This window comes from Pelobates fuscus, chromosome 2 (assembly GCF_036172605.1).
Source record: "Pelobates fuscus isolate aPelFus1 chromosome 2, aPelFus1.pri, whole genome shotgun sequence".
In the NCBI taxonomy this organism is placed as follows: Eukaryota; Metazoa; Chordata; class Amphibia; order Anura; family Pelobatidae; genus Pelobates; species Pelobates fuscus.
Window position 1 is genome coordinate 117,731,265 of NC_086318.1, and position 72,089 is coordinate 117,803,353.

The window sequence follows — 72,089 nt, forward strand, 5'->3', positions numbered from 1 at the left end:
AGGAAGAAGGGGGGGTGTAAGAAGAAGAAGAAGAGGGGGTAAGAAGAAGAAGGGGGAGTAAGAAGAAGTAGGAGGGTTAAGAAGCTCTAAGGGACAGAAGGGACAGCTCTATAGGACAGGGGGCAAGACAGGGAGCTCTTTCACACTATGCGTACACACACACACACAATGCATCCCTATACATACACAGAAACACACAATGCATCCCTATACATACACAGAAACACAACATGCTTCCCTTATACACAGAGAAACACACAATGCATCCATTACACACACACACAATGCAACCCCACACAAAGACAATGCATCCTTTGCACACATACACAGAAACAGACAATGCAAACACACACACACTGCTTTTCTTACATACACACAGAAACACAATGCATCTCTTACACTCAATGCACACACATACAGACACACACCTTGCATCCCTTATGCATACAAACACAGATTCACACAATGCATCCCTTACACACAACCAGAAACACATAATACATCCCTTATACACAAATACACACTGCTTCCACTACACACAAACACACTGCATCACCTGCACAAACTGGTATCCCTATAAACTACATACCATAAGCACACATATTAGATCCTCTACAATAACTCATAACACATCCCCTACACACTCCACCCCCTGTGAGCGAACTCATGGGTGGGTGGAACATATAAGTGGACTTATGAGTGGGCCTTATGGGCATACTCACCATCAGGCCCTGGGGCCCAGATCTTGAGCTGTGTAAGAGGCCCCCAAACAATGGAGCTGCTTCTAATTCTCCCAGAACATTGAATTTTGTGACCACAGTTGCAAACAGCCTCCAGAGATCCTGTTCTACACCAGACCAGTGGAGCCAAACTGCAGCTCATCATCATCCTCATCTAATTGTAAGTAGGCAATCTAGTATACTATTAGTGACACTAATCTATAATCTACCTCACATTAAAGGGACACTATAGCTTAATGAAGTGGTTGTGGTGTCTATAGCTGGTCCCTGCAGGCTTTTTAATGTAAACACACACTGTGTGCAGCACTGGCGTTAGTTCATATGGCAGATCATATGGGTGGGGCATTGTGATGTCACATGGGGGGGCGGCAAATTTATATTTTGTCTAGGGCGGCAAAAATCCTTGCACCGGCTCTGATCCTGGGCAGGTGCACCAGTCTACTGGTGACCCACAGGAGGGGAGTTCACTGATTGCACTGCACTCTCCTCCTGCCCAGACCCGTCTTGACCACAGTGCAAGTGCCCTCTGCCCCTAATTTACAGTGGCTCACACTCACAACAAGCAGTGCCTGGAGCCCTTTGCAGAGACGGAAACAAAGAGGTTCTGCGGCAGCTGGCCGTCCTGCAAGCATTACATTAAACAGCTGTTCCCCATGCAGCCACAGGTGGCGTTGTGCTGGGAGACTGTGATTACTCTTCACTTCCTTCCAGCCTACAGAGCAGCGCATGGGGGAGAGAGAGGAGGAGGCATGATTTAATCTTACAATAAATCCTCTAAGCAAACCTTTATAAATTTGGGGGGGATCAGCTCTGTTTCCACAGTTTATTGGTGTTTACTCTGATGTCTGTATTAATATTGAGGGATGTCTAGGTAGTAACGTCAGTGTGTGTCAGCAGGGCCAGCCGTTGGGGTGGGCAAGCTGTGCGGTCACGCAGGGTGCCATGACAACAGAGGCACCCGGCGGCCAACACAGCTCACAAGTTGGGTACACCAGCATATTTAATTTAAACGATTCGCTGGTGGTCCACTGGTGCGCACCAGCAGTAGGTGCAGTCAGATCATATCCTCTCCCTCGTGGTTCCAGCGCTCAGTTAGTGAGTCAGAGCACAGGCTCAGAGATTCTCAGCCTGTGCTCTGACAACATTGAAAGTCAGAGCCGTGAAGGAGTGGGTATGGCAAAGAGCTACTGATTAGCATAACATCAATATCCGTTATAAAACTAGGAAAAGGTGGGCATGGATGGTGAACTGATTTGGTGGCGCAATGGGCCACTTGACTGGTTTTGCCCCCCTGGCCTAAGGCTGCCAGCCCTCCCCTGGTATTCGGGCAGAGACAGTCTTCGGGCAGAGACAGGCTGAAGTCTTGATGCGAGTGTTCTCCCGGATGGGTTTTCCCCGGCAGATTCTCTCAGACCAGGGCACCCAGTTTACTGCCAAAATGACCCACCAACTGTGGAGATTGTGCACATTAGAACAATCCTGAGCTCCCCTTTCCACCCCCAGACCAATTTCCTGTGTGAGAGCTTCAACGGTATCATCTTCCAAATACAAAAAGGTGTAGCGCTACATACAAATTATTTCCTAAAAAGCGGAAGGAGTGTTTTTCCAAAATGGACACAGTAGCAATAGTATATTCTTGATGGGAAATACCTAAAAAATTAAATTAAACTCCCATAAAATACTTAATAAGAGCATAAAGGTGATGTATAGAGTCCCCTGGACGCGTTTCGGCGAGTTCCTTTCGGCTTCCTCAGCTGGGTAAATGTTCCAATACAATCCTCCATTTTCTGGAGTCCTGCTTATATATCCTGTCCATTCATCGGAGAATGCTGTGCAACTGTGTGCTCTCGCACCAATTCTTCTCAGTCTTTGTGGTCAGTGTGTGTGTTCCAAGCCTCCCTCTCGGTATTGCTTACTTTCGCATATGATGTCATCTTTATCAGCTGCATAATTACGCTTTTACTACGGACCTTGATCTCTCATAGCGAGAGATCGTATGGGTAAAAAATACCGTCAGAGAGACGGAAAAGAAATAAGAGAGATCTTTAAACAACTTTTTAATATTACTAATACCTAAAATGTCTAACATATATAATAATATGGATAAACTTATAAAAGCATATTCGCGTGAATGTGTCTTAAAGATATATATATCCGAGAATCAGAAAGAATATGAAAAGCATAAATAGATCTATTAAAAACCCAGGTCTTGATCGAAAATGGTATACCAAAGGGTAAATTAACACTTGATATCAATTATCTTAAAACATTATCTCCTATATTTATATTCGAAAGCTCATTTGTGAAAATGTCATACTTAATACAAAAGGCTTCACAATTCCACATAATGTCACATAATATCCTTCTTGATACATAGATTCTCACATAAAGATACATTTTATATATTTTTAAATATACATTGGGCTATTGGTTCCTGCTAATAGGTGTGTAGTCCTGAACTACACAACGTGCTGAAAACGAGCCTATTTATGGCTCCATCCTTTTGAGTACAACATACTATTATTATATATAAGACTGTTGGCTTCAGGCAATATTGCACCATCTATATGCTTTGTTTAAGTCCTAGCTGACATCGTGCAAAACCATCTAATTTGAAGAAGGGGAAGGTCGCCTTTACGGACCTGTGAGCATTTTATCCCTGAGCTTGGTGGATAGCTCAGGAGAATGTGAGTGGTTTCTTTATATACAGGGAGTGCAGAATTATTAGGCAAATGAGTATTTTGACCACACCATCCTCTTTATGCATGTTGTCTTACTCCAAGCTGTATAGGCTCGAAAGCCTACTACCAATTAAGCATATTAGGTGATGTGCATCTCTGTAATGAGAAGGGGTGTGGTCTAATGACATCAACACCCTATATCAGGTGTGCATAATTATTAGGCAACTTCCTTTCCTTTGGCAAAATGGGTCAAAAGAAGGACTTGACAGGCTCAGAAAAGTCAAAAATAGTGAGATATCTTGCAGAGGGATGCAGCACTCTTAAAATTGCAAAGCTTCTGAAGCGTGATCATCGAACAATCAAGCGTTTCATTCAAAATAGTCAACAGGGTCGCAAGAAGCGTGTGGAGAAACCAAGGCGCAAAATAACTGCCCATGAACTGAGAAAAGTCAAGCGTGCAGCTGTCAAGATGCCACTTGCCACCAGTTTGGCCATATTTCAGAGCTGCAACATCACTGGAGTGCCCCAAAGCACAAGGTGTGCAATACTCAGAGACATGGCCAAGGTAAGAAGGGCTGAAAGATGACCACCACTGAACAAGACACACAAGCTGAAACGTCAAGACTGGGCCAAGAAATATCTCAAGACTGATTTTTCTAAGGTTTTATGGACTGATGAAATGAGAGTGAGTCTTGATGGGCCAGATGGATGGGCCCGTGGCTGGATTGGTAAAGGGCAGAGAGCTCCAGTCTGACTCAGACACCAGCAAGGTGGAGGTGGAGTACTGGTTTGGGCTGGTATCATCAAAGATGAGCTTGTGGGGCCTTTTCGGGTTGAGGATGGAGTCAAGCTCAACTCCCAGTCCTACTGCCAGTTTCTGGAAGACACCTTCTTCAAGCAGTGGTACAGGAAGAAGTCTGCATCCTTCAAGAAAAACATGATTTTCATGCAGGACAATGCTCCATCACACGCGTCCAATCTAATGACATGGCCTCCTTGTTCACCTGATCTGAACCCCATTGAAAACCTGTGGTCCATCATCAAATGTGAGATTTACAAGGAGGGAAAACAGTACACCTCTCTGAACAGTGTCAGTGGGAGGCTGTGGTTGCTGCTGCACGCAATGTTGATGGTGAACAGATCAAAACACTGACAGAATCCATGGATGGCAGGCTTTTGAGTGTCCTTGCAAAGAAAGGTGGCTATATTGGTCACTGATTTGTTTTTGAATGTCAGAAATGTATATTTGTGAATGTTGAGATGTTATATTGGTTTCACTGGTAAAAATAAATAATTGAAATGGGTATGTATTTGTTTTTTGTTAAGTTGCCTAATAATTATGCACAGTAATAGTCACATGCACACACAGATATCCCCCTAAAATAGCTATAACTAAAAACAAACTAAAAACTACTTCCAAAAATATTCAGCTTTGATATTAATGAGTTTTTTGGGTTCATTGAGAACATGGTTGTTGTTCAATAATAAAATTAATCCTCAAAAATACAACTTGCCTAATAATTCTGCACTCTATGTATGTTGTAGACTATGGTGCGGTATAAGGGACAAAGACCTACACCTATAAGTGGAGCACTCAAACACATATACAGCTTACCAAACGTTATTTTGTTCAATAGTGCAGTATGAAGTACATGCCAAAAAAATAAAAAAAGCAGGAATAATAATATCGTAGTGAACTGTACACTCACATTTCAAGGAGCCTGTATATAGAAACACTGGTTTCTTTATATATACCTATAAAAGTTGGAACATATAACAGTGTCACACTATGGGAGTTTAATTTTATTTTTTAGGTATTTCCCATCAAGAATATACTATTGCTACTGTGTCCATTTTGAAAGAACACTCCTTCCGCTTTTGAGGAAATAATTTGTATGTAGCACTACACCTTTTTGTATTTGGTTTATGTAGTTGGTGTATGTGGAAAGATTACACTTGGTGTCATAGCAGCTATTTGTGTGAATATTGGTGGTTAACACTGCTAATTCTACTTGAATTTAAGCGCCAGTATATACCCTTTTTTTCTGTATCATCTTCCACCCACTTCTCAACCCTGCCCTCCTTGCCGGTCTGCACACTGCAAAAAGCCACAGCAGTTGGCACCTGTGTTTTTCCAGCATGTAAAGTCTGCAAAGGACATATGGAAATTGTTTTAGAATTGTATCCAGGCAACAGTTTTCCATATAAACTGACCTCTCAGTTTGACTTGTGCGGGTATTGCCCCAGAATTACAATATTGTTTAAGGACCTCTTAGCTATTGATAACTGGTTTAAATATAGCAGCTTGTTATCTGGTAGTTTCTAGTGTAGAAAATATAAATCTGTTTCCTATCACTTAAATCTGTTCAACAAGTGTTGTAGGTGTGAAACAATATTACAAGTGACCCATATAGTAAATTCGAATCAAAGTTCCATTTGCAAAAAAAAAATTCTTGCCCATCATCTGTGGGTTATTGCATTTTTAAGATGTAAATTTATTGTATCACACTAGCCATGCACAGGTAGATTGTCTGGCACGTTGTTTTGGTGTTTGGTTTTTAACTTTGTAGTTGTGTCTTTACACAATATAGGAATGTATATTAATGCTTCTGTATATGAAGCGATCACAATAACACTTATTTTTCACTTTTTTAAAAAAGTCTTTAGACTTTCTTGAGAAGCAGTAACTAGCCAGTGTTGCACACATACACCAGATATGACGTGCACAACCCAAATGTACTTTTTAGCACCCAAAAAATGTGAATTTGTCAAATTGCAATGTCACAGCAGTATTTGACGGTTCTATCTGACTCTCAGATATGAAGTGCACGCCCAAAATGTACTAGTTAGCACCTAAAGAATTTAAATGTTTAAAAATGTGCTGTAACCACAGTATTTGACGGTTCTATTTGACTCCCAGATATGAAGTGCAGGCCACAAATGTACTATTTAGCACCTAAAGAATTTAAATGTTTAAAAATGCGCTGTAACCACAGTATTTGACGGTTATATTTGACTCTCAGATATGAAGATATGAAGTGCACGCCCCAAATTTACTTTTTAGGACCTAAAGAATTTGAATTTTTAAAACTGCACTGTAAGCACAGTATTTGACGGTTCTATTTGACTCTCAGATATGAAGTGCAGGCCACAAATTTAGCACCTAAAGAATTTGAATTTTTTTAAACAGCAATGTAAGCACAGTATTTGACGGTTCTATTTGACTCTCAGATATGAAGTGCAGTCCCCAAATTAACTTTTTAGCACCTAAAGAATTATAATTTTTCAAAATGCGCTGTAACCACAGTATTTGACGGTTCTATTTGACTCTCAGATATGAAGTGCACGCCCCAAATTTACTTTTTAGCACCTAAAGAATTTGAATTTTTAAAACTGCGCTGTAAGCACAGTATTTGAAATGCAGTACGCAAATGTAATATTTAGCACCAAAAAAATTGCAGTATTTAAAAATGCCTAGATGTTGCCCACTGAGCTACCAGAACAGGATTAAAGTAATGTGCCTGGCACACATGCAGCTGCAAGTGCACTGCACTCTCTGTGGCACTGGGCTCAGGGCAGGGTACAAAAATTTCCTAATCTGTCCCTCACAGCTGCAGCGTCCTCTCCCTACACTAATAAGAGCTCATGTGCATGCGGCGCTACGTGACTCCAGCTTATATATAGAGGCTGGGTCACATGCTGCACTGGCCAATCACAGCCATGCCATTAGTAGGCATGGCTGTGATGGCTTTTAAGGGCACACGAGTCAAACGCTTGTTGATTGGCTGCCCTGCAGCCTTTCAAAATGCGCCATTAAATTGCTGAACACTGAACTCCAACCCGAACATACACTGATATGTCCGTGTTCAGGTCCGGGGTCCAAAAAACGTAATGTTCGCTCAACTCTAAACATGTCCATGTTGACAAAGGGGAGCTTCAGGTAAAAGTAATGTTAGGATTCATTATCAAGGGAGCAGCTTCTATTGATGCAAAATTACATAATTATATTTACATAATTATAGAAATATTGAAATGTTGGGGTTCAAGAGACAGTAATAGGATAAGGGGGAAAGGGTTAAAGGCATAATCTAAGAACCAAAACAACTTTAGCTTAACTAAGCAGTCTCACTGCAGTCTCACTGCTCAATGCTCGCCCATTTGGAAGTTATATCACTTTTGTTTTTGTTTCTGCAGCCCTATCTTTTCTGCAGCCCTAGCCACACCTCCCCTGCCTATGACTCATACAGTTAACATGAACTAAATGTGTTTATTTTACACCTTACAGCACACATTGTTTACTTTAGAAGTTATTATCTTCTGCTTTGTCAATTCAACTTTAATCTCACACAAAAAGGCTCCCCCTGCAGGCCCTGGCAGACATTAACAGAGCAGGGGATAATACATTCTAAATTACACACATGGTGCAATAAAGGAAGTTTAAAAATAATCTCTCTTTACAGGAAGTGTGTATATATATTCCTCTTGTCAAGCCGCTCCTGAACAACAAACAACGTCAGAAGCGTCTTACCTAGGCTACAGAAAAACAGACCTGGTCTATATATACACACAAAATACAAAATGTATAAAGAAAATTATATATGTAGGAAGTAGATAGAGCACTCCAGAGGTCTTATACAAAATTATTTATTCGGTGAAGAAAATCAACGTTTCGACCCTAAGGTCTTTATCAAGATATTAAAACAAGTGCAACAGTGACCTTATATAACCTAACCAATAAGAAAGTAATCACTAACCTGAGAAAGCTGTGTATCCCCAAGCCATGTGTGAACGCTAATGTGTAATAGCAGACGGTGCCGTGGTGATCCTGTCGAGGAATGGTGACGTCACAGAAGTGCGACCGGAAGAGGTCGTGAAAGTGCGTCTGAGTAACCTAGGAAATGGTCCGTGAACACCCATACGTGCTGATAGTGAAGAGACAGTATTAAGAGGAATATAGACAGAAAACTAAACTGCTAATAAAAATGGATGTTACTGTAAAAATGTATAGTATATAAGCACTGACTAGCCATATAATTATTGATAGTTGCAGGAGGCAAAATGATGTATATCTAAAGGGAAAGAATGAAAAAAGTCCGAGATGTGTGAAGCATGAGAATGAGAGGTGTATAGACCATCATAGGAAGAGTGATAGAAAAGATAAAATAAATAAGAAGTGAAGTATATAATGTGTATATGAAGACAAAGCGTGATGAAAGCAAAAAATAAAATCTAAATGAGTGAACAAGCCCGTGAAGAGTGATTCTGAGGGATCCTATATGCATATATAGATATCAATGAGAGTGTGACTAAATGGTGAAACTAATGAAGACCAGAAAAGTGGGTGAGAGAATGTGTGAAAGAGAAGACACTAAGCTAAGACTACTGTTAAGAGTGTGGAGCATGTGAGTGTGTGGAAGAACATAGAAAAGTGGTGAGGAAAAAAGAATCTAATGAGTGAAATACATAATAACCACAATATCTGCAAGTGGCTATATCTAGCTATGCAGTGTAACATCCAGTAGTATATGCATGGTATGTACCCATGCCATCAGAACAAATAATAATATAAAGCCTTAAGCAACTGACAGGATGGAGAGATCAAAGAACATCAAAGAAGATGGACAGTGCCCGATTTTCGTGCTGAACCGATAATAGACGTCTGGCATAATAAATATGTCCAGGTATGGATAGATGTAGATTCAGACCAGTGAATATATTCAAAAGGGACAGAAAAGTATTCGAATAGTACATAGCAAATAGAGAAGACATAATTACAAATCACTTGGAAAAATGTTCCAAATCTATATGAAGAATAAAAAATTCGAAAAAAATATATATTCAAGACGTATTCAACGAGTGTCCAAAAAAGCGTTGAAAGAGACATATTCATTAAGGCCCCTGGGATGTACAGTGTCCAGTGTCTTAATCCAGTATGTCTCCCGTTGGAGCAGGATCCTAGAACGATCACCCCCCCTAGAAAGGGGGGGGATGTGATCGATGGCCATAAATTTGAGAGTGGGTAGCCGGTGGTTCATCTCCAAGAAGTGCTTGGCCACCGGTTTGTCTGTCTTGCTGTCCCTGAAGGCAGTCATGATGCCTGAGCGATGTCCTCGCATTCTGTCCCGTACTGTAAGATCAGTTTTCCCCACGTAGTATAGTCCGCAGGGACAAGATATTAAATAAACTACATGGGTGGTGAGGCAAGTGATGTAGTGTTTGATGGGATAACGCTTCCCTGAGTGTGGGTGGGCGACACGTTCCTTCATGCCACTAGTTTCCATCCTGGAGCACTTAAAAGATCATTGCCGATCTCACAGTTCCTCAGAGTCTTAAGGAACAATTCAGACCCAAATAATACCAGAACACAGATCTCTTCGATGCAACAAGCATTTTTGAAAAGGGGATATTCATATCCAACACTGAAACGCTCCCTGGACAGAGCGTTGGCAATCCACAATAAGTCAGATGTACGACCTATGACACTTTCCAATAAACCCAGGATTGTCACACTACCTCTGTTATACCACACGGCCAGTGACCAAATGGCTAGGTCCATCCGCAGGAGATGGGACTTGCTGTCTTCCGACCCCACACTACAATCTGCCTTTTCTCACCCTCCCCGTATCGCTTTCAAACGGAATCGGAACCTTAGAGATATTTTGGTTAAAAGTGATCGCCCTGAACAGTATGAGACGCCGAAAATTCACAACAAAACAGGTTGCTTTAAATGCACCAACTGTGTTACTTGTGGCCACATGCTCACAGGCTCCTCATTCGCCCACCCACACTCAGGGAAGCGTTATCCCATCAAACACTACATCACTTGCCTCACCACCCACGTAGTTTATTTAATATCTTGTCCCTGCGGACTATACTACGTGGGGAAAACTGATCTTACAGTACGGGACAGAATGCGAGGACATCGCTCAGGCATCATGACTGCGTTCAGGGACAGCAAGACAGACAAACCGGTGGCCAAGCACTTCTTGGAGATGAACCACCGGCTACCCACTCTCAAATTTATGGCCATCGATCACATCCCCCCCCTTTCTAGGGGGGGTGATCGTTCTAGGATCCTGCTCCAACGGGAGACATACTGGATTAAGACACTGGACACTGTACATCCCAGGGGCCTTAATGAATATGTCTCTTTCAACGCTTTTTTGGACACTCGTTGAATACGTCTTGAATATATATTTTTTCGAATTTTTTATTCTTCATATAGATTTGGAACATTTTTCCAAGTGATTTGTAATTATGTCTTCTCTATTTGCTATGTACTATTTGAATACTTTTCTGTCCCTTTTGAATATATTCACTGGTCTGAATCTACATCTATCCATACCTGGACATATTTATTATGCCAGACGTCTATTATCGGTTCAGCACGAAAATCGGGCACTGTCCATCTTCTTTGATGTTCTTTGATCTCTCCATCCTGTCAGTTGCTTAAGGCTTTATATTATTATTTGTTCTGATGGCATGGGTACATACCATGCATATACTACTGGATGTTACACTGCATAGCTAGATATAGCCACTTGCAGATATTGTGGTTATTATGTATTTCACTCATTAGATTCTTTTTTCCTCACCACTTTTCTATGTTCTTCCACACACTCACATGCTCCACACTCTTAACAGTAGTCTTAGCTTAGTGTCTTCTCTTTCACACTTTCTCTCACCCACTTTTCTGGTCTTCATTAGTTTCACCATTTAGTCACACTCTCACTGATATCTATATATGCATATAGGATCCCTCAGAATCAATCTTCACGGGCTTGTTCACTCATTTAGATTTTATTTTTTGCTTTCATCACGCTTTGTCTTCATATACACATTATATACTTCACTTCTTATTTATTTTATCTTTTCTATCACTCTTCCTATGATGGTCTATACACCTCTCATTCTCATGCTTCACACATCTCGGACTTTTTTCATTCTTTCCCTTTAGATATACATCATTTTGCCTCCTGCAACTATCAATAATTATATGGCTAGTCAGTGCTTATATACGATACATTTTTACAGTAACATCCATTTTTTATTAGCAGTTTAGTTTTCTGTCTATATTCCTCTTAATACTGTCTCTTCACTATCAGCACGTATGGGTGTTCACGGACCGTTTCCTAGGTTACTCAGACGCACTTTCACGACCTCTTCCGGTCGCACTTCTGTGACGTCACCATTCCTCGACAGGATCACCACGGCACCGTCTGCTATTACACATTAGCGTTCACACATGGCTTGGGGATACACAGCTTTCTCAGGTTAGTGATTACTTTCTTATTGGTTAGGTTATATAAGGTCACTGTTGCACTTGTTTTAATATCTTGATAAAGACCTTAGGGTCGAAACGTTGATTTTCTTCACCGAATAAATAATTTTGTATAAGACCTCTGGAGTGCTCTATCTACTTCCTACATATATATCCACGCTCTGCAGCACCGAGGCTTTTTTGCATTGGAATCTATTTTAAGGTAGAGTGCCAGACTTTGAATATTGTAAGAAAATTATATATATATATAGACCAAGTCTGTTTTTCTTTAGCCCAGGTAAGACGCTTCTGACGTTGTTTGTTGTTCAGGAGCGGCTTGACAAGAGGAATACAACATCTGTAGCCCATGTCCAGGATCCGTCTATGTGTGCTCTTGATGAACTGACTCTAGCCTCAGTCCACTCCTTGTGAAAGTCCCCAACACTTTTGAATGGCCTTTACCTGACAATCCTCTCCAGGCTGCAGTAATCCCTGCTGCTTGTGCACCTTTTTCTTCCACACTTTTCTATTCCACATAACTTTCTATTAATGTGCTTTGATTCAGCACTTTGAGAACATCCAACTTCCTTCGCAATTACCTTTTGAGGCTTTCCCTCCTTATGGAGGGTGTCAATTATGGTTTTCTGCACAACTGTCAGGTCAGCAGTCTTCAGCATGATTGTTATTCCTCTTGAACCAGACTGAGAGACCAGTTAAAGGCTCAGAAACCCTTTGCAAGTGTTATGGCTTACTTAGCTGATTAGAGTGAGACACTGTGAGCCTAGAATATTGCACCTTTTCACAATATTCTAATTTACTATCTTGCTTTGCACGTAATGCGTCTATCTCATATATTAGTTTCCCCTTTTATGTTGCATTACTGAAATAAATGAAACTTTTGCACGATATTCTAATTTTTCGACTCAACAACTCAAGCAACTCAAGCAATTGAGGACACTACACCCAAAAACCAGTACTCCATAAATACATTTATCTCTGTGTGAGACTTTGTTTTGGGCTTTTATTTATGTTTTGGTTATCTCATCTTTTTGGTGATTTTATTAGAACTTTAGTCCCACTGAGTTAGTGAGACCATACTAATTATATTGTCTTAGGACTATTGTATATACTATTATTACTACTTAAATTATTATCTACCTCTTGGCGCTGCCCTTTTTCTGTTTTTTGTGTCACATGTTTTATCTTCAGAGGGTTTGAGGGTTACCCTTTGTTGGACCGCTGCCTACATTCTATTTATATTGACACTGACCCTTCTCCCACTCTTTTTATTAGGTGGTATAGCTGCTCATTCATCTTGTCAAAAAGCCTATAGGTCATGCAACGTCTTTGGTCATCTTGCATGAACTGCACGTTTAAGATCTCCCCAGAGTGCCTCAATGATATTAAGGTCAGGGGACTGTGATGGCCACTCCAGAACCTTCACCTTTTTCTGCTGTAACCACTGGTGGGTCAACTTGGCCTTGTTCCTAGGGTCATTGTCGTGCTGGAAAGTCTAAGAGCATTCCATGTGCAGCCTTTGTGCAGAAGAATGCAAATTGTCTGATAATATGCTGCATTCATCTTGCCATCAATTTTCACAAGATCTCCCATACCTTTAGAGCTCAGAAACCTCCAAAACATCAGTGAGCCACCACCATGCTTCACAGTGGGGATGGTATTCATTTCACTATAGGTCTTGTTGACCCCTCTCTAAACATGGGCCATATAGCTCTATTTTGGTCTTGTCACTCCAAACTGCAGTGTGCCAGAAGCTGTGATGCATGTCAATGAGTTGTTGGGCATACTGTAACTAGTTTTTTTTTGTGACAGTAAAGGCTTCTTTCTGGCAACTTATAGCAAAATTGGTCACAGGAACCACACTCCCAGCGGCCACAGGTGCTCCAGAACAGGACCAGCAATCCCAACACATCAAGGCAGCAAGAAAGATTCCCAGGCACTCAAAATGTGAAATCTGCAGGCAGATTTATTGCAACAAAATAGACAGCAACGTTTTGACCTAACAAGAGGTATTTTTCAATCTTGAAAAAGACTTCTTGTCAGGTCGAAACGTTGCTGTCTATTTTGTTGAGCTTGAAAGACCTCTTGTTAGGTCTTTCAAGCTCAACAAAATAGACAGCAACGTTTCGACCTGACAAGAAGTCTTTTTCAAGATTGAAAAATACCTCTTGTTAGGTTGAAACATTGGTGTCTATTTTGTTGCAATAAATCTGCCAGTGGCTTTCACATTTTGAGTGCCTGGGAATCTTTCTTGCTGTCTTTCTGGCAACTTGACCATTCAGCAAATTTTTGTTCAAATATCGTTGTATTGTGCTCTTTGAAATAACCACACCATCTTTTTCCAGAGCAGCCTGTATTTCTCCTGAGGTTACCTGTGAGTTCTTCTTTGTATTCTGAACAATTCTTCTGGCAGTTGTGGCTGAAATCTTTGTCTACCTGACCTTGGCTTGGTATCAAGATATCCCCGAATTTTCCACTTAAGGGATTGAACAGTACTGACTGGCATTTTCAAGGCTGTGGATACATTTTTTTTATCTCCTTTTCTATCTTTATAAAGTTCTATTACATTGTTAAGCAGGTCTTTTGATAGTTCTTTTCTGCTCCCCATGGGTCAGTAGCTAGCCTGCTCAGTGCATCCAAGTGAGAGCCAACAAACTCATTGACTATTTATAGAAAGACACTAATTGCAATTTAAAAAGCCACAGGTGTGGGAAATTAACCTGTAATTGCCATTTTAACCTGTGTGTGTGTCACCTTGTGTACCTGTAATAAAGCCAAACTGGAACGAATCACCTGGCACCCCGACTGCGCACCTCTGTTGGCGGACGATTCAGAGCTTACGCCGTGGACCATAAGGACCGTATCGGACACCACAACCACCGCAGACTCCACAACTGCCATAGCTTAACTGGAGCCTCACCATCTTCCTTCCACCCTGGATCAACTTCTGTCTTCCAGGACCTTGTGGGAAAGACATCTCTTCCAGGAGAGCATATCAGGAACTGCTCTTAAAAGAGCCAAGTAATTAGAGCTCACAGGAGTATACAAAGTACAGCAATCCCCAGTGTGAATATAGCAATAACGAGACAAGGCTATGTATTGAGGGTTAAGCAGATCTCTTTTATACAAGTTTTCCCACAAGGTTACCACCCATGTGGACCTTGTGGAGCACAGGACACAAAGTTACAAAGCCAATCAAAACACTCTTGTACAGTTAGGCACTCCCAGATAATGTACACAAACCCTGTGATACAATTACCAAACACAATGGACTAACTCAATTACTCACAGGCAGAAAACACACATTTTTCACAAAACCAGAAAACACCCCAACACACTACATATCCCCACACATCCCCTGATAGCCCGATCTGGGTGAACAACATATCCAAAAATCACCCAGATCGTTTCAGGGGTTCAGGAATTTCCTGGAAGCCTTATTTTTGCCCCACCGTGCACATGGTCCCATGCCCAAAACAGTTCCATACACTCGACAACAAAACACTGCTGGACAATTTAAGATGGCCGTCGCCATATGTTTGAATCTGTTCCAGTTAAAAGTTCAATGGGCCGAAACAGTACTTTTGAACATGGGTTATCACAGGGCCCATAGTCCCAGGGTAGAAGGCTGGCAAACAGGCCCCTCCAAAAACCAGTGGCGATGTTGCTTTCGTCACTATAGAATGCAACAGAATAAGGTTGAGCCTGACTATCAATAACAAATACTACTAATTTTTGTTTTCTCAGCTGGATCCTTAGAAGCAGCATCAACTATTTGAAATTCCACATAAGTGTGTAGTACTCAACTGATTTGCATCGCTTAAAATTTATATTAAAATAAATCCATTTTATAATTTTTGATATTTCCTGTACAAAAGCAGTAAAAAAAAAATCAAGATATCAAGGTTCTTGTTCTGCCCTTTGGAAAAAAGTCTACAACTTTTAAAAACCATGCCTTTTTGTGTTTGTGTCATATTTTTCATCCTGGAGTTTTGCTATATTGTCCTGTTCATTGCTGACACATCTCTTTTATTAGGCAATTGTAAAAGCATTTGACCTATTTACACTCAAACTATGATTTCCCTAAATCCCACTGCTACTCTTTGGAGACAATTTTTTGAAAGGTCAGTTGTACATTTTGTAGTTGAAAAATAAGCACTTGGCTCTATTGTTTAAAGGGCTACTGTTTGAAATCATAATCCTTTCAAGCTTTCATCTTTAACTTTATAACAGAAATAAAGTTTGCTATAAAAATGGTATAAAAAAAGTATTTCAATTAGTTGAGTTTTTTATGTTGAATAGCTACAGGCTAAATCAGTCTAGTTTGAAAACTAGTTATCTGATTTTCAAGATGGTTTGATACAAGTTTCAAAATAACCTGTTCATCACCTAAAGGCATATTCTCTATACTGTCAGTTGTATTGAAACCCAGCCCATGAACTTTAGCCTGAAATAGTTAATGTGTTTGCTGTTATAAAACTTCTCAACCCAATTCAGGATACAGAAGATCATTATTTCCTAGTGGCAAGTTTAGTCTTTATTTTGCAAAGTAGCGATTAATATACTGTTTAACCCCTTAATGTTGGTACGGCGTACTATGGCATAGTTCACTAACTGGGCTTAAAAGCCGCTACAGCAGCATAGTAGCACTAACAGTTTGCAGCTTTCAACGACCGATATACCTACCTACCACAGTGATACCAATCGGGGGTCTGCCTTAAAACCCAGGGAGTCCCCCTGCAGCAAATCCAGTAATTCTGGACCATGTGATCACAATGACATTGTGATTACATAGCCTCATTGGCAGTCCAAACTACTGCCTGCAGGCAGACTACTTGGGTTGTCAGGCAGCCCCCCAAGCTAAAATAAAGAATAAAGGGGAACAAAATCCTTAAATATGTCTACATAGATCTAGATATAGATAGATATAGATATATAGAGATATAGCAAAAATGACCGCACTCCAAGGACTTTGTAGAGATTATAAAACAACATTTTACTTTTATTTAATCCATTTAAAAAGTCGCTATGCATGGAACAAGCATTGGAATACTATGCAATGAATGCAGGGGAACATAAATCAAATTATAGCAACAAAACACTATATACACTTTGCTGTACAGCCAAATATGCTTAGGGTTATTGGGTTAAATTAAACAGTATTTTAAGTCATATATGGAAACAAAGAAATGTACTAAAGAAATATAGATAATGTGTACTTCTCATTCAGGCCTTTGGGATATACTGTGTCTAACGTTTTTATCCAGAACATTTCACGTTAGAAGAGCAGTTTACTTCGATCACTGCCACGTCGGAGGGGGCTATGTGGTCTATAGCCATAAACTTCAGAGTTGGTAACGTGTGACCATGGGCTAAAAAGTGTTTTGCTACAGGGAGTTCGGCCTTATTATCCCTATAGGCAATGCAAATATTGGATCTGTGATTGCGGATCCGTTCCCTCAGTGGGAAGTCAGTTTTGCCCACGTAGGAGAGGCCACATGGGCACTGGAGTTTATAGATGGCAAAATCCAAAGTGCAGGTCAACCAATGCCTAATTTGGTACTTCTGCCCAGTGTGTGGATGCTGGAAGAATTTTCTGGGTATCATGTGGCTGCAGGTAACACAGCCCAGACAGCGATAGCATCCAAGGTTCTGCACTGTTTGTTGTTTGGTATAACAGTGTACTGGGTAAATTTTTACCAGGAGGTCATGCCAATTTTTTTCCCGTTTATAGCACAAAATAGGTGGATTCTGAAATTTTTTGGTAATGTTGAATTCTCTGATAATAGACGCCAGTTTGAGTTCAAGGTGGTCTTGAGGCTGTGGATGCAGTATTATAGGTGGTCGGAAAGACAAGTCATGGTGTATCATCTTTTTCTCTCTCATAGGCTGTTGGCTCAGATCAGATGCTTTCTGAAGAGTAGCGTCTTTGTAGCCTCTCTGTTTAAACCTATTCCATGTTTCTTTAATTTGTAAGTGTGCTCTCATGGGTTCTGAGTTGTTCCTTTTAACCCTTAGAAACTGGGAGAGTGGTCTGGGGTGAAAGCTTTCAGCCTGGAGTAGTGTGTTATAATCTGTTGTCTTGGTAAATAAAGTATACCCAAGTTTCATCTCCTTTTTAAAGATATGGACATCCAAAAAATCCACTGCATCCTGGCTCACTGCCATTGTTAATTTGACCGGTGTGGGTGCCCTGTTGATGGCCTCTATCATCTCAGAGATGGACTGGTGATCTCCCTTCCATATAAGAAACAGATCATCAATGAAGCGCCTGAAGAATAAAATGTTTGCCTATACGATTGTAGAATGTGGAGGGTCTCAAATATATACATAAAGCTGTTGGCATACATGAGTGCTATTGCTGCTCCCATGGAGGTCACCGCTATTTGCTGGTACCAAGTTTCTTCAAATCTGAAGTAATTGAGTGTAAGGACTGCCTCCAGAATTTATATGACATTTTCGATATGGGGGACTGAGTATGTCATTGAGTCTAATAACACTTTACGCATTGCTTCTATACCATCTCTATAGGGGATGATTGTGTAGAGACTTTTCACATCACACATAACCAGAAGTGTAGTAGTGTTGGGCAAATTAATGGTGTCATGAAGTTTCAATAGGTCTGAGGTGTCTTTAATGCAGGTGGGTAGCTTGACAACTGTATCTTTGAATAGATAGTCCAGCTACTGAGCCAATGGTTCCAGTACTCCCCCTATGGCTGACACTGTGGGTCTGCCTGGTGGATGTTCAATGCTCTTGTGTAGCTTGGGTAAGGTGAATAATCAGTCTTAGGTGTAGACTGGATCAAGAATTTCTGTAACTCTGTTGTCACAAAGTTAGCTTCCACTCCTCTTTGTACGATCGCTGAGATTTGTTGTATGATATGTGCTGCAGGGTCACCCATAAGTTTAGTGTAGGTGTCCTTATCTTGAAGCTGAGATAGTAATTCCACTCGATAATCACAGTAGTTAAGAAGTACTATGACTCCACCTTTGTCCGCCGGACTGATGACCAAGTTGACATCATTTGCTAGTGAGCGGATAAGTTCAAGGTCTTGCTTTGTTATGTTGCTGAAATGGCGTTGTTTAGTTTGCAAGATTTTATCCATGTCTCACTGCATATTGCACAGAAATGTCCTTATTGATAACTGCTGTGTTGGAGGGTCAAAGGTGCTTTTGACTCTAAGGTGATCTGTTTCACTGGTAGAGAGGGGGGTGTTTTTGAAGAATTACTTCAGGTGTAAGGTTCTTCCGAATTTATATAGTTCTACGTCACTTTGAAGGTGGTTTGGGAGATTGGCCGGCACAAAAGAAAGTCCTTTTTTGAGTAGTTCAATTTCATTAGGTGGTAATATTCTATTTGACAAGTTGAAGATTGGGATTACTTCAGCGGTCGTGGTGGATTTCCCCTTGTGGTATGATCTGCCTTTCTGGCAACATACCTTCTCTTTGTCTTAAGTTCCTTGTATGGACCCTGGAAGAGGGTTCTTGATTCTGCTCTAAAAAAATCTTGTGTAGAGGATGTGTTGGACTGGTTAGAGTGCATTGGTTCTGAGTCAGAGGTAGATTCACCTGATGTTCGGTCAACTGTAAATTGTTTAGGTTTAGATATAGGTCTCCTTCGTCGTGCAAACCGTGGTCTATCTGCTTGACCACTAAGCTATCTGTAGACATGATGTTCTCTATAATCATTATTGACTTTCTCTTGTTTTTCTCTTTTAAAACGTATCAGATCGGTTTTATACTCCTTCACGCTCTGTTCAAGGTTAAGCATTATTGGTGCTGCTTCTACTGCTGACAGCAATAAAGCCTCTCTCATTTCCAGTTCAGTTATCCTTTTCCTCACTTATATCAAGTCCTCTCTGACATCTTCTGTTATTACGAACATAAAATCAAGTGAGCATTTATTCAGGACAGATATCCATATTTTACATACCTTAGGCTTGAGCCGCCAATGGTAAGGATATTTTTGATCCTGAAGCTACGTGGAACTTGTAGACGTTTGTGATAATCTGAGAGAAAGAGTCCATGAAGGTCCAAGTCTGTCTCCCTTTCCCTCAGTCTTAGTAACTCGAAGTAGATTTCCTTTAATGTGGTGGTGTCTGGTAATTGCGTACATGTTTCCCATCTTATCCTATCAGCTTCTTGTTCTGTGTAATGAAAGATCTCTGCTTGTTTGGCAAGGCCTCCTGCTAAGGCAAAGAAGTCATCCATAGTTGGATTTAAACGTTATCAATCAACTTGTAGGTTTTCCAGGTATTTGGGATAGTCAGAGTATAAAATTCAAAAATGTCACCAAAATATAGTCAATGTTAAAGCAAGTTCTGCATGCTGTGAGGAAATACTTATTCTCAAAGTTCCGGGTGCATAGCAAGGGTCCTACCAATGAAGTCCATGGAGTGCAGTCATTTCTGCTATATCTACTTGATTCTTGCCAGACCAGCACCGGGCACCACAGGATAACACCAGGAGTGCAAGCCCTCGCTCTCTCTCTCTATATCTATCTATCTATCTATCCATCCATCCATCCATCCGTCCATCCATCCATCTATCTATATTTAATGGAGGTCTCTACACACAGACTCAAATGCTCACAGTTTTAAAGATATAAATGCTGGGTGCCAGACAGGTAGTTACAAAACAATTAGTAATAGATTGTAATAGTGTGCACTCACGGTCTCTGTTTAAAATGTAGCGTTAATTCCTTCGTGATTAAAATGTGCACGTGTTAAAGTGCATACAGTGATGCCAAAACAGGTAGACGTTTCAGTTCCAGGGTGGGACTTTTCTCAGGACTTTTTTTAAGGAAAGCGTCATGCTGTCCTGGGGAAATTTCCACTCTGGGACAGAAATGTTGACCTGTTTTGGCAGCATAGTATGCACTTTAACATTGGCACATTTTAACCATGAAGGAATAAACACTACGTTTTAGACTAAGACCGTGAGTGCAGATGATTACATTCTATTACTATATATATAATTAAACATTTAAAAGTATATATATATAAAACTTTTATTTCCACACTCAGCTCCTTAACCCTGTAAGGGTGGAGGCAGTTGTCAAGTTGTCATATATATATATATATATATATATATATATATATATATATATATATATATATATGACAACTTGACAACTATATATATATATATATATATATATATATATATGACAACTTGACAACTGCCTCCACCCTTACAGGGTTAAGGAGCTGAGTGTGGAAATAAAAGTTTTTAATCTTTCAGGATGAAAAAATCTAAAGTATTAAACTCATTATGCCTTATTTTATGATGTACATCATCATATTATTACCATTATAAACCACCCTTTGACTGATGTCTTAAAACAAGTATTTATAAAGCCAGTACATCTTGAATCTTCCCTATTTATACACTAACTGCCCTACAACAAAACCCATCTTTTGAAGAACAATACCCATTTACCTGTAAAGTTATGACACTTTATTGCTTATTCAAATGTTCACCATTGAGCACATGCATCACCAGTTGGTAAACCTTGGACTAAACTAGGATCATACCCACCCTTGTAATAATGAATAATTCAAACCATGTTTTTATTAGATTAACCAATGAAATTGTGTTCATGTGAGGATGTGTTTTGGAGCTTAATATAGTATAAGACACAACAAACCTATAACACCTGTAAATCATGACACAGCCGGACAGTCACTGGAGCTCGATTCCTGCTGCCCATGGCTAGTCTGTGTGCCTGACATTTCACAAACATTAGTCCTGGAAACTGGATACTCTCTTCTTGGACAGTTTTTTTTTTTTTGGTTTGTTTTTTCTCATGAAACTTGACACACAGAGGCAGAGATGAATAAAATAATTTGAGCAAACAGGGACGTAATATTTTTGAAAACAGTTAATTTGCGTGTTTTGTGTGTTTTTTTTGTGTGTTTTGTGGTCCCATATAACATTTATCACCTTGACATAACGTTGTTTCCTGCTCTGGATGTATTCTTTTACATACTCATCCCTTTCAGCTTCAGTGTTTCTTCTCACAGCAACAGTTCATGTGCGCAGGGACATTCGTGTGTTTTGTGGTCACATAGATACTAATTACCACCTTCACGTAACACTGTTTCCTGCTCTTGATGTATTTTTTTCCTACTCTTATCACTCTCAGCTGTAGTATTTCTTCTGATCGCAACAGTTGAGTATAGTGTCCAGAGCTTCTTCTTCTGGCTCATGAGTTGCAATAATGCCTCCTTGTTGGAATGTTCATGAATAATAGACAATTTACTGAATGAATTAAGCAAAATGTATAACTTTTGTATTTTCCCTAATAATCAAGCATAATCCCATCTTCGTCGCCAAATGTCGTGATTGTGACTTAAATATGAATATTAATCTTTTAATGTATTATATGTATATATACATATATTAATATAATATATTAATGTATATATTATATTTCAATGTAGTATAATTAAGCAATAAATAACAACATTAATATTTTTTTATAGTCCATGGTATTGTGGTCGAAGATGTGGATAGAAAATACACAAAACCTTGTAATGTTAAATTAATATTTAATATAATTATAATAACAAGTAAACAATGCTAGCAGAATGTAAATGTACTAAAATAATGATACAATACAATAACTACAAGCATATTCTTTACAAAAGGCTATAACAGTTGCTAAATGTTACAATGGATTTATATTACTTACAAGGTCCCAGCCCTTTGGCTTGGGTTAAGTCCGAGCTGGCACTACATTAAGGTTCAGTCAGGTAAGGCAAAGAGACTGCCTCCTTCCTACATCTGGTTTTTATTCAGTGTATTCCTAAGTAGGCTGGCATGTGATGTCACTGCCAGAAGCACAAGCTTAAGGATTCCTACACACTGCTCTTAGTGGTGCCTCTAAAGCATTAAACTCATTATGCTTTATTTTATGATGTGAATCATTATATTACACACTTTGTATAAGGGGTTAACTGTATTTTGTGATGCGTTTGACGTCATCAGTCCTAATCTTTATGGTACCCGTCCATTCTTCAAACAATGTTGGTTCTTTTAGGCCATAAAACTAGATTTAGACACGTCTAGCCATTACTTCACCTTCTCTAATAATAGATAAGACTGGGTTTTGGGCCATAAAAATAGATTTTGACACGTCTAGCCTTTACCTCACCTTCTCTAATAATGGAGCTCTGTATCAACTTCTTTAAAATGAAAAAGTTAAATTAATTACCTTTAGTGTTATTTGTTTCTTGTAATCCTATATCTGTTTTTTGTGTGGAATTATGTGTGTAGCACTTAGTAATGTGACAACATGTGGTATATACATGTCTTTTACACACATTCCACTAATATTAGTTTAATAATATGACATACTTCATTGATATTCTATCCATAAATATTCAATATTATTAAATATATATAAATATATATATATATATATATATATATATATATATATATTTATTTATATATTTATAGTTGTGACGAAAGCAATTCCGCCACTAGTTTTTGGAGAGGACTAATGGCCAGCCTTTTGCCCAAAGACTATGGGCCCTGCAAAAAGACATGACTTCTATGGAAAAATGTGCCTCTGCCCCTCCCCCTTTTTCCTATACTATTGTTTCTCCAGCAGGGCATTGTCCCAGGGACATTGCCAGACCAGTTTAAACTGGCTGCTTTGTCCCTCCTCAATCTCCCATCAGCCCTTGCTATTGTCTGACCCCACCCTTCTTTGTACTATAGTGCACTTTTAACATTGAAAATAGACCGGCCGCACATCCTAATTCGCTGGAACTATTTTGGACATGAAAGCCATGCTTGCAGTCAGTCAAAAGAGACTTCCATAAAACTTTTGAACCCCTGCTCTGATCTGGGTGATTTTAGGATATGTTGTTCACCCAGATCAGGGCTATCCATGGATGTAGGATTTATGGGGATATGGTTGAGTTTTGTATTTCTGAACTTTGGGTAAAAATTTATATTTTCTGCCTATGGATAATTAAGTTATTCCATTAGCTAGCTTAATAATATCACAGGCAGAGGGGAGGGCTTGCTGACTGTATGTTGGACTGTTACTGTGATAATTATTGTTCCTATTGGTTTGTGTCCTTTTTGTCCCTGTGTTCCATCAGGTCCAGGGGCTTAAAATGTGTATAAAAGAAATGCCTTTGTGCTCAATAAACCAGACCTTCTTACCCTCAACTCGCAGCCTCGCCTCGTGTTGTAGGGAACAGCTATACCTGCTATATCACTGCTAGCTCTTGTAAAAGCTCTCTTCAGCTATACAGTTATACTCTCCTGGAGGAGAGGTTCTTCCCACAGCTACACTCTCCTGAAGGAGAGGTCCTTCCCACATGGCCGTGGATCCAGAGGTTGGACCAGGGTGGGAAGGGGACGGCCAGACCCCAACTAAGCTACGGCGGTTCATGGAGTTTGCGGTGGTTATGGTGTCCGGTGCTGATGGTCCTTGGTAAGCGCTAGGAGCGTCGATTGTGTCCCCCCATATATATATATATATCTATATCTATATCTATCCATCTATCCATCTATCCGTATGGACTATTCCCCCGGCTCAGCATGCACTCTTAGCTGGTGAAACAGCCCTGCAATTAAACTTCAAGAAGCCCCTGCAACATCAGCTTGGAAATCAGCAGCAGAAACTTTGCCCTGTGCTGGATTCAAGGTGAGGAAAGTTTTTTGCAGGTTTTACTGTAAGTCGAGGTGGGGGATTTTATCCATGTTGCCCAGTAGGGCATATTAAACAGCAAATCCCCCTTCGATAAAATGCATCCCAAACAGAACACTTTTTCATACAGTCAATCTAAAATGAAATTCAGGGAAGCAGGAATACAATTTACTAGTCTTTCTACAGGTCTCCCATGTGAAATTTATATTTTTTTATTTATCTTTGTTGTATTACATTTTTCTATTCGAGTCGAAAATGTTTAGTATCACAATATTTTGGATTTCCTGCTGGTATTATTCAGAGAATAAGTAAAACAGCTTTCTAGACCAATAGGCAAGGCAGAATAGAATAGAAGTTGTAACGGAACCTTCTGTTAATGGACGCTTCCTAGTTTGCGCTGAGGATCACAAGCACCGCACTGGACACCACAACCACCGCAGAGTCCACAACCGCCGTAGCTTAACTGGAGCTTCGCTGTCTTCCGTCCACCCTGGATCAGCTTCTGTCCTCCAGGAGAGCGTATCAGGAACAAGCTCTTAAAAGAGCTAAGTGATTCAAGCTCAGGGGAGTATGCAGAGCATAGCAATCCCCAGTGTTATTATAGCAGCTCCCTCCAATAACGAGACAAGGCTATGTATTGAGTGTCAAACAGGATCTCCTTTACTTGGCACCAAAGGGCTTTCTTTTATGCAGGTTTTCCCTACATAGGACCACCCACAGGGGTTTACAGAACAACCAATAAAACTCGTATATTACAAAAAACACTCCCAGCAATTATACACAAAATCCTCCCCTCTGCCTGTGATATAATTATGGCACACAATGGGTTAACATAATTATCACATTCAGGAAAAATACAGTTTTTAAACATGTACTATAACTTTAAAAATATACATCCAATCTACATATTCAGAATCAGCACACTTTAAACAAACACTCTAAAAAAATCAGACAAATCCATACAGTAGATAAAAATTTAGCTAGGAGTCTTTTATGACTGACCGCAAGCACATTTTCCTGCCCAAAACAGTTCCATAGATTTGGGCTGTGCGGTCGGTCTATTTTACACATAAAAATGACTAAGTCTCATTCGAATGCATGAGCGGGGCCGTTCGTGGATATAGCTTAGTATAGCAGTGAGTTCAAACTGCCGAACGGGACTTAGTCTCTGCAGCTGAAAACGGAGTGTAGGAGAAGGTAAGGGTCAGCGGTGTTCGTTGAAATGTGTAGCCACGGATTTGGCTACACATACCGCTGACCTCGTTCGAATGAACAAAGATGGCTGCCGCCACATGTTCGTTTGTCAAATGGCGGCCACTTCGACTACTTCGGCTGCATCCGAAGTGCCAATTTAAAGCTGCAGAACTGCTCCAATACATTTTACAGGGGCAGCAAGAGTCTTTTAAAATCCAATCTACTAAAATAGTCTTTAACAGGCAATATCTTCCAGGGGCCATAGTCTTAAAGGGGCATTGTTCACCAAATTCACAATGTGCCCACAGACGGTTCTTAAAGGGCCATACACAGTCCAATAAAAGTCCATAAGCCCAAATTCTGGTTTAATAGGGTACAGTCTCCCAGGGGCCATAGTAACAGGGGAGGAGGCAGTCAAGCAGGCCTCTCCAGGACAAAGTGGCGAAGGGCACTTCGTCACAGAAGTAGATTTAACTCTTCCAGCGCTCCTAGTTGCTACTCTATATTTAAACAACCATAGTTGTTAATTTTATTATGGTGAAGATATTGATATATATATATATATATATATATATATATATATATATATCAAAGCAAATATTTTTATTACAAACCATTAAAGGGTAAGTTTTAAAACTCTTAAGTTTTTTCTTTCTATTTCTGATTCCAACAATATTTTTTCCCAACTGGATACATTTTGCATTTATTCTATGGCTTATACTCTTGTTCTATCTCGTATATAAAATTTGGGTTAAACTTGGGGGTTACCCCCTTTACAGGAGTCACACTACAACTATATTGAATTCCTTGTTACTCTTTTTAAGCATAGAATAGTATCTAGTTGGTTGATGCCTTTAGTGAACTTTCACTCCATTGTGGCCTCACATTTGCCCACATATTTATTTTCAATCTGCTTAAAAATTTAAGATTAGTAAATAACGAATTTCTCTTATTTCTGTATAGATATACTGATTTACGAAACAAAACTAAAAGCTGGAATATTAAAAAGTTAAAGATATATAACATTTCAAATGCTATATAATGTGTTTGTGTTTCTTTAACTGTATAAAATATGTAGATATGTTTGTTTTTTGTGTTGGGATAAACTTAATATCAGTATGCCAAGTCTGAAAACATCTATAATAAGGGCCTGTTATAAAATATAAGACTATAATAAAGTTTGATCCAAAATACAAAAATTGATACCGCACTCAAGATAAAGAAAATATAAAGATTTATTAGCAGAACATTGCCATTTACCTGAATACACCACCAATTTCTATATCTCGAGAGTGAAAATATATAATCTTAAAGTGACAAAAAATTACCAAGTGCTTAATATGTGCTTAAAGTGATCACGTTCCTTTATGTACAAATCTGTATACAGCAAGATAGTAAGTAATTATATCTACGGAAATCTCATCCAGTATACAGTAATTCCTGCAGGGAAATAATCTTATTTGTAGTTCACTAGTTGCTTTGTGTATAGTTCATTCCATAAAGAAAAGATAATTCAACAAATAATTAATTTCAGCAGTGATCATATTTGATGTAACATACATCGGTTGTACTGTATACTATAGTAAAAAAAAAATTCAGCACAAGCATTCCACGTAGCAAAAAGGAGAAAACAAACAGGGAATATCTCCCTGTATAGCAAAAAAAAATGTGTATACATCCAAATTATTTTATGTGCACAGGGGATATATAAAATAATATATATAGAAAAGTGAAAAAAAGGAAAAAGTTAAAGTTAATAGTCAACAATAATTTAAACATACAATCATTAAAATATATTGCTAATATAATTCATATCTTTCCACACTTGTCTTATTCAGTTATCGCAGGTAGATTATTATAGTAATAGTGTTTTGTTTGAATTCAATTAGTGTAAAATGACATGTAATAAAATTCATTCAAACATTTTAATATTTTCTCTAATATGTAGAACTGTCTCAAATAAAAAGCTATGAAATGATATTCAAAAGATCTGTTCTGCATATTTGAGGAATTGAATTACTTTTAAGCCAAAGGCAATATTTAACATAAGCTACAAAAAATGTCTAAAGCCATCTAACAGTAAGAGTCTCTTTTTTTACAGGTGCCAAAGAACTTCTAGTTTAAAATAAAAATACCATTGAATGAAATTTCATAACAAACTGTAGAATAGACAGAATAAAAAGAAAGACAAAAAATACAAAACTTTCCAATGCCATACACAGAGAGAAGGAGAAAGTGGAAGCATTTGTCATTTTATCAGCACTTGTCTGAAATCAGAAAGTGTTAGACTTTCTAGTACCCATATATGTTCAACTAAGTTGGTTTTTTATACGTATACACTTTCTGAGCTGCTTCTGAATGTTTTAAACAGGGTGATAATTGGTGTGGCTTAGCAGCACATGGGAGCAGATGCGTGATCAGATCAGGTCTCCACCAACCTGAACAAGGAGCCACACTATCTTTGAGGTTCTATATATTCTGTTTTGCTCACATTCCAGGACCAATGTTACACTGTTTAAAGATATTTTCACCCACATATGTGATCCACAGATTTAAACTATGGATGGTTGATATTTTCTGATTGTGTTTATGTACCCTTACAAATGTAAGATCGCATTCTTTCTGGGTAGTGATACTAACTCCCCAAAGTATACTACCACCACCCACGGCCTTCCAGACAATAAATCACTGTTAATATTAAGATTTATGCCATTTTCATGTGGTAACTTAGTTACTTATTTTTTACCTTGTTCCTTATGTTTTTGTTCTCCACTCCAAATGTGCTGATGCTCTATGAGCTGAGGTTCAACACTTCAACTATGCTAACACAAAGACTTTCCTATGCAGAGACCACCATCACTATACAGGCCAAGGTATCACCGACCTATGCCATAGGTATATCCTCCACCCCCTCAACGCAGCGTACTCTATTTTGACACAATGGTTTTAAATATTTTTTCTCTCTACGCTAAGGGTTTAAACTTGCCCAACAAACGTAGAATGGCCCTACAAGAAGAGAAACTTAATGTAACCCATGTGGCATTTTTCCAGGAGACACACTTCAAATGGGGATACAAACCGAGATTTAATTCCCCCTGGTTCCCCACTGACTACCACGGTTGTTACTCTAAGAAAAAACGTGGAGTCTATTTTAATCAGCAGAGATGTAACATTCTCCTTAGTACGCAAGATAGAGGATAAGAAGGGTCAGTACCTCATATTACAATGTTTAATTAATAATAATCCATACACACTGGTTAATGTCTACAGCCCAAATTATAATCAATGCTCTTTTGTGGCTAACTTGTTTGCACTGGTATCATTGTATTCCTATGGGGAGGTTGTCATTGGAAGCAACACAAACTTATTGTACAGCTCCATGGATTCCTCTACTCTAGCAAACTTATCATCTGGCACCCGCAAACACGGGTCGACCCTAGCCACAAAAATCTGTCATGTCCTAGTGACCCACAACTTTGTGGACTCTTGGAGAATAGCCGAGTTACTTGAGAATAAATAGGTTCCTTATCAATGCCACATCACTAACTAAAATATCAAACTCAAAAACCGGCCTTATATCAAGGTCAGTGGAGCTGTCCAAAACTAAATGTCTACTTCGAAAGTCCAAGCACAAATTTTTCGCTATGGGAAACAGAGTGGGAGCCAAATTAGCCTCCCATCTAAAACCGAAAACTGTCACCTCCAGGATTGCCTTCCTGGAAAAATCAGCAGGCCTGAAACTCTTAGACCCACAGGCTATTGTAAATGAGTTTGCAGTTTACTATAGCAAACTGTATAATTTACTAAACAACCCGCAAACCCCTCTCCCTACCCCTAGATAGATTTTTAGCAGACTTGAACCTCTGCAAATTAACTTGAGAGGACCAGGACCTACTTATGCATCCTTTTTCAGTAGCAGAGATAGCTGGGCTGATCACCCAACTACCGGCACATAAAGCACCCGGGCCTGATGGCCTCCCCAATAAATATTACCAAACATTTTCTAACCTCCTACAAAACGGATATAACCACTGCACCTTGACCAGTTATTTGCCGTAAGAAATGCTGTTAGCCCACATATCAACTCTGCCTAATGCAGGGAAACCTGCGACCCAATGCAAGAAAAATGTATTCATACTCTACTGAATGGAGATTCAAAAATCTATGCCAAACTCCTAAGCAATAGGCTGGCACCACTACTGGGCAAACTGGTACACAACGACCAATCAGGCTTTATTAAAGGACACCAGGGTTCTGTTAATACCAGGAAGCTGTTAAATATTTTAGCAAGCATGGAGAGACAGGGTGTCTGGGGCCTTTTCCTTACATTGGATATGGAAAAGGCCATCGACAGGCTTAATTGGTCCTACATGACTTGAGTGCTCGCACGGTTCAATTTCCCCCATGAGGTCATACGTGGCATCATGGCTTTGTACACCAAACCAGCGGCCAAGGTATCTAATAGTGGATTCACATTGTACACCTGCCGCATAACAAATGGGACGCCGCAATGGGATGTCCCTTATCCCCCCTCCTTTATATACTCTCACTAGAACCTCTAGCTTGGAAAATATGAATGCACCCAAGCATTGTGGGTGTACCTGTATTGGGGAAAGATTACTGCTTAGCACTCTTTGCTAATGACATTTTTATTGCACTCTCTGACCCTGAAACATCTCTTCCCTCTCTGCTACCACTTTTACAATCCTTTGGAGAGGTCTCTCACTATTGAACCAAGATAAAATGCAGGCCCTTCCAATTAATTCCACGCCTTATTACATCATTAAAAAACTCATACTTATTTGATTGGAGAAAAACTTCCCTCACCTATCTAGGAGTCAAAATAATCCCATCTCTAGCGGGCATCATGAAACTAAAATTATTATGCCTCCCTACAGGGACTGTGTAAGGATCTAATGACCAAATAGAAGTCCCTAAAAATCTCCTGGTTGTGGAGAGTAAACGCGTATAAAACAACGGTTCTACCTTGCATACTGTATGTATATAGAATGTTACCTGTCACTATTGCACAGTCATACTGCAAATCTCTATAAGCCACATGTAGCACCTTCGTATGGGATAGAGGGAAACCAAGAGTACCATTGCATATTTTACAATAATATCCAAATAATGGAGGTGTGGGACTGCCCAACCTTTGACTATATTACAAAGCAGCTGCGTTGTCAACTGGGATCTTATTGCACTCCCCCCAAGGAATGTTACAGTTTGTAGACATGGAGAAAGCACAGCTCCAAGAGCTCCTACTGTATATGTAAACCCCTACTCCAATATATTCCCCACAACACAACTTATCCTCAAATGCTGGGGTGAACTCCTCTTAGCTATGGGTTACAAAGGACAACTCCACCCTGAGTCTCCTCTATCAGCGATTAAAAATGTTTCACCAGACATTTCGTTAAAAAATAGGTTAGAGGCAGCTGTCACTAGCATAGATCAACTTTGGAAGAACCGAACAGTGAAACCCTTCCCTACATGGAATATCCCCAACATGCTATATTTTCAAAGGCTCAAAGGCATACTTGCCTAGCATGCTTGCCCCCACTGGGCTCAAAATCGATTACCCCCCCCTTCTCACAATTAATCGTGGAAAGATGCTGGTCAGGGCCCACCAAACCCAATGCCTGGATGGAGCTAACACCGGTCAAGCCTATACAGTGTCAGTCCCAATGGGAAATAAACTGCGCTATAACTTTGAACTCTGATGCTTGGTTAAAAGCCCTCAATAACCTCTCAAAATGGATCAAATGCTATTCACATATCGAGGCACATAGAAAACATTTTATTGGTGGTACATGACTCTCCACAAATTGCATAATATCTTTCCAATGACCTCCCCCACTTGTTGGAGATGTGCCTCTGAAGAAGGTACTTTCCTTGTCTGGTGATCGTGCAGTGGCATTTGCCCGCTCTGATGTTTCCACCATTTTAACTTCACTGGGAGTGAAAACTTCCCCATGACAGCCTCCACCTGCCTACTTATACTGCTTCCCCGTTATATAGATCACTAATATAGTCAAATGACTGCATTGACTATATTAGCAGCTCGGAAACTTATAGCACTCAACTGAAAATCCACTGTCTGACCCCAGTTGGGGATAATTGTTTTATACAAAGTTAACTGAGTGGTTTTATCTACCATCAGTGTGAACAGTGGGAGAAACACTGACCCTAATACAATAAAGGATATGAAATATGGCTTCAACTAAGTAGGGAACAATTTTTGCCTGTGTTGTGTGTTGTGTGTTCCTGGCAGCATCAGTTTTGGCATAGAGCAGAGTTTCACTGATGAAGCTGATGCACCAAAATCAGGAAAGCAGCATCCATTGAAAACACAGTGATACTACAGGGACCCTTGGGGAGTGTATAATGTGTGTGAAAATGTGAGTGTAACTCTGAATGTAGTGCGTAGTTCAGTGTATATCTTTTTGTATAGGAGAATCTAGTTGTCTGTGACAAACTGTCATTGGGAGTGCTAATTTATGTATACATGTGCACATCTGGAAGTATAGATCTACAACCCCCATGGAAGACTGTGAATTGCAAGGGACTCCAAGATAAATTGAGTTTGAGACCACCTGATCTAAAGAGAGCTAAAGTACATTGTTACTCTTTATTAAGGCTAAATATTCAATTGCATTTTTATAGTAGCATATATTTTATATTAGATCTTTAGTAATACCCCTGTCTGTGAACCTCTTGATTATTGAGTTAAATCAGGATTTAAAGCAGGTGGAACCTAGTGGTCAGACATGATTTTTCTGTTTGTGATAACGGAAAACAACTGCACATAGAGCTTTGTAAACATCATATATGATGCAACAATATTTAAGTAACAATATATTATATAGCAATAGGAGGTGGGGTATGTTTGTATGTCAACTATGAGTTAAAGCCAAACATTAAGCAAGTGTAATGTGACAAGGAAAATATGGAAGCTTTATGGGTAGATTTCTGCTTGGGGCAAAGAAGTGAAATCAATTATTGGTTGGGATATGTTTTAATGTTGATATTGATGAGGAAGCAAATTAGGAAAGCTTCACATCTGGGTAACACATTAATTATTGGAGATATTAATTACCTAGATATACATTGGGATAGCGGGACTAGTATATCAGCATGGGGGATCAGGTTTTTGAACCTGATGACACCTTGTCACAATTGGTACGAGCACCAACTAGAAAGGATACTTCTCTGGATCTGATTATATCAAGCCATGTTGATCTTTTGACAAATGTTTAAGTAGGGAAGCATTTGGGAAATAGTAATCACAATAGGTGTCTTAAAATGAACTAAAAAAAAGCAGATACACATGAGGTATATTAAAACATATCATTTTTAAAAGGTCAATTTCAGTAAGATTAGGGGATCTTTACAACTCATAAACTCTAGCAAAAAACAACAAACCACTGAGGATAAATGGAATATATTCAAACAAATATTAGAAACATACACTTCTCAGTATGTAGCATTGGGTAATAAGTATAAAAGAAACAAATTTAAGTCAATGTATCATAGTGGGAAGAATAAACAAACAATTAAAAATAATAAAATGGCATTTAAAACACTTAAATCAGACAAATCACAAGTATTCTATATAAGATAATGCATGTAAGAGCCAATTAGATGGGCTAAACTAGAACATTAGTAAGTGATAGCCAATTTAAAATAACTATTTTCCAGTATATATTAAGGAGGAACCTATGGGAAGAGATATGCAAATTATTGTTGCAAAAGTGTTGCAGAATAATTGTGATAAGTGTGGATATAAGTGAACCTCTGTTTTTAATTTTTCAGGATTATTTTATTTCAGGAATTGTATCTGAGGATTGGAGAAAGGCAGATGTGTTTCATATATTCAAAAAAGGGTTCAAAATCTGGAATCTGGAAATTATAGACCTGTGAGCTTAACTTCTGCAGCTGGAAAAGTATTTGAGTGGGTATTAAGGGATAATTATGAGTAAATTAATTAGGAAGAACATTGTTATAATCAAAAATCAGCATGGTTTTATGAAACATAGGTCATGTCAAAGTACCTTAATTGTATTCTACGAAGAAGTAAATATAGATAAAGATATTGCAGTGGATGTGATCTACTTGGGTTTTGCCAAGGCATTCCTTAAAGTTCCACACAATAGGTTAGTGATCAAGCAAAAATAAGTTGGTCTAAAAAACTCTTGTTCTTGGGTACAACATTTGCTTAAAGATAGAGTACAGAGAGTTATCATTAATGGTACATTTTCAAGCTGGATAAAAGTGGGGAGTGCTGTCCCTTGGGATTCATTTCTTGAACTACTTCTATTCAAAATATTTATAAATAATCTTGAAATAGGCTTGGAAAGCTATGTTTCAGTGTCTGCAGATGACACAAACACTCTGTAAATGGGGGAAGAGGGGCGGAATCAGCGACCGACCGAGCTGTATGGACGTGCATTAATTGCTCTTCAAGTTTACCTCCACAAAATCTGTATCCATCAGGCTAAGAACCCATGATGGGACACCCGAAATCTCATCTCATCTGGGAAACATCCACCAAACAAATCGGGCGCTTTAACCAAGTTTTTCCGCGATAATGAGGAATTCAACAAGGCGTCTCAGGCCTAAACATGCCGCCCGAATCCTCGCAGGACGACTCAGCACCCTCAAGCCCTGAGGACTCAGCAGGCTCTTTGTATACCGCAGATGTGGATATCAGGGAAGCTATAGGAAATCTATCATCCAAGAGTGACCTAGGCAAAATGCTAGGCAAATTAGAGGCCTCATTCCAATTGAAGTTGGAACATATAGAGACGGATGTCAGCCAGGTTGGAGACAGTCACTCCTTTTTGGATGACAGGTACATGCTGTACTCTCAAGTACAACAAATACAAGCTGCGATGACCTTGCATACTCGTAGTCTATCGGCACATCATAGATCTATGGACGACATCGATAACCGCGGCTGCTGCAACAACCTAAGGATTAAAGGCCAACCGGAGTGTGAGCAGGGAAACCTTGAAACAACTCTAACGGAGCTATTTAATCTCCTCCTCAATAGACCTCCAAACTCCTAGGTGCTCATTGACAGGGCTCTCAAACCAAAGGGAGCCCCCACCGCAGCCCCAAGAGATGTCATCTGCAGGCTGCACTATTACACCCTAAATGAAGACATACTCAAAGCCCTGTGCCATACCACACAACTGCAAATCTATCCAGATCTGTCCTGGGCTACCTTCCAAGCAAGGAGGATCCTGAGACCCATCACTGACCATCTCAGAGCACAGAAAATAAAGTACTGGTGGGGATTCCCATTTGCTCTCATAGTGACCCACCAGGGCTCAAACCACACCATATCATTGGTCCACGATGTACCTACCTTCACAAGCCCTGGATCTGCCTGACACCAACTCACAACAAAGAAAGTTGCCAAAATACCTTTATTAAAATAGTTAGTTAAAATTTCCACAACATGTTTCTTCCTTTAGGGATTTCTCAAGTGGATAAAAACATGTACCTGACAACACTGGCTTTATATAGACCTTAGATTACTTAATTTTGGCGCCAAAATGACATCATGGTCACATGACCTTTATTTATTTAATTTTTTATAACTTTATTATAGAACATGTATCAGCCATAAAAAAGAGTGGATGGAGGGGATCATCCATATTGGGAGGGGAAAAGAAGAATGGGAAAAAAGATAAATCTAATATAAAAAGAGTGAGTGATGGGTAGAGAGTATAATAAATAAGAGACAATAATAAACAACAAAAGTGACTACTAAACTAGTTGGGTATAGCAATAAAATACATAAGGAATAAACAACAAAACATATATATTTATATATAAATGAGTGAAATAAAATATATATGTGACAAATAGCAAGTGCAAATATGGTTACTCAGACCAGGGTTTTGTAGCATACATTTTATAACATGACAGTATAAGATTATAATAAAAACTAGAAAAGCTACAATTTCTGAGGAAATTGTGAAGTGTTCTTGCCTCCACCAGTAGTATACAACTGGAGTGGGCGGAGTAACTGTTATTTATTTATATAGCACATTTAATAGCAACGTTGTTGCACAGTTACATTAAAACATACAGTTATAAAAACATTAGCAGGTGCAAATGGCCCTGTCTATGACATCACTTGCTGCTGCAGCCTTGCACAGGTCAGAGTATTTTTGCGGTTGCCATCTTCAAACGGTCATATTTTAAAAACTATAAATCCTACAGTGAAGAGCTTTATATTGTGAGAATCACAAGACCCAGACCTACATTTTGATGTATAGTATGTCTCTGAGATATTAACAAGGAAGGCACAGTCGCAGTTTAGAAATTGCCCTTCAAATGTGAGCTTTGCAGAGTGGCGTTTCAATGAATGTCAATGGACTGCGTGAGTTGCAAACAAATGGTCATATTGCGAAAACAATCAGGACTATGGCTTAGCCGTGGTCATTTTTAGTGGCAGCAGGGATAGCTGAACGTTTTGATATAAGATTTGTGTAGGTGGGCTTGAAAATGAGGGAGTAGCGGCAGTTTAGAAATCATGTCCTGATTTTTCAGCTTTTGCCAGCTCCCACTCTAGCTTTGCCATTCATTCCTATGGGACAAATTTCGCCACAAGAACGACGATATTCCGAGAACCATTCAGCGAAACGTTCCACAAAGTAATAGCAACGCGATCGGGAACAATCTGCACGTTTTGGTAAATTTTTGTCTATGTAGTGTAAAAACTGTGGGAGGAGTTAGGGTGGCAAATTTGGCTATAATAAGAATAAGAATAATAATAATAACTAGAAAAGCTACAATTTCTGGGGAAATTGTGAAGTGTTCTTGCTTCCACCAGTAGTCTACAACTGGAGTGGGCGGAGTAACTGTTATTATTTATTTATATAGCACATTTAATTGCAATGTTGTTGCCCAAAGTGCTTCACAGTTACATTAAAACATACAGTTATAAAAACATTAGCAGGTGTAAAAGGCTTTGTCTATGACATCACTTGCTGCTGCAGCCTGGCACAGGTCAGAGTATTTTTGCGGTTGCCATCTTCAAACGGTCATATTTGTAAAACTATGAATCCTACAGCGAAGAGCTTTATATTGTAAGAATCACAAGACCCAGACCTACATTTTGATGTATATTATGTCTCTGGGATATTAACAATGAAGGCACAGTCGCAGTTTAGAAATTGCCCTTCAAATGTGAGCTTTGCAGAGTGGAGTTTCAATGAATGTCAATGGAAGGCGTGAGTTGCAAACAAATGGTCATATTGTGAAAACTATCAGGACTATGGCTTAGCCGTGGGCATTTCTAGTGGCAGCAGGGGTAGCTGAACGATTTGATATAAGATTTGTGTAGGTGGGCCTGAAAATGAGGGAGTGGTGGCAGTTTAGAAATCATGTCCTGATTTTTCAGCTTTTGCCAGCTCCCACTCTAGCTTTGCCATTCATTCCTATGGGACAAATTTCGCCAAAAGAACGACGATATTCCGAGAACCATTCGCCGAAACGTTCCACAAAGTAATAGCAATCCGATCGGGAACAATCTGCACGTTTTGGTATATTTTTGTCTATGTAGTGTAAAAACTGTGGGAGGAGTTAGGGTGGCAAATTTGGCTATAATAATAATAATAATAATAATAATAATAATAACTAGAAAAGCTACAATTTCTGGGGAAATTGTGAAGTGTTCTTGCCTCCACCAGTAGTCTACAACTGGAGTGGGCGGAGTAACTGTTATTATTTATTTATATAGCACATTTAATTGCAACGTTGTTGCCCAAAGTGCTTCACAGTTACATTAAAACATACAGTTATAGAAACCATTAGCAGGTGCATGTCTATGACATCACTTGCTGCTGCAGCCTTGCACAGGTCAGAGTATTTTTGCGGTTGCCATCTTCAAACGGTCGTATTTTAAAAACTATAAATCCTACAGTGAAGAGCTTTATATTGTAAGAATCACAAGACCCAGACCTACATTTTGATGTATAGTATGTCTCTGAGATATTAACAATGAAGGCACAGTCGCAGTTTAGAAATTGCCCTTCAAATGTGAGCTTTGCAGAGTGGAGTTTCAATGAATGTCAATGGACTGCGTGAGTTGCAAACAAATGGTCATATTGTGAAAACTATAAGGAATACGACTTAGCTGTGGACATTTTTAGTGGCAGCAGGGATAGCTGAACGTTTTGATATAAGATTTGTGTAGGTGGGCCTGAAAATGAGGGAGTGGTGGCAGTTTAGAAATCATGTCCTGATTTTTCAGCTTTTGCCAGCTCCCACTCTAGCTTTGCCATTCATTCCTATGGGACAAATTTTGACACAAGAACGACGATATTCCGTGAACCATTCGGCGAAATGTTCTACAAAGTAATAGCAATCCGATCGGGAACAATCTGCACGTTTTGGTAAATTTTCGTCTATGTAGTGTAAAAACTGTGGGAGGAGTTAGGGTGGCAAATTTGGCTATAATAAGAATAAGAATAACTAGAAAAGCTACAATTTCTGGGGAAATTGTGTGAAGTGTTCTTGCCTCCACCAGTAGTCTACAACTGGAGTGGGCGGAGTAACTGTTAGTATTTATTTATATAGCACATTTAATTGCAATGTTGCCCAAAGTGCTTCACCATTACTTTAAAACATACAGTTATAAAAAATTAGCAGGTGTAAAAGGCTTTGTCTATGACATCACTTGCTGCTGCAGCCTTGCACAGGTCAGAGTATTTTGGCGGTTGCCATATTCAAACGGTCGTATTTTAAAAACTATAAATCCTACAGTGAAGAGCTTTATATTGTGAGAATCACAAGACCCAGACCTACATTTTGATGTATAGTATGTCTCTGAGATATTAACAATGAAGGCACAGTCGCAGTTTAGAAATTGCCCTTCAAATGTGAGCTTTGCAGAGTGGAGTTTCAATGAATGTCAATGGACGGCGTGAGTTGCAAACAAATGGTCATATTGTGAAAACTATCAGGACTATGGCTTAGCCGTGGACATTTCTAGTGGCAGCAGGGATAGCTGAACGTTTTGATATAAGATTTGTGTAGGTGGGCCTGAAAATGAGCAAGTGGTGGCAGTTTAGAAATCATGTCCTGATTTTTCATCTTTTGCCAGCTCCCACTCTAGCTTTGCCATTCATTCCTATGGGACAAATTTCGCCACAAGAACGACGATATTCCGTGAACCATTCGGCGAAACGTTCCACAAAGTAATAGCAATCCGATCGGGAACAATCTGCACGTTTTGGTATATTTTTGTCTATGTAGTGTAAAAACTGTGGGAGGAGTTAGGGTGGCAAATTTGGCTATAATAAGAATAATAAGAACTAGAAAAGCTACAATTTCTGGGGAAATTGTGAAGTGTTCTTGCCTCCACCAGTAGTATACAACTGGAGTGGGCGGAGTAACTGTTATTTATTTATATAGCACATTTAATTGCAACGTTGTTGCACAGTTACATTAAAACATACAGTTATAAAAACATTAGCAGGTGCAAATGGCCCTGTCTATGACATCACTTGCTGATGGAGCCTTGCACAGGTCAGAGTATTTTTGCGGTTGCCATCTTCAAACGGTCGTATTTTAAAAACTATAAATCCTACAGTGAAGAGCTTTATATTGTGAGAATCACAAGACCCAGACCTACATTTTGATGTATAGTATGTCTCTGAGATATTAACAAGGAAGGCACAGTCGCAGTTTAGAAATTGCCCTTCAAATGTGAGCTTTGCAGAGTGGCGTTTCAATGAATGTCAATGGACTGCGTGAGTTGCAAACAAATGGTCATATTGCGAAAACAATCAGGACTATGGCTTAGCCGTGGACATTTTTAGTGGCAGCAGGGATAGCTGAACGTTTTGATATAAGATTTGTGTAGGTGGGCTTGAAAATGAGGGAGTAGTGGCAGTTTAGAAATCATGTCCTGATTTTTCAGCTTTTGCCAGCTCCCACTCTAGCTTTGCCATTCATTCCTATGGGACAAATTTCGCCACAAGAACGACGATATTCCGAGAACCATTCAGCGAAATGTTCCACAAAGTAATAGCAACGCGATCGGGAACAATCTGCACGTTTTGGTACATTTTTGTCTATGTAGTGTAAAAACTGTGGGAGGAGTTAGGGTGGCAAATTTGGCTATAATAAGAATAATAATAACTAGAAAAGCTACAATTTCTGGGGAAATTGTGTGAAGTGTTCTTGCCTCCATCAGTAGTCTACAACTAGAGTGGGCGGAGTAACTGTTAGTATTTATTTATATAGCACATTTAATTGCAATGTTGTTGCCCAAAGTGCTTCACAGTTACATTAAAACATACAGTTATAAAAAATTAGCAGGTGTAAAAGGCTTTGTCTATGACATCACTTGCTGCTGCAGCCTTGCACAGGTCAGAGTATTTTGGCGGTTGCCATATTCAAACGGTCGTATTTTAAAAACTATAAATCCTACAGTGAAGAGCTTTATATTGTGAGAATCACAAGACCCGGACCTACATTTTGACGTATAGTATGTCTCTGAGATATTAACAATGAAGGCACAGTCGCAGTTTCGAAATTGCCCTTCAAATGTGAGCTTTGCAGAGTGGAGTTTCAATGAATGTCAATGGAAGGCGTGAGTTGCAAACAAATGGTCATATTGTGAAAACTATCAGGACTATGGCTTAGCCGTGGACATTTCTAGTGGCAGCAGGGATAGCTGAACGTTTTGATATAAGATTTGTGTAGGTGGGCCTGAAAATGAGCAAGTGGTGGCAGTTTAGAAATCATGTCCTGATTTTTCATCTTTTGCCAGCTCCCACTCTAGCTTTGCCATTCATTCCTATGGGACAAATTTCGCCACAAGAACGACGATATTCCGTGAACCATTCGGCGAAACGTTCCACAAAGTAATAGCAATCCGATCGGGAACAATCTGCACGTTTTGGTATATTTTTGTCTATGTAGTGTAAAAACTGTGGGAGGAGTTAGGGTGGCAAATTTGGCTATAATAAGAATAATAAGAACTAGAAAAGCTACAATTTCTGGGGAAATTGTGAAGTGTTCTTGCCTCCACCAGTAGTATACAACTGGAGTGGGCGGAGTAACTGTTATTTATTTATATAGCACATTTAATTGCAACGTTGTTGCACAGTTACATTAAAACATACAGTTATAAAAACATTAGCAGGTGCAAATGGCCCTGTCTATGACATCACTTGCTGATGGAGCCTTGCACAGGTCAGAGTATTTTTGCGGTTGCCATCTTCAAACGGTCGTATTTTAAAAACTATAAATCCTACAGTGAAGAGCTTTATATTGTGAGAATCACAAGACCCAGACCTACATTTTGATGTATAGTATGTCTCTGAGATATTAACAAGGAAGGCACAGTCGCAGTTTAGAAATTGCCCTTCAAATGTGAGCTTTGCAGAGTGGCGTTTCAATGAATGTCAATGGACTGCGTGAGTTGCAAACAAATGGTCATATTGCGAAAACAATCAGGACTATGGCTTAGCCGTGGACATTTTTAGTGGCAGCAGGGATAGCTGAACGTTTTGATATAAGATTTGTGTAGGTGGGCTTGAAAATGAGGGAGTAGTGGCAGTTTAGAAATCATGTCCTGATTTTTCAGCTTTTGCCAGCTCCCACTCTAGCTTTGCCATTCATTCCTATGGGACAAATTTCGCCACAAGAACGACGATATTCCGAGAACCATTCAGCGAAATGTTCCACAAAGTAATAGCAACGCGATCGGGAACAATCTGCACGTTTTGGTACATTTTTGTCTATGTAGTGTAAAAACTGTGGGAGGAGTTAGGGTGGCAAATTTGGCTATAATAAGAATAATAATAACTAGAAAAGCTACAATTTCTGGGGAAATTGTGTGAAGTGTTCTTGCCTCCATCAGTAGTCTACAACTAGAGTGGGCGGAGTAACTGTTAGTATTTATTTATATAGCACATTTAATTGCAATATTGTTGCCCAAAGTGCTTCACAGTTACATTAAAACATACAGTTATAAAAAATTAGCAGGTGTAAAAGGCTTTGTCTATGACATCACTTGCTGCTGCAGCCTTGTACAGGTCAGAGTATTTTGGCGGTTGCCATATTCAAACGGTCGTATTTTAAAAACTATAAATCCTACAGTGAAGAGCTTTATATTGTGAGAATCACAAGACCCGGACCTACATTTTGACGTATAGTATGTCTCTGAGATATTAACAATGAAGGCACAGTCGCAGTTTCGAAATTGCCCTTCAAATGTGAGCTTTGCAGAGTGGAGTTTCAATGAATGTCAATGGAAGGCGTGAGTTGCAAACAAATGGTCATATTGTGAAAACTATCAGGACTATGGCTTAGCCGTGGACATTTCTAGTGGCAGCAGGGATAGCTGAACGTTTTGATATAAGATTTGTGTAGGTGGGCCTGAAAATGAGCAAGTGGTGGCAGTTTAGAAATCATGTCCTGATTTTTCATCTTTTGCCAGCTCCCACTCTAGCTTTGCCATTCATTCCTATGGGACAAATTTCGCCACAAGAACGACGATATTCCGTGAACCATTCGGCGAAACGTTCCACAAAGTAATAGCAATCCGATCGGGAACAATCTGCACGTTTTGGTATATTTTTGTCTATGTAGTGTAAAAACTGTGGGAGGAGTTAGGGTGGCAAATTTGGCTATAATAAGAATAATAAGAACTAGAAAAGCTACAATTTCTGGGGAAATTGTGAAGTGTTCTTGCCTCCACCAGTAGTATACAACTGGAGTGGGCGGAGTAACTGTTATTTATTTATATAGCACATTTAATTGCAACGTTGTTGCACAGTTACATTAAAACATACAGTTATAAAAACATTAGCAGGTGCAAATGGCCCTGTCTATGACATCACTTGCTGATGGAGCCTTGCACAGGTCAGAGTATTTTTGCGGTTGCCATCTTCAAACGGTCGTATTTTAAAAACTATAAATCCTACAGTGAAGAGCTTTATATTGTGAGAATCACAAGACCCAGACCTACATTTTGATGTATAGTATGTCTCTGAGATATTAACAAGGAAGGCACAGTCGCAGTTTAGAAATTGCCCTTCAAATGTGAGCTTTGCAGAGTGGCGTTTCAATGAATGTCAATGGACTGCGTGAGTTGCAAACAAATGGTCATATTGCGAAAACAATCAGGACTATGGCTTAGCCGTGGACATTTTTAGTGGCAGCAGGGATAGCTGAACGTTTTGATATAAGATTTGTGTAGGTGGGCTTGAAAATGAGGGAGTAGTGGCAGTTTAGAAATCATGTCCTGATTTTTCAGCTTTTGCCAGCTCCCACTCTAGCTTTGCCATTCATTCCTATGGGACAAATTTCGCCACAAGAACGACGATATTCCGAGAACCATTCAGCGAAATGTTCCACAAAGTAATAGCAACGCGATCGGGAACAATCTGCACGTTTTGGTACATTTTTGTCTATGTAGTGTAAAAACTGTGGGAGGAGTTAGGGTGGCAAATTTGGCTATAATAAGAATAATAATAACTAGAAAAGCTACAATTTCTGGGGAAATTGTGTGAAGTGTTCTTGCCTCCATCAGTAGTCTACAACTAGAGTGGGCGGAGTAACTGTTAGTATTTATTTATATAGCACATTTAATTGCAATGTTGTTGCCCAAAGTGCTTCACAGTTACATTAAAACATACAGTTATAAAAAATTAGCAGGTGTAAAAGGCTTTGTCTATGACATCACTTGCTGCTGCAGCCTTGCACAGGTCAGAGTATTTTGGCGGTTGCCATATTCAAACGGTCGTATTTTAAAAACTATAAATCCTACAGTGAAGAGCTTTATATTGTGAGAATCACAAGACCCGGACCTACATTTTGACGTATAGTATGTCTCTGAGATATTAACAATGAAGGCACAGTCGCAGTTTCGAAATTGCCCTTCAAATGTGAGCTTTGCAGAGTGGAGTTTCAATGAATGTCAATGGAAGGCGTGAGTTGCAAACAAATGGTCATATTGTGAAAACTATCAGGACTATGGCTTAGCCGTGGACATTTCTAGTGGCAGCAGGGATAGCTGAACGTTTTGATATAAGATTTGTGTAGGTGGGCCTGAAAATGAGGGAGTGGTGGCAGTTTAGAAATCATGTCCTGATTTTTCAGCTTTTGCCAGCTCCCACTCTAGCTTTGCCATTCATTCCTATGGGACAAATTTCGCCACAAGAACGACGATATTCCGTGAACCATTCGGCGAAACGTTCCACAAAGTAATAGCAATCCGATCGGGAACAATCTGCACGTTTTGGTATATTTTTGTCTATGTAGTGTAAAAACTGTGGGAGGAGTTAGGGTGGCAAATTTGGCTATAATAAGAATAATAAGAACTAGAAAAGCTACAATTTCTGGGGAAATTGTGAAGTGTTCTTGCCTCCACCAGTAGTATACAACTGGAGTGGGCGGAGTAACTGTTATTTATTTATATAGCACATTTAATTGCAACGTTGTTGCACAGTTACATTAAAACATACAGTTATAAAAACATTAGCAGGTGCAAATGGCCCTGTCTATGACATCACTTGCTGATGGAGCCTTGCACAGGTCAGAGTATTTTTGCGGTTGCCATCTTCAAACGGTCGTATTTTAAAAACTATAAATCCTACAGTGAAGAGCTTTATATTGTGAGAATCACAAGACCCAGACCTACATTTTGATGTATAGTATGTCTCTGAGATATTAACAAGGAAGGCACAGTCGCAGTTTAGAAATTGCCCTTCAAATGTGAGCTTTGCAGAGTGGCGTTTCAATGAATGTCAATGGACTGCGTGAGTTGCAAACAAATGGTCATATTGCGAAAACAATCAGGACTATGGCTTAGCCGTGGACATTTTTAGTGGCAGCAGGGATAGCTGAACGTTTTGATATAAGATTTGTGTAGGTGGGCTTGAAAATGAGGGAGTAGTGGCAGTTTAGAAATCATGTCCTGATTTTTCAGCTTTTGCCAGCTCCCACTCTAGCTTTGCCATTCATTCCTATGGGACAAATTTCGCCACAAGAACGACGATATTCCGAGAACCATTCAGCGAAATGTTCCACAAAGTAATAGCAACGCGATCGGGAACAATCTGCACGTTTTGGTACATTTTTGTCTATGTAGTGTAAAAACTGTGGGAGGAGTTAGGGTGGCAAATTTGGCTATAATAAGAATAATAATAACTAGAAAAGCTACAATTTCTGGGGAAATTGTGTGAAGTGTTCTTGCCTCCATCAGTAGTCTACAACTAGAGTGGGCGGAGTAACTGTTAGTATTTATTTATATAGCACATTTAATTGCAATGTTGTTGCCCAAAGTGCTTCACAGTTACATTAAAACATACAGTTATAAAAAATTAGCAGGTGTAAAAGGCTTTGTCTATGACATCACTTGCTGCTGCAGCCTTGCACAGGTCAGAGTATTTTGGCGGTTGCCATCTTCAAACGGTCGTATTTTAAAAACTATAAATCCTACAGTGAAGAGCTTTATATTGTGAGAATCACAAGACCCGGACCTACATTTTGACGTATAGTATGTCTCTGAGATATTAACAATGAAGGCACAGTCGCAGTTTCGAAATTGCCCTTCAAATGTGAGCTTTGCAGAGTGGAGTTTCAATGAATGTCAATGGAAGGCGTGAGTTGCAAACAAATGGTCATATTGTGAAAACTATCAGGACTATGGCTTAGCCGTGGACATTTCTAGTGGCAGCAGGGATAGCTGAACGTTTTGATATAAGATTTGTGTAGGTGGGCCTGAAAATGAGCAAGTGGTGGCAGTTTAGAAATCATGTCCTGATTTTTCATCTTTTGCCAGCTCCCACTCTAGCTTTGCCATTCATTCCTATGGGACAAATTTCGCCACAAGAACGACGATATTCCGTGAACCATTCGGCGAAACGTTCCACAAAGTAATAGCAATCCGATCGGGAACAATCTGCACGTTTTGGTATATTTTTGTCTATGTAGTGTAAAAACTGTGGGAGGAGTTAGGGTGGCAAATTTGGCTATAATAAGAATAATAAGAACTAGAAAAGCTACAATTTCTGGGGAAATTGTGAAGTGTTCTTGCCTCCACCAGTAGTATACAACTGGAGTGGGCGGAGTAACTGTTATTTATTTATATAGCACATTTAATTGCAACGTTGTTGCACAGTTACATTAAAACATACAGTTATAAAAACATTAGCAGGTGCAAATGGCCCTGTCTATGACATCACTTGCTGATGGAGCCTTGCACAGGTCAGAGTATTTTTGCGGTTGCCATCTTCAAACGGTCGTATTTTAAAAACTATAAATCCTACAGTGAAGAGCTTTATATTGTGAGAATCACAAGACCCAGACCTACATTTTGATGTATAGTATGTCTCTGAGATATTAACAAGGAAGGCACAGTCGCAGTTTAGAAATTGCCCTTCAAATGTGAGCTTTGCAGAGTGGCGTTTCAATGAATGTCAATGGACTGCGTGAGTTGCAAACAAATGGTCATATTGCGAAAACAATCAGGACTATGGCTTAGCCGTGGACATTTTTAGTGGCAGCAGGGATAGCTGAACGTTTTGATATAAGATTTGTGTAGGTGGGCTTGAAAATGAGGGAGTAGTGGCAGTTTAGAAATCATGTCCTGATTTTTCAGCTTTTGCCAGCTCCCACTCTAGCTTTGCCATTCATTCCTATGGGACAAATTTCGCCACAAGAACGACGATATTCCGAGAACCATTCAGCGAAATGTTCCACAAAGTAATAGCAACGCGATCGGGAACAATCTGCACGTTTTGGTACATTTTTGTCTATGTAGTGTAAAAACTGTGGGAGGAGTTAGGGTGGCAAATTTGGCTATAATAAGAACACTTAATAACTAGAAAAGCTACAATTTCTGGGGAAATTGTGTGAAGTGTTCTTGCCTCCATCAGTAGTCTACAACTAGAGTGGGCGGAGTAACTGTTAGTATTTATTTATATAGCACATTTAATTGCAATGTTGTTGCCCAAAGTGCTTCACAGTTACATTAAAACATACAGTTATAAAAAATTAGCAGGTGTAAAAGGCTTTGTCTATGACATCACTTGCTGCTGCAGCCTTGCACAGGTCAGAGTATTTTGGCGGTTGCCATATTCAAACGGTCGTATTTTAAAAACTATAAATCCTACAGTGAAGAGCTTTATATTGTGAGAATCACAAGACCCGGACCTACATTTTGACGTATAGTATGTCTCTGAGATATTAACAATGAAGGCACAGTCGCAGTTTCGAAATTGCCCTTCAAATGTGAGCTTTGCAGAGTGGAGTTTCAATGAATGTCAATGGAAGGCGTGAGTTGCAAACAAATGGTCATATTGTGAAAACTATCAGGACTATGGCTTAGCCGTGGACATTTCTAGTGGCAGCAGGGATAGCTGAACGTTTTGATATAAGATTTGTGTAGGTGGGCCTGAAAATGAGGGAGTGGTGGCAGTTTAGAAATCATGTCCTGATTTTTCAGCTTTTGCCAGCTCCCACTCTAGCTTTGCCATTCATTCCTATGGGACAAATTTCGCCACAAGAACGACGATATTCCGTGAACCATTCGGCGAAACGTTCCACAAAGTAATAGCAATCCGATCGGGAACAATCTGCACGTTTTGGTATATTTTTGTCTATGTAGTGTAAAAACTGTGGGAGGAGTTAGGGTGGCAAATTTGGCTATAATAAGAATAATAAGAACTAGAAAAGCTACAATTTCTGGGGAAATTGTGAAGTGTTCTTGCCTCCACCAGTAGTATACAACTGGAGTGGGCGGAGTAACTGTTATTTATTTATATAGCACATTTAATTGCAACGTTGTTGCACAGTTACATTAAAACATACAGTTATAAAAACATTAGCAGGTGCAAATGGCCCTGTCTATGACATCACTTGCTGATGGAGCCTTGCACAGGTCAGAGTATTTTTGCGGTTGCCATCTTCAAACGGTCGTATTTTAAAAACTATAAATCCTACAGTGAAGAGCTTTATATTGTGAGAATCACAAGACCCAGACCTACATTTTGATGTATAGTATGTCTCTGAGATATTAACAAGGAAGGCACAGTCGCAGTTTAGAAATTGCCCTTCAAATGTGAGCTTTGCAGAGTGGCGTTTCAATGAATGTCAATGGACTGCGTGAGTTGCAAACAAATGGTCATATTGCGAAAACAATCAGGACTATGGCTTAGCCGTGGACATTTTTAGTGGCAGCAGGGATAGCTGAACGTTTTGATATAAGATTTGTGTAGGTGGGCTTGAAAATGAGGGAGTAGTGGCAGTTTAGAAATCATGTCCTGATTTTTCAGCTTTTGCCAGCTCCCACTCTAGCTTTGCCATTCATTCCTATGGGACAAATTTCGCCACAAGAACGACGATATTCCGAGAACCATTCAGCGAAATGTTCCACAAAGTAATAGCAACGCGATCGGGAACAATCTGCACGTTTTGGTACATTTTTGTCTATGTAGTGTAAAAACTGTGGGAGGAGTTAGGGTGGCAAATTTGGCTATAATAAGAATAATAATAACTAGAAAAGCTACAATTTCTGGGGAAATTGTGTGAAGTGTTCTTGCCTCCATCAGTAGTCTACAACTAGAGTGGGCGGAGTAACTGTTAGTATTTATTTATATAGCACATTTAATTGCAATGTTGTTGCCCAAAGTGCTTCACAGTTACATTAAAACATACAGTTATAAAAAATTAGCAGGTGTAAAAGGCTTTGTCTATGACATCACTTGCTGCTGCAGCCTTGCACAGGTCAGAGTATTTTGGCGGTTGCCATCTTCAAACGGTCGTATTTTAAAAACTATAATTCCTACAGTGAAGAGCTTTATATTGTGAGAATCACAAGACCCAGACCTACATTTTGATGTATAGTATGTCTCTGAGATATTAACAATGAAGGCACAGTCGCAGTTTAGAAATTGCCCTTCAAATGTGAGCTTTGCAGAGTGGAGTTTCAATGAATGTCAATGGAAGGCGTGAGTTGCAAACAAATGGTCATATTGTGAAAACTATCAGGACTATGGCTTAGCCGTGGACATTTCTAGTGGCAGCAGGGATAGCTGAACGTTTTGATATAAGATTTGTGTAGGTGGTCCTGAAAATGAGGGAGTGGTGGCAGTTTAGAAATCATGTCCTGATTTTTCAGCTTTTGCCAGCTCCCACTCTAGCTTTGCCATTCATTCCTATGGGACAAATTTCGCCACAAGAACGACGATATTCCGTGAACCATTCGGCGAAACGTTCCACAAAGTAATAGCAATCCGATCGGGAACAATCTGCACGTTTTGGTATATTTTTGTCTATGTAGTGTAAAAACTGTGGGAGGAGTTAGGGTGGCAAATTTGGCTATAATAAGAATAATAAGAATAATAATAATAATATATATGTGAGATAACATTAAGTGGTCTTGCTATGCAAGAACACTTAATAACTAGAAAAGCTACAATTTCTGGGGAAATTGTGTGAAGTGTTCTTGCCTCCATCAGTAGTCTACAACTAGAGTGGGCGGAGTAACTGTTAGTATTTATTTATATAGCACATTTAATTGCAATGTTGTTGCCCAAAGTGCTTCACAGTTACATTAAAACATACAGTTATAAAAAATTAGCAGGTGTAAAAGGCTTTGTCTATGACATCACTTGCTGCTGCAGCCTTGCACAGGTCAGAGTATTTTGGCGGTTGCCATATTCAAACGGTCGTATTTTAAAAACTATAAATCCTACAGTGAAGAGCTTTATATTGTGAGAATCACAAGACCCGGACCTACATTTTGACGTATAGTATGTCTCTGAGATATTAACAATGAAGGCACAGTCGCAGTTTCGAAATTGCCCTTCAAATGTGAGCTTTGCAGAGTGGAGTTTCAATGAATGTCAATGGAAGGCGTGAGTTGCAAACAAATGGTCATATTGTGAAAACTATCAGGACTATGGCTTAGCCGTGGACATTTCTAGTGGCAGCAGGGATAGCTGAACGTTTTGATATAAGATTTGTGTAGGTGGGCCTGAAAATGAGGGAGTGGTCGCAGTTTAGAAATCATGTCCTGATTTTTCAGCTTTTGCCAGCTCCCACTCTAGCTTTGCCATTCATTCCTATGGGACAAATTTCGCCACAAGAACGACGATATTCCGTGAACCATTCGGCGAAACGTTCCACAAAGTAATAGCAATCCGATCGGGAACAATCTGCACGTTTTGGTATATTTTTGTCTATGTAGTGTAAAAACTGTGGGAGGAGTTAGGGTGGCAAATTTGGCTATAATAAGAATAATAAGAACTAGAAAAGCTACAATTTCTGGGGAAATTGTGAAGTGTTCTTGCCTCCACCAGTAGTATACAACTGGAGTGGGCGGAGTAACTGTTATTTATTTATATAGCACATTTAATTGCAACGTTGTTGCACAGTTACATTAAAACATACAGTTATAAAAACATTAGCAGGTGCAAATGGCCCTGTCTATGACATCACTTGCTGATGGAGCCTTGCACAGGTCAGAGTATTTTTGCGGTTGCCATCTTCAAACGGTCGTATTTTAAAAACTATAAATCCTACAGTGAAGAGCTTTATATTGTGAGAATCACAAGACCCAGACCTACATTTTGATGTATAGTATGTCTCTGAGATATTAACAAGGAAGGCACAGTCGCAGTTTAGAAATTGCCCTTCAAATGTGAGCTTTGCAGAGTGGCGTTTCAATGAATGTCAATGGACTGCGTGAGTTGCAAACAAATGGTCATATTGCGAAAACAATCAGGACTATGGCTTAGCCGTGGACATTTTTAGTGGCAGCAGGGATAGCTGAACGTTTTGATATAAGATTTGTGTAGGTGGGCTTGAAAATGAGGGAGTAGTGGCAGTTTAGAAATCATGTCCTGATTTTTCAGCTTTTGCCAGCTCCCACTCTAGCTTTGCCATTCATTCCTATGGGACAAATTTCGCCACAAGAACGACGATATTCCGAGAACCATTCAGCGAAATGTTCCACAAAGTAATAGCAACGCGATCGGGAACAATCTGCACGTTTTGGTACATTTTTGTCTATGTAGTGTAAAAACTGTGGGAGGAGTTAGGGTGGCAAATTTGGCTATAATAAGAATAATAATAACTAGAAAAGCTACAATTTCTGGGGAAATTGTGTGAAGTGTTCTTGCCTCCATCAGTAGTCTACAACTAGAGTGGGCGGAGTAACTGTTAGTATTTATTTATATAGCACATTTAATTGCAATGTTGTTGCCCAAAGTGCTTCACAGTTACATTAAAACATACAGTTATAAAAAATTAGCAGGTGTAAAAGGCTTTGTCTATGACATCACTTGCTGCTGCAGCCTTGCACAGGTCAGAGTATTTTGGCGGTTGCCATCTTCAAACGGTCGTATTTTAAAAACTATAATTCCTACAGTGAAGAGCTTTATATTGTGAGAATCACAAGACCCAGACCTACATTTTGATGTATAGTATGTCTCTGAGATATTAACAATGAAGGCACAGTCGCAGTTTAGAAATTGCCCTTCAAATGTGAGCTTTGCAGAGTGGAGTTTCAATGAATGTCAATGGAAGGCGTGAGTTGCAAACAAATGGTCATATTGTGAAAACTATCAGGACTATGGCTTAGCCGTGGACATTTCTAGTGGCAGCAGGGATAGCTGAACGTTTTGATATAAGATTTGTGTAGGTGGTCCTGAAAATGAGGGAGTGGTGGCAGTTTAGAAATCATGTCCTGATTTTTCAGCTTTTGCCAGCTCCCACTCTAGCTTTGCCATTCATTCCTATGGGACAAATTTCGCCACAAGAACGACGATATTCCGTGAACCATTCGGCGAAACGTTCCACAAAGTAATAGCAATCCGATCGGGAACAATCTGCACGTTTTGGTATATTTTTGTCTATGTAGTGTAAAAACTGTGGGAGGAGTTAGGGTGGCAAATTTGGCTATAATAAGAATAATAAGAATAATAATAATAATATATATGTGAGATAACATTAAGTGGTCTTGCTATGCAAGAACACTTAATAACTAGAAAAGCTACAATTTCTGGGGAAATTGTGTGAAGTGTTCTTGCCTCCATCAGTAGTCTACAACTAGAGTGGGCGGAGTAACTGTTAGTATTTATTTATATAGCACATTTAATTGCAATGTTGTTGCCCAAAGTGCTTCACAGTTACATTAAAACATACAGTTATAAAAAATTAGCAGGTGTAAAAGGCTTTGTCTATGACATCACTTGCTGCTGCAGCCTTGCACAGGTCAGAGTATTTTGGCGGTTGCCATATTCAAACAGTCGTATTTTAAAAACTATAAATCCTACAGTGAAGAGCTTTATATTGTGAGAATCACAAGACCCGGACCTACATTTTGACGTATAGTATGTCTCTGAGATATTAACAATGAAGGCACAGTCGCAGTTTCGAAATTGCCCTTCAAATGTGAGCTTTGCAGAGTGGAGTTTCAATGAATGTCAATGGAAGGCGTGAGTTGCAAACAAATGGTCATATTGTGAAAACTATCAGGACTATGGCTTAGCCGTGGACATTTCTAGTGGCAGCAGGGATAGCTGAACGTTTTGATATAAGATTTGTGTAGGTGGGCCTGAAAATGAGGGAGTGGTGGCAGTTTAGAAATCATGTCCTGATTTTTCAGCTTTTGCCAGCTCCCACTCTAGCTTTGCCATTCATTCCTATGGGACAAATTTCGCCACAAGAACGACGATATTCCGTGAACCATTCGGCGAAACGTTCCACAAAGTAATAGCAATCCGATCGGGAACAATCTGCACGTTTTGGTATATTTTTGTCTATGTAGTGTAAAAACTGTGGGAGGAGTTAGGGTGGCAAATTTGGCTATAATAAGAATAATAAGAATAATAATAATAATATATATGTGAGATAACATTAAGTGGTCTTGCTATGCAAGAACACTTAATAATAATAATATATATGTGAGATAACATTAAGTGGTCTTGCTATGCAAGAACACTTAATAACTAGAAAAGCTACAATTTCTGGGGAAATTGTGAAGTGTTCTTGCCTCCACCAGTAGTCTACAACTGGAGTGGGCGGTGTAACTGTTATTATTTATTTATATAGCACATTTAATTGCAATGTTGTTGCCCAAAGTGCTTCACAGTTACATTAAAACATACAGTTATAAAAAATTAGCAGGTGTAAAAGGCTTTGTCTATGACATCACTTGCTGCTGCAGCCTTGCACAGGTCAGAGTATTTTGGCGGTTGCCATCTTCAAACGGTCGTATTTTAAAAACTATAATTCCTACAGTGAAGAGCTTTATATTGTGAGAATCACAAGACCCAGACCTACATTTTGATGTATAGTATGTCTCTGAGATATTAACAATGAAGGCACAGTCGCAGTTTAGAAATTGCCCTTCAAATGTGAGCTTTGCAGAGTGGAGTTTCAATGAATGTCAATGGAAGGCGTGAGTTGCAAACAAATGGTCATATTGTGAAAACTATCAGGACTATGGCTTAGCCGTGGACATTTCTAGTGGCAGCAGGGATAGCTGAACGTTTTGATATAAGATTTGTGTAGGTGGTCCTGAAAATGAGGGAGTGGTGGCAGTTTAGAAATCATGTCCTGATTTTTCAGCTTTTGCCAGCTCCCACTCTAGCTTTGCCATTCATTCCTATGGGACAAATTTCGCCACAAGAACGACGATATTCCGTGAACCATTCGGCGAAACGTTCCACAAAGTAATAGCAATCCGATCGGGAACAATCTGCACGTTTTGGTATATTTTTGTCTATGTAGTGTAAAAACTGTGGGAGGAGTTAGGGTGGCAAATTTGGCTATAATAAGAATAATAAGAATAATAATAATAATATATATGTGAGATAACATTAAGTGGTCTTGCTATGCAAGAACACTTAATAATAATAATAATATATATGTGAGATAACATTAAGTGGTCTTGCTATGCAAGAACACTTAATAATAATAATAATATATATGTGAGATAACATTAAGTGGTCTTGCTATGCAAGAACACTTAATAATAATAATAATAATATATATGTGAGATAACATTAAGTGGTCTTGCTATGCAAGAACACTTAATAATAATAATATATATGTGAGATAACATTAAGTGGTCTTGCTATGCAAGAACACTTAATAATATATATGTGAGATAACATTAAGTGGTCTTGCTATGCAAGAACACTTAATAATATATATGTGAGATAACATTAAGTGGTCTTGCTATGCAAGAACACTTAATAATAATATATATGTGAGATAACATTAAGTGGTCTTGCTATGCAAGAGCACTTAATAATATATATGTGAGATAACATTAAGTGGTCTTGCTATGCAAGAACACTTAATAACTAGAAAAGCTACAATTTCTGGGGAAATTGTGTGAAGTGTTCTTGCCTCCATCAGTAGTCTACAACTAGAGTGGGCGGAGTAACTGTTAGTATTTATTTATATAGCACATTTAATTGCAATGTTGTTGCCCAAAGTGCTTCACAGTTACATTAAAACATACAGTTATAAAAAATTTGCAGGTGTAAAAGGCTTTGTCTATGACATCGCTTGCTGCTGCAGCCTTGCACAGGTCAGAGTATTTTGGCGGTTGCCATATTCAAACGGTCGTATTTTAAAAACTATAAATCCTACAGTGAAGAGCTTTATATTGTGAGAATCACAAGACCCAGACCTACATTTTGATGTATAGTATGTCTCTGAGATATTAACAATGAAGGCACAGTCGCAGTTTCGAAATTGCCCTTCAAATGTGAGCTTTGCAGAGTGGAGTTTCAATTAATGTCAATGGAAGGCGTGAGTTGCAAACAAATGGTCATATTGTGAAAACTATCAGGACTATGGCTTAGCCGTGGACATTTCTAGTGGCAGCAGGGATAGCTGAACGTTTTGATATAAGATTTGTGTAGGTGGGCCTGAAAATGAGGGAGTGGTGGCAGTTTAGAAATCATGTCCTGATTTTTCAGCTTTTGCCAGCTCCCACTCTAGCTTTGCCATTCATTCCTATGGGACAAATTTCGCCACAAGAACGACGATATTCCGTGAACCATTCAGCGAAACGTTCCACAAAGTAATAGCAATCCGATCGGGAACAATCTGCACGTTTTGGTATATTTTTGTCTATGTAGTGTAAAAACTGTGGGAGGAGTTAGGGTGGCAAATTTGGCTATAATAAGAATAATAAGAACTAGAAAAGCTACAATTTCTGGGGAAATTGTGTGAAGTGTTCTTGCCTCCATCAGTAGTCTACAACTAGAGTGGGCGGAGTAACTGTTAGTATTTATTTATATAGCACATTTAATTGCAATGTTGTTGCCCAAAGTGCTTCACAGTTACATTAAAACATACAGTTATAAAAAATTAGCAGGTGTAAAAGGCTTTGTCTATGACATCGCTTGCTGCTGCAGCCTTGCACAGGTCAGAGTATTTTGGCGGTTGCCATATTCAAACGGTCGTATTTTAAAAACTATAAATCCTACAGTGAAGAGCTTTATATTGTGAGAATCACAAGACCCAGACCTACATTTTGATGTATAGTATGTCTCTGAGATATTAACAATGAAGGCACAGTCGCAGTTTCGAAATTGCCCTTCAAATGTGAGCTTTGCAGAGTGGAGTTTCAATGAATGTCAATGGAAGGCGTGAGTTGCAAACAAATGGTCATATTGTGAAAACTATCAGGACTATGGCTTAGCCGTGGACATTTCTAGTGGCAGCAGGGATAGCTGAACGTTTTGATATAAGATTTGTGTAGGTGGGCCTGAAAATGAGGGAGTGGTGGCAGTTTAGAAATCATGTCCTGATTTTTCAGCTTTTGCCAGCTCCCACTCTAGCTTTGCCATTCATTCCTATGGGACAAATTTCGCCACAAGAACGACGATATTCCGTGAACCATTCGGCGAAACGTTCCACAAAGTAATAGCAATCCGATCGGGAACAATCTGCACGTTTTGGTATATTTTTGTCTATGTAGTGTAAAAACTGTGGGAGGAGTTAGGGTGGCAAATTTGGCTATAATAAGAATAATAGGAACTAGAAAAGCTACAATTTCTGGGGAAATTGTGAAGTGTTCTTGCCTCCACCAGTAGTATACAACTGGAGTGGGCGGAGTAACTGTTATTTATTTATATAGCACATTTAATTGCAACGTTGTTGCACAGTTACATTAAAACATACAGTTATAAAAACATTAGCAGGTGCAAATGGCCCTGTCTATGACATCACTTGCTGATGGAGCCTTGCACAGGTCAGAGTATTTTTGCGGTTGCCATCTTCAAACGGTCGTATTTTAAAAACTATAAATCCTACAGTGAAGAGCTTTATATTGTGAGAATCACAAGACCCAGACCTACATTTTGATGTATAGTATGTCTCTGAGATATTAACAAGGAAGGCACAGTCGCAGTTTAGAAATTGCCCTTCAAATGTGAGCTTTGCAGAGTGGCGTTTCAATGAATGTCAATGGACTGCGTGAGTTGCAAACAAATGGTCATATTGCGAAAACAATCAGGACTATGGCTTAGCCGTGGACATTTTTAGTGGCAGCAGGGATAGCTGAACGTTTTGATATAAGATTTGTGTAGGTGGGCTTGAAAATGAGGGAGTAGTGGCAGTTTAGAAATCATGTCCTGATTTTTCAGCTTTTGCCAGCTCCCACTCTAGCTTTGCCATTCATTCCTATGGGACAAATTTCGCCACAAGAACGACGATATTCCGAGAACCATTCAGCGAAATGTTCCACAAAGTAATAGCAACGCGATCGGGAACAATCTGCACGTTTTGGTACATTTTTGTCTATGTAGTGTAAAAACTGTGGGAGGAGTTAGGGTGGCAAATTTGGCTATAATAAGAATAATAATAACTAGAAAAGCTACAATTTCTGGGGAAATTGTGTGAAGTGTTCTTGCCTCCATCAGTAGTCTACAACTAGAGTGGGCGGAGTAACTGTTAGTATTTATTTATATAGCACATTTAATTGCAATGTTGTTGCCCAAAGTGCTTCACAGTTACATTAAAACATACAGTTATAAAAAATTAGCAGGTGTAAAAGGCTTTGTCTATGACATCACTTGCTGCTGCAGCCTTGCACAGGTCAGAGTATTTTGGCGGTTGCCATCTTCAAACGGTCGTATTTTAAAAACTATAATTCCTACAGTGAAGAGCTTTATATTGTGAGAATCACAAGACCCAGACCTACATTTTGATGTATAGTATGTCTCTGAGATATTAACAATGAAGGCACAGTCGCAGTTTCGAAATTGCCCTTCAAATGTGAGCTTTGCAGAGTGGAGTTTCAATGAATGTCAATGGAAGGCGTGAGTTGCAAACAAATGGTCATATTGTGAAAACTATCAGGACTATGGCTTAGCCGTGGACATTTCTAGTGGCAGCAGGGATAGCTGAACGTTTTGATATAAGATTTGTGTAGGTGGTCCTGAAAATGAGGGAGTGGTGGCAGTTTAGAAATCATGTCCTGATTTTTCAGCTTTTGCCAGCTCCCACTCTAGCTTTGCCATTCATTCCTATGGGACAAATTTCACCACAAGAACGACGATATTCCGTGAACCATTCGGCGAAACGTTCCACAAAGTAATAGCAATCCGATCGGGAACAATCTGCACGTTTTGGTATATTTTTGTCTATGTAGTGTAAAAACTGTGGGAGGAGTTAGGGTGGCAAATTTGGCTATAATAAGAATAATAAGAATAATAATAATAATATATATGTGAGATAACATTAAGTGGTCTTGCTATGCAAGAACACTTAATAACTAGAAAAGCTACAATTTCTGGGGAAATTGTGTGAAGTGTTCTTGCCTCCATCAGTAGTCTACAACTAGAGTGGGCGGAGTAACTGTTAGTATTTATTTATATAGCACATTTAATTGCAATGTTGTTGCCCAAAGTGCTTCACAGTTACATTAAAACATACAGTTATTAGAGAAACGAGAGTGGTATTGTAAATAGACACATGATGGGGGTACACAACGCACCACACCTGACATCAAGCCGGCTAACTCACGCAGGCAGAGCCACATCCGGTGGACAGGTACCCCTCTGCCACAGAACGCCCACGCGCACAGCGCAAAAAGCCCTCAAATACACAGGTGGGCAGGCATTACACGCAACAGAGGAGGCACTCCCACACCCAAAACGATTGCCCGGCATAACCTGGACACATATGGCACAGGCCGTACTAGACTAGCAAAACAGGGGGACACGAGGCAGGGAGACAGCCCACTTCTCTACACGGGACACGTGAGGGGATACCTAGGGAGATCTCCCTGAATAGGGGGCACGCGGAACACGCCTGAGATTCTCAGCCGAAACCATCTACATAGCACAAAACATAGCACACAGGTGGTGTGACAGTTACCAGGAGTAGTCTCACACACCCTAGGTAAAAGGGGACATGGGACAGGGACCACCACCCTGCACTGATCTGGCGGTTAGTAAGTCCAGATTCTCTGTTACTCTCTCAGTATTTCAACTCTTTCTCACTCTTCACTCTTCTCCCCCCCTCCCTCTTCCCTCACCCTACCTTCCTAAACCTTTTATGCCGGTGTTGGACGCAGAGCGGCACGAAAATATGGCGACACGCAGGAACGATCAGACTCCTGGGACACCCCACATCCCAGAGTCCGTGATCAAAGATAAGCTCTTCACCCAAATGCAAGGATGACCCTAAAACTAACATCAATCAATGTTAAAGGCCTGAACGCACCAAAAAAGAGACGATTGATGTTCCGAGAGATAAAGCGACTAGGGCCAGACATAGCCTTCCTACAGGAGACGCATATCTCCAAGCGCACCACATTCCAAATCCGAGAGCGCACATATTCCACCACATACGAAGCGAGATCACATCGTAAGGGCAACGGAGTTGCTATACTCATACATAACAAGTGCCCGTTACATGTAGAGACATCTGACATAGACACAGACGGGAGGTTTATCATACTCTCAGGCACTATACACTCCCACCAAATACACCTGGTCAACATTTATGCACCGAACGCACCCGACTCCGCTTTCTGGGGAAACTTGGCCACAAAAATCAAAGCCCTATCCCACGGCCTAACTATAGTGGGGGGGGACATGAATGCCGTGCCGTGTCCAGCCGCAGACAGAAGCTCCGGCAGGGGCCAACGAAGGTCGCAAGGGAGAGGATCCCAGGACAAAATTTACTACGAGTTCCTCCAACAGACCGAATTGATAGATGTATGGCGTGCACAACACCCGAGCTCGCTAGATTACACTTTCTACTCGGCTCCCCACGGGTCGTATTCCAGAATCGATCAGCTTTTAGTGAACAAGGTGGGCATGACTAGGGTGACGGAGTCAACAATAGGGTCTATAACGTGGTCAGACCACGCTGACGTCTCTCTGAGGCTGGGTAATCTCAGCACGGCTCCACATTGGAACTGGAGAATGAGCCCCCACCTGCTGAGAGACAAAGAATCCCGAGAAGCAATCAGAAAAGAACTTCAAGATTACTTCACCCTGAATGAAACAGCAGATGTGACCCCAGGTGTAGTTTGGGCCGCACACAAGGCAGTAATAAGGGGAACGTGCATCAAATTAGCAACACGGAAAAAGGCTCAGAAAACACAGAGACTGACCCTGTTACTGGAAACGTTACGAAAGGCAGAACAACAACATAAGACCTCTCCGTCGCCACAGATCCTGGACCATCTAATAGAGACAAGACGATCCATCACTGAGCTGCTACTGGAAGACACAGCGAAAGCCCTTACCTGGACCAAGAGAAACTATTTTGAGAAAACGAACAAGATGGACACCCTACTGGCCAGGACGCTACGTCCGCGACAGGATAGGACGCACATCACCTCGATCAAGCACAAAGACGGCTCCGTCAAAAACACCCCCACAGGTATTGCGCAGGTCTTCACAGACTACTACGAGCAGCTCTATAACCACACACCCAGGGACCCCATGGAACAAGAGGAAGCGGACTCACAACTGAGAACCTTCCTGGACAACCTGGACCTACCAAAACTCCCGACAGCTGCAGCTATGCAACTCAACGACGACATCACGGTAGAAGACATAGACAGGGCAATATCAGGCCTCAAAGGCAATAAAGCCCCGGGCCCGGACGGCTTTGACGGGGCATACTATAAGACATACAGAGAAGAACTATCACCCCGACTAGTAAAGCTATTTAATGACTTTATGAAAGGAGGAATTCCCGAGAAGGAGATGTCGATGGCTAACATAATACTACTCCAAAAACCTGGGAGAGATCCACTACTTCCCGAAAACTACAGGCCAATATCTCTTATCAACCACGACATCAAGATCCTGGCGAAAATACTAGCTGACCGCCTCAATCCCTTCCTGAAAACTCTGATACACCCCGACCAAGTGGGTTTTATACCTGACCGGCAATTGTTCGAGAACACCAGAAGAAACATCAACCTTATATGGCGCCAACAGACAACAGACACTCCCACTGTAGTGGTCTCGATAGACGCTGAAAAAGCGTTCGATAGGGTAGAATGGCCATATCTATTTAAACTACTGACGTTCCTCGGATTTCCGGACAGATTCATATCTACCATCAGAGCAATGTATAACCAAGTATACGCACAGGTGAAAATTACAGGCGCCGGATACAAACCATTCAAATTGGGGAACGGCACTCGACAGGGCTGCCCTCTCTCCCCGCTGTTGTTCGTGATCACGCTTGAACCACTCCTACAAGCCCTACGGCAACATCCTCATATACAAGGAATCGCAGTGGGGGGACAGGAATTTCTTGTATCTGCATACGCCGACGACGTCCTGCTGACACTTACAAACCCACTTGACTCCATGCGAGCCCTGCAAGAGGTCCTAACTAAATTCGGAGCGTTCTCGGGATTCAAGGCCAACCTAGGGAAATCTAGCGCCATGCCGATGGGCCTGTCTGCGGAGGACACGGCGGCACTAGGAGCAACCTTTAATATCCCCATAGAAAGAGACCAAATAAAGTATCTGGGGATTCACCTAACCCGAGACCCGACCAAATTATTCCAACAAAATTACACACCACTCATGCACACCCTGAGGCGGGACATGGAGAAATGGATAGATAAACCCATATCCTGGATAGGCCGTATTCATGCTATCAAAATGAACATACTACCCCGTATCCTGTTCCTTTTCCAAGCACTACCTGTTAAACTCCTTAAATCAGATTTAGCCCCACTGCAAAAGGCCATAGGGGAATTCGTGTGGCAAAACCGACGCCATAGAATATCCCGAAATATATTATACAGGCAGAAACAGAGGGGGGGGTTAGGATTGCCACATCTATATTTTTATTATTTGGCGGCACAGCTCGCACAGGTGGCTATGTGGCACGCGCCCCTAGACATGAGGAGATGGGTAGATCTGGAGTCCCTCCTTACTGGCCCCGACCTGCCCCAATATCACATGTGGGTATCTAGGGATGAAAGACCCATCCTGAGAACCGACTGCCCCGCAATACTGAACTCCCTACGAATATGGGACCTATCGGCACACAAATACAAATTGGCATCATCACCATCCCCATTAACACCCCTGTTGAGAAATAGGGCCTTCCCCCCTGGTATGGCACCCAGAGAGTTCGCAAATCTCGAAAACGTGGGACTACAAAGAATATGTCATATGTTTCAAAATAACGAGGTCATATCATTCGAACACCTCAAACAGAAAGCACACCTTACACCAGCGGATTTTTTCCGCTACCTACAACTACGGGACTACATACAGCACCCCCAAATACAAAAAGCGGGCAAGGGTCCTCTGACCTTTTTTGAGAGAATGTGCCTTCGCGAAGCAACTCCACAGAGCCTAATATCCACGTTATATGGGCACATTAGCTCCGAAACTGAGGAATGGGGCACATTGACATACACAGACACATGGGAAAGGGAATTAGGAGAAGTACTGGAGGGGGTGGAATGGAGGGACATATGGGAGGCCAACAACTCAGTATCCATCAGCGTAACTCTTCAAGAACAATCCCTCAAAACAATGCTTAGATGGTACACCACCCCGGTCAAACTATTCCACATGAAACAAACTCCATCTGATGACTGTTGGAGGGGGTGTGGCCACAGGGGCACCTACCTCCACATGTGGTGGGAATGCCCTAAGGTACAAATTTTTTGGAAGCAAATATACAACATTATTGAGAAAATATTTCAGAGAGCCCCGGAGCTCAACCCTTGGACATACTTATTAAACAGACAAATAGACAACTGGACAAATAGGGAACTGAGGTTAATACAAAAACTGACGTTAGCAGCTAGGAGAGCCTTAGCTCAATCGTGGCTTAAGATAGATACACCGCCAATTAAACGGGTCATATCCAATATTAAAGAAGTCTACCTGATGGACAACCTCACAGCTAGGGTTCGGGGTACCACGTCCAAATTTGAAAGGATGTGGGAACCTTGGGTAAATAGCGAGTACGCCTGACCCACCCCAGACCACCCCACTGAGAAACAGGAAAAGGACTCGAGGCATAGCCGCACTCTGTACCACACCGGCGCACCTCCCCCCCCCCCTTCCATACCTCCCTCTATCCCTTCATCTTCCTCTTAAATACTCCCCCCCCCCTCTTACTATCCTCTTCTCACCACTGTTCTCTACTCTTTCTTCTTTCCGTACACGGGAAGGGACACGAACGCAGAACTCACCACAAGGGATCACACAACAGACCTCCGACACTAGACGGGGATCACATTAACGAGCTTAGCAAAAAGTCCCATCCCACATACTCTACATGACCATAAGCCACCACAGGCTGTTCATTATAGAAAGTTTGTTGAAATGCTCACCGCTGGTATTTTTTCTCCGAGTTATATAATAACGAAACTGAAAGATCACCGTTCCAACTAGTAACAAATTGTCATACCGAATGTAAAACGACATGTTGTTGTTATCATTGAGACTAACTCATCCTATATGTCAAATGCCACTACTCTGACACGTATGGTATTGTAATTTTTTCAAAATGATCTTTCATACAAAAATAAAGTTTACAAAAAAAAAAAAAACATACAGTTATAAAAAATTAGCAGGTGTAAAAGGCTTTGTCTATGACATCACTTGCTGCTGCAGCCTTGCACAGGTCAGAGTATTTTGGCGGTTGCCATATTCAAACGGTCGTATTTTAAAAACTATAAATCCTACAGTGAAGAGCTTTATATTGTGAGAATCACAAGACCCGGACCTACATTTTGACGTATAGTATGTCTCTGAGATATTAACAATGAAGGCACAGTCGCAGTTTCGAAATTGCCCTTCAAATGTGAGCTTTGCAGAGTGGAGTTTCAATGAATGTCAATGGAAGGCGTGAGTTGCAAACAAATGGTCATATTGTGAAAACTATCAGGACTATGGCTTAGCCGTGGACATTTCTAGTGGCAGCAGGGATAGCTGAACGTTTTGATATAAGATTTGTGTAGGTGGGCCTGAAAATGAGGGAGTGGTGGCAGTTTAGAAAGCATGTCCTGATTTTTCAGCTTTTGCCAGCTCCCACTCTAGCTTTGCCATTCATTCCTATGGGACAAATTTCGCCACAAGAACGACGATATTCCGTGAACCATTCGGCGAAACGTTCCACAAAGTAATAGCAATCCGATCGGGAACAATCTGCACGTTTTGGTATATTTTTGTCTATGTAGTGTAAAAACTGTGGGAGGAGTTAGGGTGGCAAATTTGGCTATAATAAGAATAATAAGAATAACTAGAAAAGCTACAATTTCTGGGGAAATTGTGTGAAGTGTTCTTGCCTCCATCAGTAGTCTACAACTAGAGTGGGCGGAGTAACTGTTAGTATTTATTTATATAGCACATTTAATTGCAATGTTGTTGCCCAAAGTGCTTCACAGTTACATTAAAACATACAGTTGTAAAAAATTAGCAGGTGTAAAAGGCTTTGTCTATGACATCACTTGCTGCTGCAGCCTTGCACAGATCAGAGTATTTTGGCGGTTGCCATCTTCAAACGGTCGTATTTTAAAAACTATAAATCCTACAGTGAAGAGCTTTATATTGTGAGAATCACAAGACCCAGACCTACATTTTGATGTATAGTATGTCTCTGAGATATTAACAATGAAGGCACAGTCGCAGTTTCGAAATTGCCCTTCAAATGTGAGCTTTGCAGAGTGGAGTTTCAATGAATGTCAATGGACTGCGTGAGTTGCAAACAAATGGTCATATTGTGAAAACTATCAGGACTATGGCTTAGCCGTGGACATTTCTAGTGGCAGCAGGGATAGCTGAACGTTTTGATATAAGATTTGTGTAGGTGGGCCTGAAAATGAGGGAGTGGTGGCAGTTTAGAAATCATGTCCTGATTTTTCAGCTTTTGCCAGCTCCCACTCTAGCTTTGCCATTCATTCCTATGGGACAAATTTCGCCACAAGAACGACGATATTCCGTGAACCATTCGGCGAAACGTTCCACAAAGTAATAGCAATCCGATCGGGAACAATCTGCACGTTTTGGTATATTTTTGTCTATGTAGTGTAAAAACTGTGGGAGGAGTTAGGGTGGCAAATTTGGCTATAATAAGAATAATAAGAAGAATAATAATAATATATATGTGAGATAACATTAAGTGGTCTTGCTATGCAAGAACACTTAATAATAATAATATATATGTGAGATAACATTAAGTGGTCTTGCTATGCAAGAACACTTAATAACTAGAAAAGCTACAATTTCTGGGGAAATTGTGAAGTGTTCTTGCCTCCACCAGTAGTCTACAACTGGAGTGGGCGGTGTAACTGTTATTATTTATTTATATAGCACATTTAATTGCAATGTTGTTGCCCAAAGTGCTTCACAGTTACATTAAAACATACAGTTATAAAAAATTAGCAGGTGTAAAAGGCTTTGTCTATGACATCACTTGCTGCTGCAGCCTTGCACAGGTCAGAGTATTTTGGCGGTTGCCATCTTCAAACGGTCGTATTTTAAAAACTATAATTCCTACAGTGAAGAGCTTTATATTGTGAGAATCACAAGACCCAGACCTACATTTTGATGTATAGTATGTCTCTGAGATATTAACAATGAAGGCACAGTCGCAGTTTAGAAATTGCCCTTCAAATGTGAGCTTTGCAGAGTGGAGTTTCAATGAATGTCAATGGAAGGCGTGAGTTGCAAACAAATGGTCATATTGTGAAAACTATCAGGACTATGGCTTAGCCGTGGACATTTCTAGTGGCAGCAGGGATAGCTGAACGTTTTGATATAAGATTTGTGTAGGTGGTCCTGAAAATGAGGGAGTGGTGGCAGTTTAGAAATCATGTCCTGATTTTTCAGCTTTTGCCAGCTCCCACTCTAGCTTTGCCATTCATTCCTATGGGACAAATTTCGCCACAAGAACGACGATATTCCGTGAACCATTTGGCGAAACGTTCCACAAAGTAATAGCAATCCGATCGGGAACAATCTGCACGTTTTGGTATATTTTTGTCTATGTAGTGTAAAAACTGTGGGAGGAGTTAGGGTGGCAAATTTGGCTATAATAAGAATAATAAGAATAATAATAATAATATATATGTGAGATAACATTAAGTGGTCTTGCTATGCAAGAACACTTAATAATAATAATAATATATATGTGAGATAACATTAAGTGGTCTTGCTATGCAAGAACACTTAATAATAATAATAATATATATGTGAGATAACATTAAGTGGTCTTGCTATGCAAGAACACTTAATAATAATAATAATAATATATATGTGAGATAACATTAAGTGGTCTTGCTATGCAAGAACACTTAATAATAATAATATATATGTGAGATAACATTAAGTGGTCTTGCTATGCAAGAACACTTAATAATATATATGTGAGATAACATTAAGTGGTCTTGCTATGCAAGAACACTTAATAATATATATGTGAGATAACATTAAGTGGTCTTGCTATGCAAGAACACTTAATAATAATATATATGTGAGATAACATTAAGTGGTCTTGCTATGCAAGAGCACTTAATAATATATATGTGAGATAACATTAAGTGGTCTTGCTATGCAAGAACACTTAATAACTAGAAAAGCTACAATTTCTGGGGAAATTGTGTGAAGTGTTCTTGCCTCCATCAGTAGTCTACAACTAGAGTGGGCGGAGTAACTGTTAGTATTTATTTATATAGCACATTTAATTGCAATGTTGTTGCCCAAAGTGCTTCACAGTTACATTAAAACATACAGTTATAAAAAATTTGCAGGTGTAAAAGGCTTTGTCTATGACATCGCTTGCTGCTGCAGCCTTGCACAGGTCAGAGTATTTTGGCGGTTGCCATATTCAAACGGTCGTATTTTAAAAACTATAAATCCTACAGTGAAGAGCTTTATATTGTGAGAATCACAAGACCCAGACCTACATTTTGATGTATAGTATGTCTCTGAGATATTAACAATGAAGGCACAGTCGCAGTTTCGAAATTGCCCTTCAAATGTGAGCTTTGCAGAGTGGAGTTTCAATTAATGTCAATGGAAGGCGTGAGTTGCAAACAAATGGTCATATTGTGAAAACTATCAGGACTATGGCTTAGCCGTGGACATTTCTAGTGGCAGCAGGGATAGCTGAACGTTTTGATATAAGATTTGTGTAGGTGGGCCTGAAAATGAGGGAGTGGTGGCAGTTTAGAAATCATGTCCTGATTTTTCAGCTTTTGCCAGCTCCCACTCTAGCTTTGCCATTAATTCCTATGGGACAAATTTCGCCACAAGAACGACGATATTCCGTGAACCATTCGGCGAAACGTTCCACAAAGTAATAGCAATCCGATCGGGAACAATCTGCACGTTTTGGTATATTTTTGTCTATGTAGTGTAAAAACTGTGGGAGGAGTTAGGGTGGCAAATTTGGCTATAATAAGAATAATAAGAATTAGAAAAGCTACAATTTCTGGGGAAATTGTGTGAAGTGTTCTTGCCTCCATCAGTAGTCTACAACTAGAGTGGGCGGAGTAACTGTTAGTATTTATTTATATAGCACATTTAATTGCAATGTTGTTGCCCAAAGTGCTTCACAGTTACATTAAAACATACAGTTATAAAAAATTAGCAGGTGTAAAAGGCTTTGTCTATGACATCGCTTGCTGCTGCAGCCTTGCACAGGTCAGAGTATTTTGGCGGTTGCCATATTCAAACGGTCGTATTTTAAAAACTATAAATCCTACAGTGAAGAGCTTTATATTGTGAGAATCACAAGACCCAGACCTACATTTTGATGTATAGTATGTCTCTGAGATATTAACAATGAAGGCACAGTCGCAGTTTCGAAATTGCCCTTCAAATGTGAGCTTTGCAGAGTGGAGTTTCAATTAATGTCAATGGAAGGCGTGAGTTGCAAACAAATGGTCATATTGTGAAAACTATCAGGACTATGGCTTAGCCGTGGACATTTCTAGTGGCAGCAGGGATAGCTGAACGTTTTGATATAAGATTTGTGTAGGTGGGCCTGAAAATGAGGGAGTGGTGGCAGTTTAGAAATCATGTCCTGATTTTTCAGCTTTTGCCAGCTCCCACTCTAGCTTTGCCATTCATTCCTATGGGACAAATTTCGCCACAAGAACGACGATATTCCGTGAACCATTCGGCGAAACGTTCCACAAAGTAATAGCAATCCGATCGGGAACAATCTGCACGTTTTGGTATATTTTTGTCTATGTAGTGTAAAAACTGTGGGAGGAGTTAGGGTGGCAAATTTGGCTATAATAAGAATAATAAGAATAATAATAATAATATATATGTGAGATAACAGTAAGTGGTCTTGCTATGCAAGAACACTTAATAATAATAATAATAATATATATGTGAGATAACATTAAGTGGTCTTGCTATGCAAGAACACTTAATAATAATATATATGTGAGATAACATTAAGTGGTCTTGCTATGCAAGAACACTTAATAATAATATATATGTGAGATAACATTAAGTGGTCTTGCTATGCAAGAACACTTAATAAAGAAAAATTGCAGAAAAGTATGATTACAAATAATAGAAAAAATGGAAAATAATAATCAATAAAATAAATAAAATAAAATAAAAGTTAAAACATTAAAAAATTAAAAAATAAAATAAAAATAAATATGAAGAAACACAGAAAATTACAGAAAATTAAAAAGATCAAAATCAGCATTTAGTACTTCAGGGGCAAGTTTTTTTTAAAAGGAATAGCCAGGACATTTCATTTTTTCCAAGAAATTTTCTAAAATCACCACACCTCCATGCAATCTTGCATTTTTGGATGCTGAGGCATTTCAGGTATTGTGTTTTTTTTTGTCATGTTGGATGAAGTGTTTTGAAACTAATTGATTAGGATAGCTTTTAATGGTATTCCGACAAAGTTTTGCCAGTCTAATTTTGAGTCACCTTGAAGTCATCCCTACATATTGGAGGCCACAATAAAAATAGATAGTAAATCAAATTACAAATATAAAGTAAAAACAAAAGTAACTTTTGGACTTTGTATAATTTACTTTTGTTTTTACTTTATATTTGTAATTTTATTTACGATCTTCCACCCTGCATCTTTATTTCCAGAGCTTCCTGCTAGCCATTGAAGTCTGGTTACCATGCTGGTTGTGGAGATATGCTTGATTTTATCTGTTATCTTGTAAGTGCAATGTTGTACAATAAATCTGTTTACTTTTAATACCATCTGCACTATATTCTCTCTTTTTTCCATTATTCTGAGCCATTAAGAAGACTCTAATGAAGATTATCCACCTATTTCCTAACCCTATTAATGAGTGAAATGCCTGATAATACATCTATTTAGTGAGTTCTCAACCACCCTCACCCTGATATTCAAATTGAACCATATATATTTGTATTTATTTTACAGAATACTTTTTTTCAGGTTGTATAATATTTTTATTATTGACCTATTTGGTGTTTGTTAATATATATACCTTATTTATTTATCTAATTTAGTACCCTTTTTTTTTTTTTTGGTCTTTACTTAACTCTGAGTGTCTGTAAGGGAACACTTTTTCCTTAAAGGGTCTATTTGTGCTGTGGTAGCATATAGTGAATTATTTGTGTATTCCTACAAAGCAACTTCCAAATTTCCTGGGCAGACACGGCAGTAAAATACCTAAGTGTTAATATCCTAAGTGACCTAACCAAAATCTACAGTCTGAAATTCCCATCCCTGATAAAAATGATCTCCAGTGATCTAGTCAGGTAGAACAAACCTCTATTTTGATGGCTCAGCCGTATACATACATACATCAGTCCCCCTGATGAGCCTGTGTGTTGGGTGAAACGCACGTCGGGGCTCCTGACACTGATCCGACTTGGTGTGATCTGATGACACTCGGTGTGCTACTATATACTTAGCCACCTCAGCTACACTTACGATCCTTCTTCCTACTGTACTGGAGTTGGATCGATAGACTACAGCCGTCTAAGACTTTTATTGCCACTTTGTTCTAACTTAGCCTAGCACCGTTAGCACTACAGACAGGTGCCCTTGAAGGCACAGATTAGGGCCTTTGTTGTTCCACTAACAGATAGTTATTCGAGATTTCTCTTTAGACGTAGGTGCCCTTGAAGGCACAGTTTAAGGTTCTCTCACTATCTCACTGGGTGCTATACAAGGGGCACTACCTTACTGCCTCCTTAACGGTGCTACTGAGACACCTCACCTCTAATAGTGTGACTCTACCTGGCTTTGAACAGACTGCGCAACGATTTTAACCTGTTGATAAGGGGCACGCACTTCTGTTTACTCTCTCTACCATCACTAAACCCCCCCCCCCCGGTACGAACCGACAGATCACTATAGCCCCCTATATACAGGGGTAAAACGTTGGTGGACTGTACGATTTGGTACCGCGGTGGGGAACACTGTCCTGATATTGGACCATTGTGTGGAACACTGTTCGGATTAACACCATATAGATTACTACTATTATAATAACCATACGGCGCCGGACACAGTTCCCACGCTTGGTTATACCACAGAGATAAGCGGACGATTAGAATTCAGTGAACAACCGTGCCACCTTAGCTACCAGCGGGTACCAGATTATGTTACTTAAACTATTACTTACACGGTTAACTGATGATAAGTAACAGTGCTACCCTTTTTATTAATGCCATTTTTGGCTATTAGTGGATCCTGTCCACAGTGTACCGGACCAAGACATTTAAACGTATGACTGACACAGGCTAACTGACGTTCAAGTTACTGTGTTATTCCCGGTCCATACACAGTATACTGTGCACACAGCACCCCTGCGCAAGGACGTATCCAGACACTGTTAACAGTATCAACTTCCTACAGACCTTTGTGATCATTACAAACTATACAGATCACCGTCCTGACGCTCTGCTGTGCCACTGACTAAACCAGTAACCTTAGATACTCTGTATACATACCAGCTACTCTAGCGAGTAGTTGAGCTCTCTATATCACTAGGTGTACTACACACATTTAGACCTAGAGGTTTGGAGCATCACAAATACGAATAACTGACTATTAGCTACTCTATTACCTCCAGGTTTAGACTTACCGGCTCAGTACACCTTGTTTACCGGTTTAGGGACTTATCCACTTCACCGTTATTCGGTGACTGGTGCCCTAAGTTGTTTGTCTTATGTACATATACCCTTTGTTTTCCTCACTCCCCGTCTGTATATATTCCTCACTTTAGTATTGTTAAGGTTTAGTCATCAGTTTCTGCCTCAGTTATCCAGCACTGAGGTAGCGATAACCACTGATTGTGTCATTTTCAGTGCGTGTGTTTAGTACTTAATTAATAAAAGACCCATTTCTTTTACTATTTCTGAGATTTTCTCCAATACTATACAGGGACAGTACCGTTCTCCTATTTCTTTGTACCAATTTACTTAGGGTTATCCCCTCATCTGTCCCTCAGATTTAACTTACACCTCTATAGGGCCCACCCCTCGAATCAGCCGTATACATATACTTAAAATGAACATCCTGCCCAAACTGCTGTACTTACTACACGCTCTCCCCATAGCCTTACCCAAGACATTCTTCACAACACTGAAATGCACATTTACCAAGTTCCTCTGGACACACAAGCATTCCAGGCTATCACACAAACTTCTGGTTATGCACAAATCACAAGGTGGTTTAGGCCTGCCCGACCTGGAATATTACCACAACGCCATAATTCTCTCAAGGATATATGAATGGGCTAAACCACAAAATATATATATATGAATGGGCTAAACTTTGCGAGGACCTCACAATCACATGTACGGAATAGCCACCCATAGCAGTGCCAGCAGGGGGAGTGCCTGGAATGACAGGAAGTCCCCCTGCTGCATTAAAATAAAGCTCAATAAAGTTTTAAAACAATGTAAATTCAAATATTATATACTTAGATCATATATATATATATTATATATAAGATTTGAGTGTATATATATATATACACACACACCCACACAAACACACTGTCTAAGTGTATTTTAATATTAATACATATATAATTGTATATATATATATATATATATATATATATATATATATATATGTAAATATCAAAATACATGTAAAATGATATCAATTAGACATATTTATACAATTATAATTATATATATAATATTAAATATATACATATGTTAAAAATAAAAAAATAAATAAAAAAAATAAAATTAAAAAATAAATATGTGTAATTTCATTCTAACTATTTTGATATTATATATATATACATACATATATATATATATATATATATATATATATATATATATATATATATAATATCAAAATACACTTAGAACAAAATAATATATATCTCTATACATAAATATATATGTATAAACATTTCACTATATATATATACCTATATATAAATAAAAATAATTAAAACATACATACATACATATATATATATATATATATATATATATATATATATTAATTCTACATATATATTTATGTAATAATTTTACATAATTAAGTCTTTTTATTAATTACAATTTGCGGCACCTGCCTTATAACCCAGGCAGAAAGTCCAGAGAATTTCATTTGCTAGCTCTATATTTAACCCTGTAACTTTCCAAGACAGCATAAACGCTGTACATGGGGGAGGTACTGTTTTACACGGGAGACTTCGCTGAACACAAATATTAGTGTTTCAAAACCGTAAAATGTATTACATTAAGTCACAAACAATGGCCAAACTTGGCATTCAAATTAGATTTTTGCATTTTTCACGCACGAACAAATATTAACTTTGGCCAGTGTTTGTGACTAAGTGGCTACTAAGAAGACTGGACATACCCCATTTGCAATACCTTGGGTTATCTACTATTGCAAATGGTATGCCATCATTGGGGTTATTCTCATTCCTCGGCTACCATACGGTCTCAAAGGCAACGTAACCAATCTGGCAAATTTCAATGTGAAAAAAATGAAAAAATTTAACATGTTATATTTCACCATGTAACTTCCCAAAACACCATAAAACCTGTACATAAGGGG